Source organism: Dromaius novaehollandiae, chromosome 1 (genome assembly GCF_036370855.1).
Source record: "Dromaius novaehollandiae isolate bDroNov1 chromosome 1, bDroNov1.hap1, whole genome shotgun sequence".
In the NCBI taxonomy this organism is placed as follows: Eukaryota; Metazoa; Chordata; class Aves; order Casuariiformes; family Dromaiidae; genus Dromaius; species Dromaius novaehollandiae.
In genome coordinates this window covers 115,159,539-115,231,627 of record NC_088098.1, presented here as the reverse complement: position 1 = coordinate 115,231,627, position 72,089 = coordinate 115,159,539, and the positions used below count along the sequence as shown (strand labels likewise).

General features: G+C 39.0%; 1 long non-coding RNA gene across 4 annotated transcripts; it reads left to right on the top strand.

Moving 5' to 3' along the window:
* Positions 1 to 31,136: 31,136 nt before the first annotated feature.
* Positions 31,137 to 63,136, top strand: LOC112995010 (uncharacterized). 4 transcript variants are annotated; one of them, XR_003262077.2, is made up of 5 exons: positions 31,137 to 31,257; positions 47,719 to 47,841; positions 55,477 to 55,576; positions 55,821 to 55,914; positions 57,128 to 63,136. It is a non-coding gene; the product is annotated as an uncharacterized LOC112995010 (long non-coding RNA). The 4 variants fall into 4 exon arrangements; XR_010392380.1 differs by lacking the exon at positions 55,477 to 55,576; XR_003262076.2 differs by lacking the exon at positions 55,821 to 55,914.
* The last annotated feature ends 8,953 nt before the right edge of the window (positions 63,137 to 72,089 follow it).

Genomic DNA, 72,089 nt, shown 5'->3' with positions numbered 1-72,089 from the left:
CAAATCACTGTGATTCTCAAAACTGGAAAGAACAAAACAATCTGTTCCCTGTTCCCTGTCTCCCACTGTGTTGCCCCCCCACCCCCCAGATTTGAATCATTTCAGCAATCTGCATGACAGTGTGACCTCCACTGTTAGGAGGGGCAGTGAAAGTTCAAGAGGGCAGGAGTGAGCAGACGCTGGAGGGGTCTGGAGGAGAGGAGAAACTTCATAAATTGCATTTGCCAAGAGAATAATGTCCATGTAGCAGCCTCCCCGATTTCTGCCAGTAACTGCCTGTTAATAGGGGATGCACTGTTTGACAAGGCCAAGGATGACCACATTGCAAATGTCCAGAATATTAAAAGCTTTCTAATGCTGAAGCTGGATTCCCATTCAGCCACTGATAGCAACTAAAGTTCAGGTGCCAGAAATCAAAACCACAGACTTGTGCTGTTTGTCAAGCAATCTACTTCTACATTTCAAACCAGCAAAGAGATATATTGAATGGAAGGAGGACAAGCTGGCTGCACCATGGCTAGATGATGATTACACTGGCTGCATAATTGCTGGAATACAAAAGCCTTTGAGAACTACTCAGGGGTACCGAGAGCATTCTGTTTCCCAATTCCTTTCAAGTTTGTTTGTAAAGACAATATTGCCCATCCACTTCTAAACTGGGATGCTTGCTCAATCCCAAGTCCCATTAAGAGAAAGGGTCTTGAGGGAGTGACGTCTGCAAGATTTGTCTATAATTACTTGTGTTTTTGACAGCCAAATATAGTTTACATTAGTTCTTAGATTTGTCAAAGAATGTGTCTGAACTTGAATCTTTGCTATTGAGTGGCAACATAGTGTGATGATTGTATATAAAAATAACTTACTGTTATTTATTTAGATGTAGGGAGTCAGTCCTGTACCATGTATACCTGAGACAATTGAAATACTGTTCAGGACAAGCTTAGATAATCCAAAGAAGAGGGTTCAGAATCATGTGTGTTTCTCCTGTTCCCCTTTATCCTGAGTTGAACCCTACAGTTGTCTCCTATTCCACTTCAGCTATTTCCCAGTTCTTCGGATCATGAACCTCTTCTGCCTGGATTTTATTACCACATGGAAGACTTCAGAATGGTCAGGATCAATAAATCTCTCTGCAGGACATGCTGAATGTGTTGCTTTGCTGACAGGTTGTAAGGTGTTGGCACAGGGGTTGCTTAGGCCTCAGACAAAAGATCCTGTGGAGAATTGGGAGGGCACTCATATGGGCCTGGAGAGCAGGTTCCCACAAAAAAGGAATGTAAAATACTTCCTATGTTGCATGTTTCTACCTCCATTTTATTTGTAATTTATTTACTGATGTTGCATTTTAATGTAGGAATGAGAACACTAGCTTTACAAATAGAGCTAGTGGGAACTGAGCAGTTCTCTTCAGAAAGTAGTAGCATTGCAGTCCTCTCAATAATACACATATTACCATTATCATTAGATTAGTATAAGATTTCAGATGGTTTAAGAGGCTTCTCTTTCATGTACTCTTTTTTGCTGGACCTTAGTTAGCCCTTATTGAATATCTATTTGCTTTGTGAACCTGAGAACACAAAATAATGCTCTAATTGAAAATTTTAAGTACCTTTATCACTCATCAGGAATGGAAGAATAAATAATAAAAAAGCAATACCTTTTTCAAAGAAAGAATGAAGAGGGGAAAAAAACCCAATGAACCAACCACAAATTCCTGGTGGACTGCTACATTCAGCTCACATTATTAAGAGAAAGGGAATGTTTTGTACACAATCCCACCCAGTCTGTCTCACAGGCCTTTGGGGAGCATCATAAGGCAAACAACGATACAGGCATGAATGGGGGTACAACCCAAATGTTTTTTTTTCTTTAAATATATGGTTTACTTGTTGTTTGTATATATTATATTATTTAATGTTTTATTTGTATTATATTATTTCTCATTCAGCTGGCTGTTTTCTGCCAGTTATCAGGTTGTCATGAAGGCTGGTGCTTTGGACTACCAAATGTAACAGGGGCTTGTGTTGTAGAGCATGCCACCAACCTTATGCAGCCCGTTTCTTCTCCTGTGCATATTCTTCTTTTTGTAGATACTGATTATTTGGATGGTAATGCCTTTGGGGGAATTAATGTCTCTTCTTGTTCTTGCACAGCCTCTGATGTGTTCTCAGCTGGGGAGTTAAAGACTGTAAGTTCAAGTACTCTAATTGTATGTATATAAATAGTGCTAAGAATATCTAAAAGCGTGGCTCGCCTGCATCCCAAAGTTATACACTTCAGAGTCCCTGGGAAAAGCAGTGCATATCTCCATCTATATATTATTTCTGAGTGTGCTATTTATCCCAAGAGGTACATATTTATTTCTAAAGACTCCCCTTCACTCGTAAAACTGAAAAGGAATACAAAACGGATGTATTTTTTATTTGAATGTTCTTTGTAAGTTGAACAAAGTGGTGTTTTCATCAGGCAGATAAGCACTGTGCAGAGTGCTGGTTTTTAAATTGGGAATGCCCATGATGAAAGCCACTAACTCATGCTTTTGGCTAAAGTGAAAAGTCTGTAGAAAGTTCCGGCTTTTTAATCTGAGTAAGAAGTTCTTAAGATTGGATAAAACTGTAATTTGGTCTTACAAAAGTAAACAAATAAGCAGATTTCTTGCTGCAGTGCTATGGAAAAAAGAACAACCAGAAGCTAGAACTGTAGAGCCAAAGGAAAACTGCAGAGCATTTCACCTTTGTTTGTTGAGTAGCTTTTTTAATGTTTGGGGTTTGGGATTTTTTTTGATCATTAAAGGAAATCACGTGCATTGCAACAGAGCTTTTGTGAAATAATTACACTGATGGGTCTGGTTTCTAATGTACAGCACATAAATCTGCAAAAGCTATTGGGCAAGTTCTGCTGAGTCTTTCACCTCAGATCAGCAGCCCTCAGATCATTACTCATGCATTATAAGCTTTAATAGACTAAGCATTTTAAAGACATCTGCTGAGTCTCAAAGGATAGAGTGCAGACCTTGCATTTTGGAGATTGCTATATTAAAGCAGTAATAATGCTGGGAGGAAAAAGACCCAACGAAAAAGCTTTGCCTCTCCATCTGGTTCCAGAGAGACCAGTCACACTGCAACTAGATGATGATTTTGGAGACTGAGGAAGTTAAGCGCACCAGGTATTAGTGAGTGTCTTTTTAGTTACAGTGATCTCGACCGCCATACCTTGCTCAGGTAGCAAACACATAAAGAATGGTTTGTTGTGTGTGAATTGAGTGTGTGAATAAAACACTATTTAGTGCTGAACTATATGTCATGCATGCCTGAAAATCACTGTAAGTAACTGCTCTCTTGCTTTTTTAGTAAGTCACATTCAGTCACTCAAACACATGGCTTGGCAATAGCTGTTGTTGCATCTATAGCACAGATGATGACACAAAATTAGTTAGATTTTCTCACATTAACATTTTCAGGAGCTATGATGCCAACCTTTGAAGCTAATCCTGAGTTATATTAGCGGGGTATATATACTGGTCTCTAAAAACACTTACACTTGTTACCTGTTCACTTGTAGTCAGTTTTTCCACAGGATGCTTTACTACGGGGTTGCAGCTTGTCGGATCCTACAAGGAAATACTTTCACTGTGGAACAGGCTGGATTTAGTTATGGTAACAACTTTGTTTCCGAACAGGCAGCAACAGAGAATAGAAAGCTATGGAGTCACGTGATGTTTTCGCCTATGTTGTATTAAGGATGAGTCCTCCCTAACAGCGATGGTTCTTGAACTAAATGCTTGTCCTCTTCATCCTGTATGAGTAATCTTTAGCACAGAAAATGAAGTCAAAGGCTTCAGTACCTTGTGTGTCCTTTTCCATTTTTCTTCTGCCGTATGTGTACTTTCAGGTGTAAATTTGCTGTCACTGATTGGTGCTTCTCTGTACAGGAGGGAACTGCTTTGACTTATAATCTAGTAGGGAACCATTCTCACACCCTCAGACAACACAAGCATTTACCCATGTCATGACAGCCTGTTATCTATCTATTTATTTACTTATTTATATAAATAAAATAAGGTCACAGCATCTCCATAAAAATGAGCTGTTCATAGAGAGCTTGAAATAATATTTTTTAACTACAAATTAGAAAAGAAATCTTTTCTCATACGTCTTCTACTTATGAATCTGTGTTGAATTTACTGAATAACTTTGGCTGGAAAAATATTTGGGGTGACAAATTTATGAGGAAGGAGGACAAGGTGCCACTATATCTTAGCTGTTTGACAGAACTCCACCTAAAATTTGGGAAACTAGGATGAATTCTGCCTTTTCTCATACTTTTCTAGCAAGCACCTTAAATTTCAAGCTATCTAGTAGGACCATGACTGCAGAGTGAGTTGTCTTTCCATTTTCTAAAAATAGTTAAGCAGCAGCTGAAAGCTGTGTGTTCTTGCCATTATACTGAGAGTCATTTTCCACCTATCTGAGTGATTTTTGAACAGTTCATCAAAGGAGGAGGTAGCAGGAGGGCCACCTTAAGCCTCCAGCCCAGGGCAACTCCAAGACACTTGCCTGGGAGTGGGAAACCCAACTCTGTCTCTAATCTCTTCTGCTTCAGGGCAGTGATTGCTGGTCTAAAGTCTTCCAACCCTGAGTAGAAACCAGTGGAGCTCAGTAGTGAGGCCCCTGAAGTCTTTCTTACTGGAACAGCTCCAAGTCTATATACGTTTCTTATATTGTCAGAAAGCAAAGGAATATGAACAGTTCTGCAGTGTGGCTCACGGGTGTGAGATGTCACAGATGCTTTCAGGCAGCAGAGAGGCTTGGACCTGGTACTCCCACAGTCTCACATATTCAGGTTTGGGATAAAATGTCAACTATAGGATTGTGGCCAAGTTTTCCTAATTATGGTGCTCATTTCCTATGCTTTTCTTACAATACTTGAATAAAATGTCTTATGCTGAGTCAAGCTTTTCATATGAAATGATTTTTTTCTTCGTGGCTTTTTTATTGGTTAGGAAAAAAAGTAATAAAACAAAAAAGTAAATTGCATGTAATCCAGACTGATTTCCCCTTTCCTCCTCTCCCCAGATTTCTCAGTTTGGTATTGAATACATTGATTACTCTCCCAGTCCTTTGGGCTTGGACTAAAGCCAAGAAAATGAGAAAAGGTAAACAAAGGCAAAGAAAACTAGAGATATATGATCAGGGACACAAAGCAGGTTCCTGGCAGAATATGGAGTTGAGTCCTCTTGCTTTCTGCAGAATCCAAGCTTTCCTTAAAAGGGAAACCAAAGGAAATAGGTCAACTCAAATAACATTAAATCATGCTGCATGAGAGTGGACCCTCCCTCCCTCCATGTCTGAACTGTCAGATGACATACAGTCTTTAAACCTAAGTTTGCAGTTGAATATCTGTCATGTTTGAGGAGGGTTTCTGGGTTCTGAACAGTATTCCCTGCATGGTGTGACAGTTTTTCTAACAGCTTTCTCACCATATCTGCCCTCAGCTGTTGTATTTTTTTTAGAAAGGAAACTTGAGTCATTGCCACTTTTTATCCTCTGCTCACTGCTTTAATTGGATCTTCCTTCCCTTCCTGCTCTTTTGCCTCTTTCCATTTTATGAGATTTTTATTCTCCTCTTCGTATAGTTCCAACACTTTCTCACCTTCTCTCTCAGAAGCGAAGAAAATGAAAGCCTTATGCTATAGCATTCTGAAATGAAACTCTAGTGTAACACTCCTGTTTCAAATTGCTCCTGGAGAAAGAGGAAAGCAGCTTTATTATTATTATTATTTTTTCCCACAGATGGCTTACTGTCCTGCTTTTGAATTCAGAGTTCTGACACCGTGCAGGGTACCCTAGAACAATATTCCTTCCAAATTCTTTGCTAAATATTTAATAAGCAGCAAAAGCACTTTCCAATGGACTTCATGAAACAACATCTTTTCTTTACAGGAGAAAGGCTGGGAAAGCTAAACAGGTGGTAGAAGTCAGGCTGAATGAAGAAAAAGGTGGGAATGAACTGTATTCATGCTTAGAGAAATGATCAAGGGAGGGTCAAGGAAGGGAGCAGTAAGATGGAAAGAAATACTACTATTTTCTCTCTGCTGAAACTAGTCTGGATTACAGACTTGCAAAATGAAAAAATAAAAACTGATTTCACTGCAAAATGCAAAATTTCTCCAATGAAAAGTCAATGTTTCTATTTCTTCTGGGCTACTTTGTCCTTTTATATTAATGGTTTGAAGTAGTTCATAGACTACTATTAACAAAACAATAAAAAATGGAAAACAGCACTCCGTACTACATTCTTAGAAATGTATCTGACATTGAAATGCATGTTTACAGGTGAATTGTAGACCTACTACAATATAATACTACTTCTTACTCATTATTGTGCTATTTAGCTCTCAGCAGTGGTTTTGTTTGCATTAAACCAATATTGCCACACCTGCTAAGGGCAAATAACTTTCCTCTAAAGATTAACAAAAGCTAGTAAATCCAGGTTTGATTTGAACTTCCCTGAATGCCATGATTTGGAGAGGGCCTTGAACAAAAGATCACATTTATTTATTATTATTAATTGCCCCAAGGTTTATCACAAGGAAGCTGAGTCTGTATTTCCTGTCTGTCATGCTTCCCGGGAGCAGCTTGTGTGTTTGGCTATTTCTTGCATTTTCCCATAGTCCTCAGCTGTAAAATGTTTGGGACAAGGACTTTGCTTCATTCAGCTCTGCTATATCTACAGAAATAAGGTGCTGCAAAGGCAGATGCAGCTTTGGTGCACATGCCGACCAGAGCCCTAGCCCCTCAGTGACGGCCGTGGAGAGCGAGACACCAGAGCCCCAACACCGGCGCCCATGGCACTGACGCAGCCCAGAGGGCAGCTGTGTTGTCCTGCCCTGTTATAGCCACAGGGGGACACTTTGGCCCCACTCTCATCCCCATCTCCTGCCGCCTTCCCTGCTGTTGCAGGGCTCCCAGGTCCATACTCCACTTTTACATGCTTTGCTGGAGCTAGAGCAAAGGGGCAGGAGAAGGGACCCAAGGGGAACAGAGTAGCAGGGACGAATGGTCCTTCATCACCTTGGTGAAATGGGCCCCTGCTTGGGGGACACAGGTGTAGCTGAAAGTGGAATAATTAATGATAAACATCCTATGGTGCTCTCTGTCACACACCAAAGTCCACAGTGGGAAAAGTGCTCTCAATGGGTGGGCAAACACACTAGATACCCAGAATTCACAACTGCAAAACTAAGTGAAGTCTATCTGTTAACCTTTGATGCGGCCCATTAAGTTCAATGGTAATCTACATTCACAAAAGGTCGTAAAGTGAAGTGGTAGCAATAATCAAATAATTTGATATGCCTCTCAGAAATGATACTGGCATAAATGATACGGATGTTTCCATGTAAAACCCTTTTATAGAAAAATACGATATGGATGTCAGGAGTGAGGGAGCCTACAACTCTTTCAGACCCGTGTGAGATTTTATTGTCCTCTCCTAAGGTCAATCTTAAGATTTTATGCTAAATTCTTCATTACATGAAGACCGCTTTGGCTTCTGCTTTACCAAAACTGTCATCCCATTTGTGTTTCTGTGACAGTACGTAGAGCAGTAAACTGTCCATAAGGAGTAAAGTTTCCTTAAAAGTGAAGTATATATCATTTTTCTTATTAAAAGACTTTAGCTGTCAATTCTAATATGTTGAACTCTGGATTAAATTTACTTCCCTGGCATTGATTAACAGAGTAGCTTCCAGTTAATATTATGCGTTGGTTAAATTTATTGAAATTCCAGTTCTGAAAAGTTTTCAAAGAGGGCGCTGGTAATAAGTTATTTGAAACTGGTTCAGGCAGTAGAAAATGGTCACCAGGTGGCACTCAGGGATCACACAAAATCCTCCTCTCTTTTTGTGTAGCAGAAAGGTGAGGTTTAAACCTCGGTGTGATTTGAGTTAACCACTAAAGCACATTTACCTTTCCTGTGTAGCACACTTAGTGTCTGGAATAATACAAACAACATTTATCCCAGATATCAGCATTTCCCCCATAAAATATGCCCCCAAATCCATTCTCCTCTTTTAACTGCTATGTTAAATGCTTTATCTCTCAATATGGCACAGAGATTAACAATGTAGAAGACTTTATGCCTGCTTTTTTGTGTTTTCCCTGCAAGGAAACAATGGGGTGGAAAAACAATTGTAGTAGAAGTGTGTTTCAGAGGCATTGAGCTCAGCCAGCTGCCCTCCTCCCACCCTTGAAAACACAAACAAAAATTCTCCCAAAGTGGGGAGGAATGCTGCACCTTTGGCTTTTTTGATAAATAAATTCTGGAAATGAAAAGTTAAGGGAGCCAGTTTTTTCCCCAAATTGCCACGTAACCCTTTATTGCTCACTCACTCTCTGTCTCCCTCCAACTCACATCACTTCTTCAGCCTGGATTTTTGTCCTGCCATGGAAATAAACAGTTGGATGTACACAGACAATTTTATGTGTTGTTTTGCTAATGTTAGCAAAGTTTTTAAAAAGAATATAGTCCCTAAGTACCTTATGTTATATCAGAGTTTGACAAGCTTTCTCACAGTGTCTTGGTGGCTTAAAGAATAGTTTTATGAAAATAATAGGCTTGACTGGTGGGATTAAATATGCAAGCACTAAGGCTCAGTGCTCTGTAAAAAGACCCTGTACTAACTCCAGCAGCTATGCCTGGGAGCAGTTAATACGCTCGGGTTATTTTACTATTAGGTGTGGGAGGAGGTTTTGCTAGCAGGTAAAGCAAATATTGCAACCTGTTATTAATAGATTCCCAGGTAGGTTTTTTGAATGAGTGGAGCTGGATAGTGGAAGTGGTTAGCATGCTCACCAGGCCTTGACTCTGTCCTCCTCGTCTTCCTGCTGTAATGGCACAGGCAGTCAAGCTACATAGTGTGTCAGGGAAAGCACTCAGCTTTCTTCCCTCATTAAATTGTCACTTCTTCCCTGCTTACCTTACTTTAAAAGACATGCACCCCTGCAGTAAGCTTGCTCAATCCCTTCTGCCTCCCTCCCTTCACCCATCCCAGTTTGGAGGGATGCAAGCTTCCCAACAGCCTCTGTCCTCACCCAGGTGTCACACGGGAAGAGGAGCACTGGGGATTGGGGCACTGCTAAGCTCCCTGTGTTTGGAGCAGCAAGTGCAGGAGAAGCACCAGTTACCACTCCACTGACTCGGGGCAGTCATGGCCAGTGCAATGTGGTGCTCGCCCTCACCAGTCCCTGCGGTGGACTCAGGTGCAGCTCGGCTACCTCACCATGCCAGGTGTCATGCGGCTGTGTCCCACCTCCACCACTGAGGGTATTTACAGCCAGACATCAGCACCTCAGATCAGCCTGCGGTGATATTGCAGTGTATATACCTTTCCAGCAGTTTCAGGTGTTGTCAGGGGAACAGGATTCATCACACCCAGTCCTTGTTTGCATTGCCCTGTTTGCCACAGCCCACCACGCTCAGCCCCCACTCGCATTGTGCTAAGCTCATGGCCAAGGCAAGACTGAGATGCTCCCATGTCACCAGCCCTTCAAAACAGGATTAAAAAAAAAAAAACAAAAAACCTACTCTTTCTGTGTTGCTGTGTCAACTGTGATTTCTGATGTATGTTGAGAGGAGAGATCAATTTGTTTAGGGGGTTGCTTGCGTAGGTGTACACTTACCAGGGGAACCGAGAAGACCTTTATGGCAAAGGCAAGAAATAGAGGTTAGCCTTCCCATTCATACTGGGTGTCATGTAGCCTGCAGGGAAGGAGTACTCAGCAGGGCAGAAATGGAAAAAATCAGTCTTAATATAAGTGCAAAACTGGAATCATTGCTAATGTTATTCTTTCTTTCTTCTCCATTACCCTTTTTTCTTTGAGTTTTTGAGAAGGAAACATTTAAGTGGTTTTGCCCAGCGTATCACTTAGCTTTTCAGCTCTGCTCCTCAGTTCTTTTCTCACAACATATTTGCATTTTTGGCTCTTGCTCATGATATTAATCCTCAACAGTCATAAAGATCTCATTCAACAGACGTAGTATGAATTTGGGACTTTATTTGCTAGTTTGTTAATTTTGATACATGGAAAATGCATGAAAGAGGTTGTACTCCTAGCTGTTTCTTCACAGAGTTCAGATATAGGATATGACATTTTTTCAGCATGGCCATATGCCTGTAGCAGTACTGAATCCTCAGATTGCTGCCTTTACTCCAACAGGTTTTGAGGTAAATGTGGATACTATTTGTTTATTTTATTTAAAACTGGATTATCTGTTAGGTCTTGTGCTTTCAAATGATCAACATCCTGTATTTTGTATATATAAAGGAATGGCAGTCAAACATTTTGTATTTCTTGGAAACCTATTTGACTGTTGCTGGGAAATACCCGGTAAAAGGGGTCAAATATTTGATCAGGCTTAATGGTTTCTTGGAATCATTATCATAACAACCTCTGTAAGTATTTGAGATGGTCAATCAGCTTAAATTTGGATCAGAGATTGAAACACCCTAGGCAGTTTCATCATGTTACCCTAGGAAGACAACATGTCCTGTCACATTACATCCTCATGTACTGGTGAGAGGATGTGGCTTGCTCTGAGTAACTTGGGAGAAAATAAAGTTTCATTTTGAAGAAAACTGAGAAGAAAAGTTACTCATTCATAGAAGGAAGACTACTTTGGTTTCTATCATCTCAGGGGGTTTCCAGCAGAATATCCTCCATTCTGCCAAAACCTGACACAGTTTATGAAATGAACAAGCACCATGGATGAAGTAGTATAAGAGCTGAGGTTAGTTCCATGTATGACTCAACAAGAGTATGGCTCAACCTGGAATAGTAAAAAGTTCAGCATATGAAGCTGTAAGACTTACCTACTCTTGTAGAAACACAGTACAAAAGTATGAGGCTCACTCTGCCTTCTGCCTAGTGGATGGTTTTAGAGCAGTGGCTGAAAGTACACAGTAGCCCCACTGCATCTTCTTCCTTCGTGTAGGCTGGACTTATCTTTAGTGTTGCAGATTCCTTTGGGTTCCACCTGACATGGGAAGTGGATCAGTGGGTAGATAGAGGTAGTGTTACCCGGTTCTGATTTCCTTTTTTTTTTTTTTTTTAATTTTGAAAATGATAGATGATAAAACAAAAAACATTCCTGTGGAATTTAAATTCCCCATCTGTAAACACTTCCATCAGAAGGTCATTGTTAAATTTGGGTTCCTTGTGAACCTCTTCTCTCAACGTATAAAGCAATTCTTACTCCATTTCCTTGTGCCTTTTTCCCATCCCTCCTGAGATCCCTCACTCCTTTCTCTAATCATTATCCTGAATAGGGTGAGAAATCCTTCTCACCCTAACTAAACCATCATTGTTTCAACTTTGTTTCATTCTGATTTCTCCTGTGACCCAAGTCCCGAGTACTTCTTCTTCACTTTGCTTTTTGGTACTCGAATTCCAGTCCTCCCTGTCTTTCCTTCTGAGGAAAGAAGATGAGAGATGTCATAGGTTCAGACCATCTTGAGGGTACTGTTCTGTTTTCTACATTCAGCTCTGGAGTGATGGTTACTAATGACTATAGACATCTATGCAGATTGAGCATTAATAGGACATATTGGTGAAAAAATTAAGAAAACTTCTACTTAAGCTAGTAAAAAGCTTTTATCTCTTGCTGTATTGAGGCTTAAGTGATACTTCACAGAAAATGGCATTGTTTTAATTAAGCAATCTTTCACAAAAAAAAATCACTTCTGATTTCTGGCAGACTTCCATGTAGGCAGACTAATTAGATCATTCTATGCTATTTTTTTTCATAAGCTATATATAATAGAAAATAAATAGAAACTTTCATATTAGGTGAGCATAATTCTGTGTGACTTCTAGAGACCTAGAGCTCAGTCCAATGCTGTGTAAAGATTTACAAAGATTAGGTTGCAGTAGCCTGATCTAGTACATTGAAACACTCAAATCAGCCTTTTACAGGTACCTTGAGACTGCCTTCGTTGTAAGAGATGCAAAGCCTGTTTGCCTGTGGTGAAATACTGTGGTGAATGACTGGGACTTGGGGAGAAAGGAAGAAAAAACTGTGACACAGGCATAATTAAATGATTTCACCGTCAGATAGGACTTGACAATACTTGGCCAGATAACTCATTCTTTGCAGTGATTCTTGGAATTCAGTGCTTCTAAGTGCAGTCTTCTTCCACAATACATTTGTGCAATTATGCAATGCTAAAGAAGGGGTTAGGAGTCTTGGATAGGAATTCTAAGAGTCGATGGTTACCAAGAGTGTGTGAGTATTTATTTCTGCTGCCAGACAGGGAAATGTACTCCTTCCAATGGGCAAGTCAGAAGAATGTGGGCCTACATATGCCACACTGATGTTGACACACCTAATTTGTGAGGTAGCATGAAGAGCCACTCTTGCATTCCCATCCAATTTTCTTCTCATTGTATGTCTTATGCCATGGAAATAGCTTTAAAAATGAAAATAAAACACACATATAATTTACAGGAAGACCAGCACATTTGCAGAAGAAATGGAGGTGGGTGCAAGCAGATTCTGTATAGTTTGTGTAATTTGGGCTAGGCATTCAAGAGAGCTGTGGTTATGACTGTTCTCCATCCTAAAGAATGCAGCGTGCCTGCACAACTGTCTTCTATGCTGCCTAAGCACTGAGAGTATTTAATTCCTGGTGCCCATCTTGCAGGATAGACTCTGCACAGGGATTTGTGGGGTAATGAAATTTATAGTTAGCTCTGTTTGTGAGATTATCTTGTTTATGTGCTTGGTAACTATATAACTTCAATAGTTAAAATGAAATCTTAATGGAATTGTTGAATGTGAACACACTTAAAGCTGATTGAAGGTTATGAGGTCTCTATTTAGCAGAGTTTGTTTTAAATGAATTGTCCATGGTAGTGGCAGGGGCAGAAGGTTGAATAAAGATGCCAAGTAATTAATTTTAATTCAGAACAAGCGGGAAGTATAAGGCTGCCAAGATGTAAAAGGGCCAAGAATTAAAACTTACACCTGTATATATATTTTTTGGGGGTGGATTATTTTGAGGGGTGGTGGGGAAAGAAGTTGGTTTTCTTTTTCTTTTCCTTTTTTTTTTTTTTTAAGTGAGATAAAAACCTATGAAGGTGATAATTCGGTCATTTAAATAATAAGGGTTTACCATATGAACCTCTAGTTTACAATGGATTTAGGGGAAGACAGATACTTTATGTTTTTTCAGCAATAAATAAAAAAGATAAAATAAAATAAAATAAAATAAAATAAAATAAAATAAAATAAAATAAAATAAAATAAAATAGGAGGAAATACTGCTTGCTTGTGAAATGGTTCTAGAGGCTTTTTTTTCTGTGGAGATGACAAATTTGTCATCTCCACAGTATTTTGTTTGTGGAAACAAACAATAGTTTCCAGGAAAGTTACTAATGTAGAGAAACATAAAAAAGCTTGTTAAGAATTCCTGGATGTATCCATATAGCCTTATTTAGGCAAATTCTGATTAGTCAGTAGTGACTTGACTGAATAAAGTATGAACAAAAGTGTGAGTTCTATACCTGACGTAAGGAAAAAAGCATATACACCAAACAAACCCTATGTATGGCTTATTCAGTTCTGTCTTCCACCTCTAATTAGCACATAACTCTTTTTTTCCACAGTGGGATGTACATACTTTTTTCATGACTCATTGGAGGACTCATCTTTTGGATAACAATGTACCTGTACCAAAGCTTTATAACAGTTTCAGAAGACTGAATTCTAAAACTGTTTAAAACTATTTAAGCTAATAAAGATGTATAATAAAAATTTAGGGTCTTCACAGTGCTATTTAAAGTAGTATCATCGGCAATCTTCAACTTCTATTTAGAATTCATCCTATCTACTGAAGTTTTGGTCCTGATGGAATGACGAGTTTGCTACAGAATATAAATGAGGAATGATGAATATTCTGTAAAGCCAAAATTTGAAAGACCTATTTGATACGGTAACAACTTAGTGTTTTGATTTTTTATTCTTTTAGGTACAATACCATACCGCATCATCTAAAAAAGGAAGCCCAAACTTCTACAGGGCAAATTAATGACAACTTTGTATCACTTGACACTGGTCACAGACATTGATTGGCTCATTGAAGTCATGCAAGAAGATTTTTTTATTCCTTTTCAGGTCGGGAAAAATCCAAGTGTGAGATACAGTATTTGTATGAGTTTAAGGAGTTGATCCTTGAAGCCAGTGAGAATTGTACTTCAGGTGGAGCATAAAAAATGCAGATAGCAGTGATTGGAAACTAAGTAAAAATCAGAGCTCCGTCCCAAAGAAGAGGACAAAGCACTTTCATAGAAGCAAAAATACGCATTTTGAGGCATCCAGGATCATCACCTCCATGCTGCAAATTCCTTGTCTTGGTTCCCAGGTGTTTAGACCTACATTTGAGTAACAAATCCCAGATGTTGCAGTGGCTGACATGAGAACATAGGCCGAACTTATGTTGTCTGCCCTTTCAGCTGGTTGGTAGCTCTTGCTGATTTAAGTGGAGTGGTTCTCAGGCTTAAGAAGGAGTTGCACAGAGCCAGATCAAGGACTAAGGCCACCATGGGTAGGGCCAGACAGTCTGTGCTGTAATGCAGGTAAACAGTGTTGTGGTAGTCTTACATCTCTTCCCAGCCCTGTCTTCTACTTACTGCCAGGTTCTGCAGACCCTTGATTGCACAGGTTGCTGGCAACTCTGGGGAGGGCAAAAATTGTTTACCTCTTTTGCAGTTTTCTTGGTGGACAGAAAATTTACAAATTTGAAGTTAAATATTTTACCTGAACCAAAGTCAGATCTGAGAATAGATCTAAAAATAGATGAGCATACTTTCCTCTCATGCTGTAGGGATTTTCTTAAAATGTAACAGGCTGTAGCCTGGACTCTGACAGCTTCTCCTGAAAGCAAGTATGATGTGTTTAAGGTCAAAATTACCTTTTATTTTGTGCCAAAAAAACTGCATAGATAGACTAAATACAATTTGTATATATATTTAAAAAAGCACGTGCACTAACTGAGGCCATGGAAAAATATCAGGAAATAAAGGAACTCTGGAAACTTTTCCCATTTCCCATTTAAACAAAAAAAATACAGTTAATCACCACAATTCTTAAATACAGATTGTTAATTCCCATCTATAGGAAACCACCTATTAATGTAACAGAAAAAAATACAATGTTCATTTTCATTCTCCATGAAAACTCAAAGGGAATTCCCCACTAGCTGTTTAAGAGAAGGCCAATCCCTTTTCAAATAGGATCACAAGAAATGTTCTCAAGACAAGTTTGTTTTCAGATGTGTTCTTTCCCAGGGAATTATATTGGTTTAAATAGAGGAAAGATTCCTTGCAAGTTTCCAAGTCTCTGCTAGCTCTGTGAGTCAGACGTCTGCAGGCAAACTATCGGCTATGTTGTGCCAGATTTGACGTCAAACGATAATCCAATGGGGTTTTCCATTAGCATTCATAATGGAGATTCAATGGGATCTAACTGTGTAAGGATAACCAGATATAGTCTTAGTCACCAAGGTTATCAATAAAAATCTCATTCATTAACTGGTTAGTTAAAACATATGTTAAAAGGCTCAAAATGTAGCAAAAAGAAAGATATTAAGCGTGAGTCTAAAGCAATATTAATTCTGAAATGTTTCACAACTTAATAAAATGCAAGTGCAGCACAAAGTCACTGCTACAGTAAGGCTGGAACTAGCCTGTGTGGTGACAGCAAGCACCAATTACTCCTGTTTCCGTTAGAATGAGCGTGTCTGCTCTCCAAGGCTGGGGCGTGCTGTCGCAAATACTGCTGTTATTGCTGGTTGGAAATTTTCTGAGGAAGCAAGAAAGTGTTGCCTCATGGCTGCGTTTGGCAGGTCCTCCCTGCATCTGGGAGCTGGGGGGGCTCTATGGCCCTGGCCATGGGTGGCCTGTTAACAAGTCTTCTCTAGAACCAGGAGCCTTGGGTGACCCCTACAGCTGTTCCATGAAACTTGTATTTTTGTCAGTTTTGCTGAGTCGTGAAAAGATCCAGACAGCTTCCAGTTCTTGAGGATTTTGGGGTCAGTAGCATTTATTTTTTCTTTTGTTTTCTGTCCTATTTGAGCTGGAATCAATTTCAGGAACACCAATTTTCCCACAAACTGGGAAACCAGTTTCTTTGGCTAGCTGTAGTTGTTCTCTAACCTGTCTCCCATACTAGTGTACATTTGGAAGCAGAGCTGTTATGTTCAGCTGAATGTGAAGAAATGAAGGCAAAGAAGCATGAATTTGGCTTTGAGACATACTCCTCACCCACTCTTCAGTAAAGAGACATTTAAAGTGCACAGAATTGTGCCCATATGGACAGAGTTATTTAGTGCCATCCTGGAAGTCTGTGTTAATATGTTCCAGACCCTTCTGCTCTGGGTCCTGTGAGGGACTAGACTGCCAGCAATCCTCCAGGTAACTACAGGTTACTAAGTTATGCCAGCAGTGTGCTTCTGAGGAAAGTGGAAAGCACCCAACTTCTGTGCCTGGAGAAGACTTCCCCAAAGAGACTCCCTGGGGTATGCAGACAGACATGGCCTGCCTCCAGCAAGCAGGTCAAATAGTCTCTAGCTGTCAGATAGCCACAGGAAATCTGACAGGTCTTCATCTACCTGTCCGTACTAGGCTAAGATAGGCCAACTCCTTTTTGTTATCGTGATGGTGGAGCTCACAAGTTGCTACTCCTAAACAAGACTGGCTTGAAGACGAGACCAGTGAAAGAAAGGATTACAAAGGCAGCTGGAAGATAATGGTAGAAGAGAAGCTTAAGGAACGGTCAAGAGTACTAAAAGACCATACAGTTAGGTGAAACAGTGGAAACTGGAAGTCCATTTTTCAAAGATCTTTCTGGAGTGGGCTTAGAAATCTATCCAAAGAGGAAGGAACGCAAGAGTTGAGATCAAAATTGCAGCTGTATAATTGACAGCCGCTACATTTAGCCCAGTCCTGGGGGAAACAGAATAATGGGGGCATGGATTTTTAAGTCATGGTTAATATAGTGTTACCCATATTGTGTGGAGTCTGATTTTACATGAGAGGAATGGATTTCTTCTCAGCTGGGAGCCAGGGAAATGTCGTAGTTGCTACCTTTGCCATGATGTACTAAAAAATTATCTCAGACAGCTTCTATTAAATGCTAGTGTCTGCATTATAGGCACAAATCCCTGGTAGAGCTCAGTGACTGGCCTCTTAGTTCTGTCTATCCATGACACTCTGCCATGCCAAGAAAGAAAAAGGAGAATTTCATATGTTGCTAACAACTCCTTTTTTTCCAGTTCAGAAAAAGTCACCCCTTTTTTCTGCATTCCTGGCAGCTGTCAGTTGACAATTTTTCATGAAAAGAAAGTGAAAATGGCCTTTGGAGATTTCTAGGTGGAGAAATTTCCAATGTCTATCTTAGTGACTCACCAGCTCCCTCCTTTTCTTGATAAGCCGCACAATTACAAACAATAAAAATAGATCTTTTGTCTCGTAGCACCCACAGTGGCAACATAAGCACACAGGAGCACAGAAGTGAGGTGAAATCAGTGAGATTCTTCGTGGCATGAATAATGCTGAATTTGGCTTGCTCTCAGATTCACATTAGCAGATAATTCTGTCATCCAATCAAGGTTAAAGCATGCTAGAATATGGTAGCAACAGAAACAGTATTTAAGCAGCACACTGTATGTAAAGTGCGTTTGCACGTGGTCATGCTTTGTTTTGGTGTGAGCCAAATTGTCAATGGTCTTCCTATGTAATCTGCTGGGGAACAGTGATAGAGGGAACTGTTGTTTCCAGCCATGCTCCGCCTTGAGCAATCACTGAGTGAAAGATAGGTGTGGTGAAAATTAACAGAGCTGCTTATAGAGTTATGTTCCTAGAAAAGACCAGTGTGGGCACTAAAAGGCAGGATGGGCACAAATCCAGTTTACGCATGCATCTATTGCCTGAAAGCAACACTAGATACAGACACCAATAACATTTAGATTTAGGAAAATGAGGACCATTTCATTCATCCATGAATAGTCTGGTAAAGACTTGGGTATTCACCTGGTTCTCACATCTGTGCTTTCCATGTGCCTGTGCATCTACCTTGCTTATTGTTTCACTATCCTTTTCAGAAAATCCAAGTGCATGGATAGTTATATGCTTTTGCATGAAAAAGACACTGCAGCAGGTGATAATAGGTCCCGGAACAGAAATTGTGCCTGGGAGTTGGGTCTGCTATAATAAAAGACTCCTTGTCACTTAGAAATCTGTACTAAAGAATACGGCAGGAGCTAAAATGATGAACTGCCACTTCAAATACAGGATTGGGATTTTGGTACCGTTGCAGGCTTCCAAGCTTCACTGCATTACCTGCTATAATTCAGCCTCAGTTCCCCCTGTAAAATAGAGGTTGATAAAACCTCTCTACTTCAGAAGGGATCCACAAAAATAAATGCATTCAGGTTACTGGACACACAGGTGACATGATATGGAAAGTCATGCAGTTGAAATTGTTATATTCAAAGCAAAAATTCTTAAAGATAATGGCCTTTTATACACACACAAACATTCACACACACACACACAAACACACACACACATATATGTAGATATAAATAAATATATGTCAACTCAGCTCAAGGAAGACCAAAAAGAAGAAAAGTAGTAATTTACTAGTAGCAAGCATGAAAATACCATAGTTTCTGATGGCTCTGTACACTGAATGATTTCAGAAGATCTGAACAGAAAAAAATGTATGTCAGAAAGCACTAAACAAAATTACATAGAATATCACCTAGGATCCTAAATGTGTATATCAGGAAATTTAGCTTGCAGAGATATACACTCTATTCCACTTTTATGGTAAGTGATAACACTTAAGTGGAAAGACAGTGTCTGTGGAAAAGTCTAAATTTGCTGCTTCCTCTGTAATGTTTTGGACCCATGTTTTAGTCATGTATTGGTATGCTTCTCTAGCTGGTACAATAAAAGTTTTAGGAAATAGGAAAACTATCCATTGTGGTTCTTCTATTTTCTTTACACATCTTAAATACTTCTTTAAGAGAAGAAGAGGAAAGAAAACTAAAGTTCTATTACATTCCTGGTATTTTATAAATTATTCTCATATACTTGCCTTATTTATTGGGAGAGAGAAAACAAACACACAAGATATGGCTATATGGGTCAGACCCATCTGTCTTTGAGCATGTCCTATTTGATTAATAGAAGTGTGCAGTCACTTAGGATTTTCTTTCTAGTAATGTTCTGAAATAGCATAAGTAATTTTGCACTTCAGAGTTTGCCTTGGGATGGCAAATTTTCCTCACTTTTGCTAAATTTGAAAGTGTTTCTCTCTCAGATATGAAATGTGGAATGTATTTTTTTTCTTTGTAGCTCACTAAGACAATTAAAGTCTGCCTCTTGCTGATGGTAAATGTAGTCTTAAAAAATCTATGAGAATAATAGAAATAGAAGCAAGAGATTCTCTCTGTCTTTAGCTTGAAACTTTTTTCACATGGTTTAGTCATAAACACTACAAAAGCAGTTGCAGCCCTTCTCTATTTGGATGACAGAAAATCAGTACCAGAAGCTTTTAATTCTTCCAATTTTAGGGTAGTAAAACTTTTCAAGGAATAACTTCACTTGGTTAAAACATAATGATTGTTCCTGATGTACCAGACTCAAAATGTCAAACTTAAGGACATAATTTCCTTGCACAGTCTGTCCTTAAAGCTGTTAGTGCACAGAGGCTGTGGACAAGAGTCGGATTGGCACAGTGTTACCGGGTAAGCGAAGGGTGGTGATGGCTTTATTCAAGACTTCTGTGTTGTCATCAGCCTGAAATGAATAAGGATACTTTTGGCTCTTGTCATAGTTTGAATTAGCTTAAGAAAGTACTATTATTATCATTTTTTGTCTCTGTAAATCATATTCATCTAGCATAACACAGGCAAGGATCTGTTTACCCCTTGAGACCTTTTCAGTGTTTTATTGCCTGGACTTCCCTCCCTTTGCTCCTTGTGGTCTATGCCCAGCACACACTGATTGCACTTAGTGCCCTATCTGGCTGCAAACTCTTTTTCATAAAATCAAACCTCTATCTATCTGTAAATCTGTGTTTCTGGTGCAATGCAAAGGTAAAATTAAAATGGGGGCCAAAAGTGGGGTCTTGCTAGTAGGCAAGAGGTGCTGTATATTCCTTGCTTCTTTGGGTAAGTCCCAGAGAGCAGAAAGGACAGTAGGAAAGTGAAGAGCAGATCTCTATCACGGAGCAGTTCCTACGCATCCTTCTTTTTTTGAGGGAGACAGTGGTATTGAAGCTAGGAAGCTGAATTGTGTCCCTGAAATGGAAAGAGGTCTTGTGTGGCATCTTGTAGAGTAATGATTAGTCTGAAAGAAACCTGTCCTGCAGTCTGTAGCTGGGATCCTGTGAATTGTATTTCCTGTATTAAGATGGAAAAAGCTTCTTACAGCCTATCCCCAAATCTAGGAGTTTTGAATTTCTCCACCAAGAATACATATTAAATGGCAAAGAACTGGCTATACAGAATGTTTCCAGAATGGGTAACTTAAAACCACCAAATATCCTGCACTCTCCTTTACTTGGAAGTAGGACAAATAAAACACAAAGGCAGGTTTGTTTGCTCAGAGAAGCCTGTTAACAACTGTCACCATTAGTCCCTTAATGTAGAGGGAGTTGATATGGGAAAAGAATGGAAGTATCATGAGGATTGAGATGGTTCCAGCCATTTACACAGGTGGCCTAAGTCATGAGTACTTGTAAATGCATGTTTCATTGCACTGCTCATATTTAGTCTCAGATTTCACTGTTTGTTTCACATACTTTAGCACAACATGGCAAGGAAGCATTTATTTTAATCCACCTCTGTTTCAGTTACACTAGATCCTGCCTAGCGTAAATTGTATAGCCCTGGTTTCTATTGAGCTGTAGTGATTGGTACCATATGCAGCTCTGTCTGTCTGACTTTTATTTAGCTTAGTTTCATGAGAAATCTCTTGCTGAGTTTTTGAAGATTTCTTTTTTAATTGTAAGGAGGGCTTAAACAGGGTAGATGAGGAAAGGAAGACACTGGCAGTCTCTGTGATGTTGATGACGGCATGGACAGGTCTCTGTCAACCCCCAGAAACCAGGGTGAGACCCATCAGTTGAGGCTCACATGGAAGGATAATGAGATGAACCCCAATGCTGACCTACTGTACCTCAAGAGGCTTCCATTCTGCAAGAATGCTCACATGCACGTACACACACACACATACACACAGAGAAAATAAACACAAAATCAAAGCAGCAATTATTTCTAGTTGCACTCTCAGAACCAATGGAAAATCAAATTTTATTAACGGGCCTCTCAAAAAATGTTTGGGGACCATTTCGAAATACTATTTTTTTTCCAAACTGGAAATTGCTTTTTCAGCAGTATTCTGTCAATTACCTGGCAAAGGCCTAATCCATCAAATCTTCTGAGTGACCATCTGTAATTTTTTGAAAAGTAAACATTTTGACACTTCTGTGAGGATAAAGATTTGGCCATTGAGCCAAGAGTGTGATTGTTACACATAATCAAGTAGTGGAACAGTCATGTGCTCCCAGCAAGAAAGTATAACATGGACCAGAGGCTTTTTCCCTTGAGTCAACATGTGCACCCATCAAAACTAGAAAATAAGCATTTTTACATTAGAAATTTTAATTGTATTTGCTCCAAATCATCAACAGGAAGTTCACTGGCCTTTTGAAGACCTATAATAGATATCCAGTCTATTTGCCAGTTATGATATCCAAAGGGGGAATTGTACCAAAGTGGCTTGCCAGGAATCAGTTTCCATATATCACTTGAAGGTGTAGGACATTTTTCCCTTTCCCCATTATGAAAATGTTAGCATTTGTTTACCTTACTTTCAGCTTCTCCTGCTTTGCTTGATCTATTATGAAATTTAGTAAAGAATGGGTCATACGCAACTGAATTGTCACAAGTAGAAAGATAGGCTGATCAAAATAATGAAAGGTAAAATAATATTTTTGAAATCAAAAATGTTTAAGGAACAATACACCCCAAGATGGACAGTTGTGTTAAAACTATGTCTTAATTCATCTATATTTTCAAAAAAGCTTATTGGGGAATGGGAAACTTAAAATATATTTATATCCGCCTTTAATGCTCAAATCTGTAATTGGAAATCTCACATCAAGTCAAAGTACCGTCTTCATTCTGGAGTGCACTACCCATGGTGTTTTATAAGACCTGTTAAGAGGTACTGGGTTTGCTGAAAATCAGACATTTCAACTCCATGTGGGTATCCAAAAAGCATAACCTCAGATCCCACCAGCCCCTTCTGCAAATATTGAAGATCAGTGAGTGAATTTAGAGAACTATTACTTAAGATATAAAAAATTCAAAGCCTTTCAGCCCACAAAATTAGTCCCCTTTTTCCTGTCTCTGCCTGCAAGACATGTCTAACAGACACGTGCCCTCCCTGTCTCTTCCAAGAAAAAAAAAAAAAACGACTACTTCACTGTTTAGGTACCTTAAAGGGCACAGCAAAGCTATTGAGCTGCAGATCCCCTTACCCACATGTCCCTTCTTGGATGAATGGGGTGTCCTTACATCTCTCTTGCACATAAAGGTATTTGGAATACGTATCTCTGTGAGGGATTGTCCCGATGCAATATTGGGAAGGTTTTGTTACGATCCCAAGGACGAGATTAAGACACTAAAACCGGTCAAATGTCGTACAGCCTTTTACCTTTATTTTCAACGGAGTGGGGAGAAAAGGTGGGGAAAGGCGAAGGGAAGAGGGGAGCAAGGGTGAGGGGAAAAGATAGAGAAAGTTGGAAAAGGAGAGAGGAAGCTAGCTACCACCACTCCGAGGGCAATGATGTTCCGCTGACTCTGTTCGAATCACAGCTCAAGCTGGGGGCCTCCGACGAGGGACGAGGGGAGAGAGAGAGAGATGGGGGGGGGGGGAGAGAGAGAGGGAGAACAAAGAAATCCCTCGGCAATTATAGCTTTTTCAAATTAAGTTTCCCACCCCTCACATGGTAGTTCAGACCAATAGTAATATTTGGGTCTGGGGTCTCCTGCTCCTTATTGGGTCTCCTCACTGTCCCTAGGCAGGCCGTTTACTGTTGCCGTTTCTGCTGACAGGTGTGTCTCCATTCTTGGGTCCAGCCATTAGCTCTCAAGGTCTGACAAAGAAGGTGGTAACTCCAGCAATTAGCACTGTTTCAGCAGTGCACAGGAATGCAAATTGCTGGTAACTCCCTTATCATTCCCGCCTGCACCAGCTCTGGGGCCCTTTCTCACTGTACTAGGGAGTGCGGCCTAAGGCTTCAGCAAATTTAGCCACTCATGCCAAGCAGGTTTTATAGGAGCTGTGGTAAAAACGGACAATAATTTACAGTCCAGGTCCCAAAGTCTCTGCCCGATTGTGGTCTCGTTCAGTGCAGGCTCGGTGTGTTCCGGGTGGTCGCAGGGAGACCATCTCGGGGGTCGCAGCAGCCCAGTCCTGTTTCCGCCAGGGACAGATGGCTTGTTTGGGGTTATGGCCTGCCTGCACCCCATGCATCAAGAAATGTTTAAGGCCAAAAAAATTCATTCATCTGTCCGCCACAGGGATTTTTCAGATTTTGTGCCATTGGCACGCCTGACCTTAACTGACCTTTTCATTTAGTTTGTTATTAGACCAATACTAGTAAGTTTTACAGACAGAAACCTGCTAAAAAATGTTGCAGCCATATAGACCTTTCAGAAAAGGTTGAAATTCAGTCCAGGAGATCAAAGAAAGAAGAATTTATTCACAGTATTTGTATATATACTTTGCCCAGTATATCCTGAGATCCCTCCGTTATTCTTTCCCTGATGTAGAAGATTAAAGAAAAGGACATTCATCAAAGTGAGAATATTGAGAGGGTTGATGGTTCTCTATTTTCTTGATTCTGACTCTTTTGGTCCATTTTGCTTGCTTTAGGTATCAGTCACACTGTCTGTCACGGTATATTTTGTCTGGTCTGGCAACCCCACTGGAATGATGGGGATCTAGGTGGGCTGGCAGGAGGCTGCTTTTGCTGCAGATTTGAGGTTGGGGTAAGGGCAGAGATCAACCACACTGTGAGCCTGAGAAGGATTTCAGTGACTGCTAATTTACTGCAAGAGCTAGAAGTAATTGCAGATGATATATCAGGAGTTGCCCTGCTAATCATGTCATGAAATTGCCTGTCATTTATTTGTAGCTGGCCTTTTGGCTTGTCTACCAAATAAAGTAGGAACCTGTAAAAGGACACACTGGCTGTGCTAAAAACTGCATCCAGTATGGGAGTGGGGCGGAGTCTAAAAAAGATCTGGTGAGAAATCAGTTCAATGGAGAAAACAAAAATGATTTCTTGAACTCAGAATTTCCTTAAGATCTCCCAGTGTCTCCCAGCCTAAGATTCGGCATATCTGAATACATGCTTAATCGTTGAAATTATGTACAGACAACTTTGGAAAAAAATTGTCATTTGAAATTCCATATGAACACAGATCTATATTTTAATAACTTGGTTATGGGACTGAATGGGAGGCTCTGAATTACATAAGTACTTTTATTTCTGTGGCCTGTGTGGATCTCTCATTAAATTTACACGTGCATGTTTGTGCACTTCCAATTAAAAATGCATATTTTTCTGGGATGTTAGAGGAAAGCAGGTGGTAGCTGAGCATTAAATATCATACAGGAAAAAAATGGCACATCCAATAGACTACAATATCTTGGTCATAAGTTTTCCTCTGGAGTGGTTAGAAGAGTAAGTGGGTAGAATAAATAGGACAGCATGAAAGGAATCTAGTTTTTCCCTTCTCTGGCCAATGTTCTTGAAGGAGTTTCCATTTCAGAGATGCAATCTCACGTGTAAAACTCTCACTTCAGAGGTACATTACTTGATGGTCTAGACAGACTATATCCTGTATCTGTAACTAGAATCAAAGCCACATTTTTTTGCTATTGTGTGTTTGGACACCACAGACATGTAAGTTAATTACATTGAGTACACCATTTACTTAAAAAATTGAATGAATTTCATATGTGAATGCAATGGCTAATCTATGACTATGAAAATGAAGACAAAATTCTTTAGTGACATTACCTCTTGCCTGTGTGGTAACGTTTAAGCTTAACTATAGTCTGGTAAACCCTTACGTTATTGCTAGCACCCTAATTCCTTACTGGTGGAAATATTGGCTCTAACATTGGCTTGCATGGTATATATATGTGCATCAACTCTTATCCTCTCTGTATGTCTAGAAAAGTTGTCAGCTCACTTTGGGGTGCAATGTAGAAATCTCTATACTATCTCAAGAACCAAAAGTGTATAGCAGTTAACACTAGACATACTATCCTCAAATACATTAGCTTATATGGAGTATTCATACCAACAAAAGTCTATGTTTTGGCTTTTTTGAACCTTCCTGCAGGAAATGCCCAGGCTGTTGTAATTTTATGCACTAAAGAAATATACAAAGTGAAATTCTAGACTTGTGGAAGTAGGAAACTAATTAATGATTTTTTGTTATTATTATTTACAAACAATGTCTCTATGCTGCAACACGGATTACCATGCAACTTGCAGTGTGTAGCATATTGCCATTCTGGCTGTGCTGGCATCAATGTGAACATTATTATTCCTCTATTACTTTTTGGCTTTCCTTGATGGCTTTCATTTTCAAAAAGAGCATTTTGTGCTTTGCTCATTCTTAAACACTATGCCAGTTCCACACTCCCCTCCTGCTGAGAAATGAAATGAAATGAAATGGAATGAAATGAAATATTGTGCTTCCTGGCTTCGAATATCATTTTCTTAATTACCCAATCTGGGGAGAAATTTTTGATGGGTAAAGGTAGCAATGCACCCATCGCTTCAGAATGTTACAGGTGGGATTTTATTTATCTTCTTAAAGGCTGTGCCAACTAGTCCTCGTCTGGCTTCTGTCCTGGTAGAAAGCCTGGCCCTCCTCCAGAGACCATTTTTGCTCGAGAGACTGGAAAGACATAAAAAATTTCTTCTGAATTTGGAAAGTTAATAGAAAAGGAGTGCTCATTAATATCAATTGCCTGCACTGTGAAGTTAAGAATATGGCTTCAAAAGGGAAATAGAGATTAAGAGAAATTTGGCTTAACAAGTGTTGATGCTTGATGCTTAAATAAGGCAGTAGAGGACAACAATGATCTTATTAAAGCTACTAAATAACAGAGATATGTCCTACCATATATATAACTCACTGAGAGATTAGCAATTAGCCAAGATGAACAAGCTACCAAAGGGAGACTTCTTATCCAGGAAAAAGTCACAATTCCCTATCAGAAAGTAACTGATGTAATGTAGGGCATGTGTGTGTGAATGAACTAACACATGTGATGGCAAGATGCTATTTTAAAAAATCTATATCTAATGGAATGGCTTATCCCTATTAAAATGCATGTAAATGTATTGATTTTCTAATCTTTTTAATATTAATTTTAAACAAAAAATAGTGAAAATCAATGCTTCAGTTTGTAAATGTCACTGTAGGGCAATGCTGGTGTCACTTACTGTCTGGACAACCAGTGGGGAATAACTGGCATTTCTGAATAGAAATATTTCAATTTGAGACAGAAGTATGTCCATTTTTTGACTAAATTCCTTGGGCTCAGATTTTCAGATTGTATATAACCAATAATTCTTCAGAAAATCACTCTGCAGTTATTAAATACTGATATTCACAGAAATGGGTACCATGAATGACTTATCCTGGGATCTGTGCAGGGGCAGCCAGGCCGCTCCTGGACTCTCCTCTGCCCTTCTGCGGCTGTGGCTTAAGAAAAACTCTGAGCCTCCATGTGTGCTAAAAGTCATTTTCACAATATTGTGGCTAAAACTACTGGACATTTCTCGTGCAGACATCAGTAACTTCTTGCGAAATGACAACCTCTGCTTTACTGAAAACATGACGTGGCATGTGTCTCAGTGGAAGTATTAATGATCAGGAGCAATGATCAAAGTGCCAGATGGGTGGCACTTGGCCTCTTTGAAACACTAAGCAAGCTGTGCAGGAGATTTAAGTTACTTGGAATTAATTTTATTAGTTGCTATTTTTGCTTGCTCACACTACCTATTCTCAAAAATAGTTCCTGCTTTCCTTATTTTTGATGTGACTTTTCCCTGACTGTATTTTCTGTTACAGTTCATAACTTATGAAAAAAGCTGCACCGCTCTCATTCTGCCTGCAGCTCTGGGAAACCTCTGAGGATATGCCTAATAGGCGAGAGATGGCATTTTTCCTAGTTACAAGTAGCTTTAGAAGTGATTTTCTGTGGCACTGGAGTTTCTTCATCTTATCTGCTGTCTGAAAGGGACCATTTACAATTTTGAAATAATTTCTGGAAGAAACATTCACTGCAAATTTCTTCACTGAGCGCAGGGGAGCAACTCAGGCTAAATCCAATCTCAGTCTCCAGCCGCAAGACTGGGGACGGAATGTGCCAGAGCAATAGGAACAAGGCACATTTTTTGCGGGCTGTTTTCCAGCCACTCTCAGCTTCCTGGGGATACAATGGATAAAGGGAGTGCATGTATACATTAGCGCCATTTTGGTAGCACTTCAATTCACACTTGATATCAGGGTGGCCTCTGGCTGGAAAGGCACAGGTCATTAACAAAGCAGAACTGAGAAGTCGGTTCCCTCCTTCTGTTAGGATTTCACAGCTGCAATGCGAACTGAGCATTTTCTTTGAAAAGGGGATTGTCCAAACCCACAGACTGAGAACTGGGAGGAGTTCTCATTTGTTCTGGAAGGAAAAAAGCAGTTGACAAGAAAACATAGGCCAATGTAGACTATAATGGTTCCAGATAGTCTTAACTTTATGATGTCTTGACCACTTCCACATTTTTACTTTTCTCCAAGATAAAAGACTCACAGAATTTCCGGTTCTCATTTTTATTTCTTTTTTTTCTGACGTGCATGTCCATTAATGATTTCCCAGAAAATCAGTTGTTGATTTCTGCTTCACCACAGTATTTTCAATTATCTTTTAATTCAGACCAATTGACTGTTGGCAATAAGAATAATCGTTCTGCTGCTCCAGAAATCATAAGCTCCACAAAAATAGAGTCTTAGGTCTTTTCAGAAAAATAAGATCCAATTTTCAAACACAGCATCTGGCCCACAGAGTGAGACTGGACACTGAGCATCTTACTTGAGATTTGTGGCAGCAGTTGTCTCGCAGAATAGCTGTGAAATTGGTGGCTGCAGTAGCTTACTTCAGGCACTTCAAGCTACTCCATCAAACTGCAATAAGGAAGCAGAGGACCAGGAGATGGACAGAGAGGCAAATCACTCAGCAGCTATCCTCAGCACACCCACATTCTGCACCCTATTTGTCACACACAGGTACCTGATGTGAAAAACAACTTCAAAAGGGGCACACATCTGTTCTAGCAGACTCTTACCTCACACCTTTCCTTGATCCTCCACCTCCAAGTGTCTAAGTATTCAGGTTTGGGACATGAGAATGTTTCTGTTCCTACAGAGCAGGAGTAGATATCCATAAAAATTGTTAATGAGACCAAACTAACCAAAAATTTTCCGTCACAAATATTTTTAGGTATGTTGTATCTTTTCATTTGTTTTTTCCTTTTTTCTGTTTAATTTATTTTGTTGTTAACTCCATTAAAAATGACCGTGTCAATAGCGCAAGCTACTTTCCTGCATAGATATTAAAAGAGAGGGAGGTTAAGTAAGGTTTCCCTACAAAAAGAGAACTCTCCCAGATTTTGAAGGTCAAATCAATGACCATCTTTCCTCATAACTTGCTACCCTTTTCTCTCTCAGGTTTTGTTGGTCTCCTCTGGGATGAGAGTCCAAGAGAAGCACCAGTATTTCTGTTCCTTGGTCCCTATCCAGGCCCTAAACTCAAACTGGCAATGCTGGGGCTCCTCTCCTCTTTGCAAATATTTTTGAAATTCTGGGAAATTTGCAACCATATGTAGACTACTAAAACACTTTGTTAAGCAGAATTAACATTACCATCCAGTTCCTATAAATAATTTATATCAATGCTTTTTCATGTCTGTTCAGTGGCCAGTCTTCCATTAGAGAATTGTTTAATATGGGAAATAACAGTTTCCATTTTCCTTGTCTCCAGTTAACTGTGTTTCTGTAGCTGGTATTTATTTTTGTAGCCATAGTAATGAAATATATTTATTGGCTGCAGTCATAATGGATCTAAATAGATATTTATGTTTATTTAATATCCACAAACCGGAACAGTGTATTAACACAACTATTACATAAGTTTGTAGAGTATATCTTTGAAATATGCTTCTGTTTCCCTATAATGCATCAAATATTTTTAAGTGTGGGAGATTTTGAGAAGTTATGGTGGGCTCTGTAGCATTTCTGCAGTAAATTTTGGGCAATACTGAAAAGCAATCTAAGGTTTCCCTCTTTTTTTTTTTTTTTTTTTTTTTTTGATATTTTGACTTCAGATGGCTTATAGGAACTAGCAGTGTCTGCTAGGTGTGGCTGGTATAATTACTAAAATCTCTAAAGACCCATCTTGAGCATGCCTTGCTTCCTGCTTTTGCTTCCTTTTTTTTTTGTGGCAGTCAAAAAGCACCAGTCAGGCCCTTTCCAGCTCAGACACGGAAGTCCCTGATCCCCCAAGGGCAGAGAGCACAATGCCTGACAGCTCTTTGCCCTTGTGATGACCCAAAGATTGGTTGACATTCAAAGGACCAGAGATGCCTGCTTGAAACTTAATACAGTAGAAAGCACGTACATCAAAAGGCTTGCCAGTACCTGTCTAGCAGTTTTAGTACTGATGTCTACTAACCTTTCATTAGCTTTTCAACAAGGTATTGCACAAGTAGTTATTATTGCTCAAGTGTCTACAAGACCTAATCCCTAATTATTAGTGTCTGATAATGCTGTACAAATACAGGAAATAAAAGACAGCTTCCCCTGAAAGCTTTCAAATCAATTATCATACAAATGGTGATAAACAAATACAGCAAGACAAGGATGCAGAAGGGGTCTAATGCTCAGCAGTGCCCTTGGTGCATCAAATTTTTGTAGGCAGTGGATTTTTGTGATTGTTCTGAAAAACAACAGGGCAACATTATTGAAGTCTGGAGAAACTGTTTCCCAATCACAAGAGGCAATGCAGAAAAAAGCATGAAAATGTTAGTTCAACATGGAGCACACTGAGAATGAAGGCTAGGAACAAGCTGGACAGAGTTATCCTGTAGTAGATATGGGGTATTGAAAAGGAGTTTGACAATAAACAGTATCTTTTGTACTGGCAAATATTTCCTCTGTATTTCTTTTCCTCATCTTGAATCTGAATTTCATTCCTCCTATCACAGCCACAGCGGGTGCAAAATCAAAAACTACAGCTGCCTTAAAATTCTTAATTTCATTCAACTTTATTTGCTTACATATACAAATGCCCCTTCCATTTGTATCCAGCTGGCTAATTAGCAGCTTGCCTCAAAAAGGGATAAAACTGTCCTTTCCACACCTCATTTTGATGTTTGTAAATGTAATTAATGCCTAAAATTAAAGCAGAGACATGATGAAGTTTACCGCACGTGATCAATACAGATTTAACTTTAAAATACTCTTTCTATAAAGCCATACTAACACTAGGATACTGGCTTCATCATGAAGAGAAGTGTGCCTTGAAAGCTTATTTTGGTTAATTATCACAGGACCTCAGAGGTATCCTGCTTAAATATTTGTAATAAGTATATTTATTAATATGCAGATCAATAGAGAATATAATGCCCAGTGGAAAAAGCACTTCATAATGAAATGTGATAACCCCCATTTTTGGGTTACCAGAGTGGAGTGAGGAAAGAATGGTTTTATCCCTTCTTAAGGCAAATTGTTAATTAGCCAGCTGATTACAGGAGATGACAATCAGTACAACAGCGAGATATCTTGCATAGATGAGGAAATGAAACAAAGCTTATTAAGAAAGCAGCTCAGCTTGCAAAAGAAGGAAACTGTAATATTAAGGGGAAAAGTTCAAATCTGTCTGAATCCCCTAGAGAAAAATTACTTAAAAGCAGAAAATATGCTCCACCCAGATGAGGGGTTCTTTGATAGAGTTCCTTTTTCATGAGTGCAAGCTGAGGAAGAAGATATATATGAAAACTGAATGTTTGAATTCTACCTTGTCAAGATGGCAAATGACCTGGGTAAGAGACATTTTCAAAATAATTCTGTATAAGTTGATTAAGCCTCTTTTTCTCCTATTTTTTCACTTGTCTATTATAAACTTATGTATATCTGTAAACACATAAATGTAAACATATAAATGTATGTTTCCTTATTCTCTATAAGGATATAAGTTTTATTTACATTTTATCTTGACATAAGTTGAATTAAGTATGATTCAAGGTGATTGGATCAACAGTTACATTAAGATTGGGCATTCCTCATCTACAGGTGTGATGAATGTAGAGGTTTAGAGGACCTTGGGGGCCCCTTAAGAGGTATTTTACCTCCCCCAGCACACAGAGCATCCAAAGGGAAGCGTCACATTACCTACATGGAGAGCTTGTATAACACTTACAGAGATAAATGTCTTCCAGTGACATGTAGTAACCAAGAAGGATCTTTGCCGTGCAGCTAGTTATTAAAGACTCTGCTCGAACCTTAAGAGTCTCAGGGAAATAAGTCACAGCCGTACGAAGAAATAATATGTAGTCCCTTCTTGAGGGCTTCTAGTATGAGGTTTAGACAAGCTGAACTGCCCACAAACAAGTTTCTGATAATCAGGTGCATTTCTAATTGTAGCATCAGCATTAGCAAAGTTTATAGTGTGCCAGCTAAACTGTGAAAAAGCTAAACAAGCTTCCAGTGTTTAAAGAATGTAAAGAGAGGCTGCATAAATTGTTACAAATTGGGAAAAGCTATATCCATGCAAGCACTAGAAAGGGAAGCAAATGGTGGTTCATTTTCTTCTCTAATTCTCTGTAACTTGAATTATTTTGGAACACTAGAGAATAAATTTCAAGCAATAAAGTAATCAGAATTTCTCTTGAGTTATTGCACAGTCTGTTAGTCCATCAATTAAGATATGTTTTAAATGGTAAGCATACGGTTTTTTGCTTTATTTGCTGTGTATGCTGTGACATATAGCACTACTGTATTCCTCCTTTTTCATACTGAACTGTGACTCTCTTCCCAGGAACTTTTGTTCTGCCTTCTTTCCCAAGCAAATACAACAACAAAGTGCAGTGACAGGACACTGCAGAAAGCTAAGTGCTTTAGGATTCCTCATTTTGTCCTGTAGGGATACTGATCTTTCAGAGCTGGTATCCAAACATCCATTTCCCTGTCTGTCCCGATCCAATATCGGGAGGGTTTCGTTACGATCCCAAGGACGAGATTAAGACACTAAAACCGGGCAAATATCGTACAACCTTTTACCTTTATTTTCCACGAAGTGGGGAGAAAAGGTGGGGGAAAGACGAAGGGGAGGCGAAGGGAAGAGGGGAACAGAACAAGGGTAAGGGGAAAAGATAGAGAAAGTTGGAAAAGGAGAAAAGCTAGCTACCACCACTCCGAGGCCGATGATGTTCCGCTGACTCCGCTCGAATCACAGCTCAAGCTGGGGGCCTCCGACGAGGGACGAGAGAGAGGCACAAAACAAAGAAATCCCTCGGCAATTATAGCTTTTTCAAATTAAGTTTTCCCACCCCTCACGTGGTAGTTCAGACCAATAGTAATATTTGGGTCTGGGGTCTCCTGCTCCTTATTGGGTCTCCTCACTGTCCCTAGGCAGGCCGTTTACTGTTGCCGTTTCTGCTGACAGGTGTGTCTCCATTCTTGGGTCCAGCCGTTAGCTCTCAAGGTCTGACAAAGAAGGTGGTAACTCCAGCAATTAGCACTGTTTCAGCAGTGCACAGGAATGCAAATTGCTGGTAACTCCCTTATCATTCCCGCCTGCACCAGCTCTGGGCCCTTTCTCACTGAACTAGGGAGTGCGGCCTAAGGCTTCAGCAAATTTAGCCACTCATGCCAAGCAGGTTTTATAGAAGTTGTGCTAAAAACGGACAATAATTTACAGTCCAGATCCCAAAGTCTCTGCCTGATTGTGGTCTCGTTCAGTGCAGGCTCGGTGTGTCCCGGGTGGTCGCAGGGAGACCATCTCAGGGGGTCGCAGCAGCCCAGTCCTGTTTCCGCCAGGGACAGATGGCTTGTTTGGGGTTATGGCCTGCCTGCACCCCATGCACCAAGAAATGTTTAAGGCCAAAAAAATTCATTCATCTGTCTGCCACACTGTCCCTGCCTTGTTCTTGCATCTTCTCCAACTATATGGATCACTTCAGCCACTGCACAGTCAGCTTTCACATTAACTTCAATTTTTTGATATGCATGTGTCAGGGAAGTCGCTATTTGGAGATCTCACACAATTTAATCATTCTGAGCTGGTCTGATCTTCAGGGATGGTCTTTTGTATGCTAGGGTTATTTAGCACAGGTTACCTGAAAGAGTCTGAGCCTTTGATTAGATATGAATGTAAAGCCAATCTGTCTGTCTTACCCCATTTTTAGTAGCATGTGGTACACATCAGGGTCTGATTTAGCAAGGTCAGCGTCACGGGGTTTACAAACCCCACACGGGAAGAAGCAGCTAATGATGATGGCATGGCAGGGAAAGAAAAAGCAGGAAGAAACAAAGGCAGGTCCTCTTAAACAAACACCATCAGAGCCAGGAGACTTGAAGTGCTAGTGGAGAGGAATGGGAGCCTGCACTGGCTGGGACCTGGATGCAGGCCTGATAAGCTGGGAAGGATTGGTGCCTGTCTACTCAAGGAGGAAAACAGAGGCAGAGACTGTGCTCCCTCAGCACGTAACCAAACGAGGAAGAGACTCGCTGGGCGGTGGTGCTCCCACGTGGGGTGAGCAATTCACGAGCACTAAGCCTATCCCTTAGCTCCAGAGTACAGGTGTAGTCTTTCTGTCAGAGTGTAGATGTATTTTATGGCTGTGTTAGGCAAACACGTATGGTCTTCACTGCATGAGAAGCTTAGTCTCATGGCCCTGTTTCTTCTTCTTTGAGAGCACCAGCAGCCTGAAGGAGCAGCCATTACTCTCAGGCTGCTGGTGTGAGGCAATGGCCACATGTGGTTTTTAAAAGCTGAATTTGGAAGCAGCAAGAATATGATCAGCCTTGTCCAGTAGCATTCATGCAGCTTCCCAAAGATGTTGTGAGGATGGTTTCTAAGAGAGAAATGGAGTGAAGAAAGACTACAGCATGTAAAACTCAGGGTTAGGCTGCATGGCTGCAAAGTATGTTTCAAAGTGGGATTCCTTCCTAATCAGGTTTGTGTTAAAAGAACTTTCCTTCTGGATGTTCCAATTTGTCTGATGTATTTTGCTAACAGTTCCTGATCACAACATAATGCATTCCTAATGCACCTGAGTGTATTACCAAAAATATTAAACTGAAAATTATCAAATGGAGTACAATTCTGCTGTCCAGGCAGGGACTGAATTAAAAATCCTTTCACTGCTGCATATGAAAGTGGTAGGAAAGACTTTAGCAGGAAGCTGTCAGCCTGAATTCAGTTTTTGACTTTGTGTTCTGAATACCACATTTTTTTAAGAGAGGTTGTATTTTAGTGATGCTTCCAAATTCTTACAGTGCTTCATATAACTGATCTTAGAGGTTTTATCATGCCTTAATAATGAGAACCTGGAAAGACAAAAGCTAGCAAGCTGAGACTCTATTCTATGCTTTCTCAGTGTGCATTTTTGCCTGCCACTTTTCCACCTCATGCTATCAGCTGGTAGAATCTTTTTATAATATAAAGGTAAGAGCACAATGAAGTGCATGAGTTTTGGGACTTTCAGAAAATAATAATTGTCACAAAAATATGTTTAATTGTGCACACAATAGTTGTGAATTAGTAATGTGAGAAGTTACTTTTAAAAAGATTAGAGAATTCACAAGCTGAAATTTAATCCCCACCCCCACCCCGCTTTTACTGGAAAGGGTTAAGTCTTCTTAACCAGATTTCTGATGACCAGAAGCTCAATATAAATCTATTATCCCCAAGAGAACTTATGTTACTTCTGGGAAAATTTCAGCTTACTGCTTCTGCAGCCATAAGTCTTTGATGCTCAGGAAAGATGGGCAGTCTCTTTAGTTACATATTTTATTAATAAAAACAATTTTGTAGTAAAGGTTGATGGAAATGAAGATTTAGGATTTTTACCTCTTTCTTCTGCACCTGAATGATTTTTGTGCACAGAAACAAAAAGAAAACAACAACAACAAAATCCAGGTTCGCAAGTAAAACTATTCCCTTGAAGGCTGGCATAATAGATGACAGACAACAAATGTATGATAGAAGAATTTGGTTGTATTTAATAGGAGGGAATTTTTGTTTTTAGCTAAATTGTCTGTAATTCAAAAGAAGGTATTAGACAAGGTGTGTGAGGAAATATATTTTTTTAAATGATTCTTTTCGTTCAAGTACACCTTTTTAAGTTGGTGAGATTAGAATTAACTTCAGTGCTAGGGATAAAGTCCCATGTCTCTGACACTGATATAGGGAGTAGACAGGAAAACATCCAGCAGCCTTGCTAAATGCTAATCAGTCTTTTCTCTCTGAGATTTTTTTCTTCTATTTTTGAAGCTCTGTCTTATCTAGTGGATACTTCAGCTCACTCATCTTCCTTTACTGGACCTTGAAACTTGGAAGAATCCAAAAGGTGAAACAAAAGGGGAATATTTCCCTTTGCTCCACGTGTTCTCTAACATTTTTATTTCAAAGATTGAATCTCATGTGCCAATAAAGGACCAAGTCAAAGCCAGTTCTACACTTCTAAGTTCTACATTTCTCAGGTTCTAGGTTTAAAAGGTAATTTTATCTTTATGGGGCAAATTTGCCAAATTTGCATATATAAATATCTGTATAAGGTTTGACAACACTTGAGACCAATTTTTTTTTCCATCTTGAGTGATTCCATGAGATACATGAATAGCCTTTCCAATATGTTAGTCTTTTCATCCTTGTTACATGGCAGCTGATCCAGAAAATCAATTTCTGCTACAGCACCTATAAAAGGAAAATGTCCACCTCCACTCCTTACGTAGAAAACTCTGCCTACATTCTTCCTGACTTCTTATTTTTTCTTATGTCCTGTTGACTTGGCTGGCTATAATTATTTCATGTCCTATTAAAATATATAGTATATACTTGAACGTGTTCTCAGAAGGTTTGAGACTTTCGTGCAGTAGAAATAAGTATTTTTTTAGTTATATTTTTTGAGAGGGCCAAAGAACACGGTAACAATTGATAGATATTCAATAATTGCCTAATTTAGCCTGGTAAAGGCCTGCAAGAGTCTGTGGCACACTCACTATAGAACAAATCTAGCTTAACCACCTAAATTCCTTCTCTCCCTTAAAACACCTATGCTGAAAGCATATTGTGAACTGAATGAAATATATGGAGGGTAGAGGGATCCTGCCTCAAATACTAGCATAGCAGCTGCTGCATATCTTAATTATGACTTCATATGCTTCCACTCAAATTCTGCCTTTAAAAATAGTCAACCAGTGTTAAAATCTTCTTATGAGAAGGCCTAAAACAATAAGCTAAAAGACAGATTGAAAGATCCTAAAGCAAAAGTAGTTCAGGACTTCCAGATGCATATATCTATTTACTGCTAACTCCCACCCCAACCACCCTTTCACAGCTATCCTAAGGCAAGAACCGGGGATGTAACTTGTTCTCCACAGCTGAAATAAAGATCAGGGCAATTTGTTTCAGGCATTTGCATGTGGTCTATAGACTATCTTCAAATTGTTCAGATTGGTTGAAATCTCTGTACACAGTCACTGTGCAATTAAATGCAAATTTAAATCAAGCTACTTGCACTTGGGATGGATAGGGAGTGTGTGAGCCATCTCACCCCTGCTTTTTTTTTTCTCATTTTTTTAAAAATTATTTTAATATATTTATTTATTTATTTTTTGCTTGCTTGTTTGGTCTCCGTTATCTGAATGGGAGACTTAGACTTTTCAGGGTGAGATTTGGGCACAATTTGAAATATGGTTTTCAGAAGATAATAAAGCTGTATGTGTCCATATAAAAATATGTTGTTTTCTTACATGGTTTTTTTTGCATATTTTTCTAAAACAAGTTGTGGGTGGATCATGTGGGAATCAAAATAATGAAGACATATACTTTCCATTTAGACATTTTTGTGTAGAACTGCCATAGATTTTTTTTTTTTTTATTGAAGCACTGCAGAATCTGGGTCATTTATTAACTATAATTTAAAAGGTCTTATGAGAGAATTAAAACATATTTTTAGAATGATGCATGCTGTTACTTTTTTTTTTTTTTTTTTTTTAATGCCTTTAACCAATAAATAATGCTCTTTGGATAACATCTGCTTCTTTTGCTCCCTTAAAGTCAATAGTGTCTCTTTTGCAGGGACCTAGCCATATAAACCTCATAGCAAGAATGTGACAGATCAGTAGGTGGTGATGTAAGAAGGAAGATGGAACTCTTGAGCAAAATCTCATTTTAGCTTGCAATTCTTTTGTGCAAAGTGTTGAAATTGTGTTCTGATAAATACTCTGATTGAGGATATCACAAATAAACTTTATTTTTTGCTAAGCATTTTTTATTGGTGGCAGTTAATGCACACCATGGACTGCATCTTCCTAAAAGAGAATGATATATAAATCATAATGATTAATGAAACTATTGGCAAAATAAATGAGATGTTGGGAATTAAGCTGGTCTCAGGAGAAATTGTGCAATTAATAATCATGAAAGATTTAGTAAGGAATTGTGGCTATATTTCATTGGTATGATTTTCCTGGATTTTGCTTTTGCTGGACATTGTCATCTAAAGGGATTTTTTTCCTCTATTTTATCTTTGCATCTTGTTTTCAATGCTATTCTTTTAAAAAAAAAGTGATGTATCTTTATAGATATTGAAAGATAAAAATCATGGCTAGTTAAGGGGATAAAAAATTGGAGCATAAAATCATAACAGGTTATTAAATATATTAATCATTACATACATTCAACGCTTGAAGACTGACATATGCTGTTGTTTGGAATTGTAACATTAAAATCATTCTGATTTAAATGATTACCAAGTTTTTGCTCAGAGCAATTCTTGTAGATGAACAGCTGAAGAGTAGTAGTATTGGTTCTTTTTGTGCTAGACCACCTTTGATCAGAGCAATAATTAAAGTTAATTGTATGTTTACAATTATAATTTTGGACCATCTTTTTAAACTTCATTCACATAACCAAACACCTGCCTTACCAGGGCCTGACTGTGGCCACTGTGACTTTTTAAACTTTGCTGGAAGTAAGTCATTGATCTATCTGCAGAATCACTGAACAGAGTTTTGTGGATGCATATGGATTTCTGCTATACATGGGTTACTGGGAGCCAGAATTTTCTCAGTGGTGCCCAGTGACAAGACAAGAAGCAATGGGCACAAACTGAAGCACAGGAGGTTCTGTCTGAATATAGTAAAAAGCTTTTTTACCGTGAGTGTAACTGAGCATGGGAACAGGTTATGGAGTCTCCATCCTTGGAGATATTCAAAACCCAACTGGACATTGCCCTGGGCAGCCCGCTGTAGGTGACACTGCTGAATAGGAGGGTTGGATCAGATGATCTCCAGGGGTCCCTTCCAAACCCAACTATTCCGTGATTCTGAGTCAAGAGTAGGGAAAGCAGATCTGAAAATATTGTACTCGGACAGTTTATAGTTTAAAGAAAGATCACAAATGAAATGTTGGCTTCACAGAAGTCACTAGAACCAAAATTTCCATGACTGCCAAGAAAGAGGTAAAAAATTATATGGAAATTTAATTCTTCATACTGTTCCATTCCTTCCCAGAAATTGTTAAAAAGCTTTAAATAGTAAGAAATCTAATGAATAAAGAATTGTAGAGCTATCCAGTGTCAGCCTAATGGCATCTGATCAGAGCTGGCAGATGCTCAGTGCTCCCTGGTGGAGCTTGGAACAACTAGCCTGTGAAGACTGAAAATAACAATCATCCCTTTATCAAAATCTAGCTCTTTCATCATCTTCTCTTCACTTCGTACTTGGAGCTCTGGCTATGCAGCTAGCAGCTATGCCTAATATAGCTTTGGATTCACAGTGGCATGAGAGAATGCATATTTGGGGGAAGAAGTCAATCAGCCTAATGGAAGTTTTGACTGTAGCTATGCTGGGGTAACAAAGTAGGAGATGAGGAATGTCCAGGAAAAATCCCTTGGGAGAAGAGTCTGATGGAAAAAACAAAGAAGCTCTGTCCTCAGGTGTTTAGCTATGGAACTTGAGTTGGTCTTAGGGTGCCAAAAAAAGAAAAGTGTTCTATTCATTCCATGCGCTCTACTGAAAAGTTAAACCAAATACATTATTCTAGCTTACAGATGACTAGCTTTATTTTGGCATATGCTTAATCATTCAGGAAAGTGTCCTATTTGAGAAAGTCTGTAAGTACCTACTTAAAACAAAGTACATGTTAATGACCTCCTTGAATAAAGGCCAGAATACTTAAAATTAGGAGGTGCACATCTTTTTAGTGGATTGTTTTGTTTGTTTGTTTGTTTTAAATAAAGGGGAAAAAAAAGAAGCAGAACTTCCTTCACTAATACTTGGGGGTAAGGAGCTCAGCCATGCAGACTCCACAAGACTAACTATCTCCCATGAGGTATTCAAAGATGTTTTCTGATGTTTATAAAGGTTTAATTTTAAAAAGACAATAAAACAGTATGCCCTAATCATGTTTGCAATAAATATAGAAGCATGCAAGTCTTAACTGTTGTTCTGACTGGTTTTCTGGAACCTCTTCAAAACATGACTTCTGGAGCAACTGAAGTACTGAAATACATCCCTACCCAATGTCCTTTATTTGTCAGTAGTTAAAAGGATAAAATTGTCAAAATACCCCATGACCCAGAAATCTTTCTCATTTTCCTCTAAATACTTGGACTTAAATTCTGGAAAGATGGCTGACTCTGCTGAATTTGTTACCCACAGAGAGTAGAAAATGATAAATCAGGCTAGTTGGGAAACTGGAGGGTTAGGTCTGAATTTAGAATACAGAGTCTATAAAGGAATTATATCTAGGTGAGGATTTCTAAATGGTGTGAGAGAGACAGTGCTTAATGGAAAACCTCCAATTAGCTAGCCTTCATAGCCATATAGGATGGTTTTTCTCTCTGTAGAAAATAAGCTACATTAAAAGAAAGTGAAAATAAATTGAAAAGTAAAAGTGCCCAAGTGTAACAATGAATTTGGGAGAGACATGGCTTGAACTTTAGCATCTATATAATTAAAATACCTCCTTTATAGACTGATTATACCAGAAACTGGACAGGCTGATGAGAAGAACTCTGATTCACTGGTATTTATCTTAGTCATGTGAAAATTCCCAGTGACAACAGGGGAATTTTGTTGGAGGTGTATGAACACAGTACCTATAATCTCAGACAAGAGTAAAACTCAGTGAAGCAATAGAAAAATACTTTAAACTGTTGTTGTCCATCATTAATGAGAGAAGAGAAAATGGTCCAGTTCTTCTTAGATATAAATCATCAAAAGCTAGAAGCAGATTCTTTGAACACAGTTGTTGAGGGAAAATGATAAATATTCATCACTGTAGCCAAGACTGATCATCAGTGAATTATTCAGCTTCTCCAGCCAACACCCTATTTTTCTATAGATAAAAGCATATTTTTCCTACACTTGCAAGTTGAGAACTGAACATCTTGGAGGTTCAGGATCCTGATGAAGAAAGGAATAAGAATGCATATGTACTAAATTAATACTCTTTAAATAATTCTCCTTTTAAGCGTCAGTGATCCAGTCAAGACCATTAGTTTAACAGTTTTCACAAAGAATAGGAATATTATTTTCAGAATGGAGAAATACTGTCAACAGCATTTCTTTTATGGGGCAAAGAAGTATATTGTTCCCCATGTAGAGCCTTTGGTAAACAATGAGAAAATGTCATGTATGGGAAGGAATAAAACAAATTCTAAAGCATGCTAAAGAGGCTAATATGTTTAATAGTACCAAATAAAAAGAAAATGGATTGTAAGCATAAAACTAAAATGAATTCTGTACATGAAATCTTGGTCAAGATTTTTAATGGTGCCCTGATGTTTCAGAAGGTCTGGGTCCTTTAGATATCAATGAGAGTTGCTCTGCATCCAAGGACTTGTGCATATGAATACTTACAAATATGAATGGTTATACTGGTTTGCCCATTGAGGCAGATAAATGGGGAGATCAATCTAACCATAAAAAGAGCAGACTAGATATAAGAAACATTTACAACTGAGACTTTGAACCTAGAAAGAAGATAGAAAGAGAAGGGAATAAAGCAGAACTCATATTTCATCAGAATGCCTGTATACTAAAAGCAATAGACTGACAATGTATTATGTCAATAAACTTAGATATACAAAGGACATCATTTGTATGGATGAACAATAGGGAAAATCTTTAAGCCAGCAATATCAACACAGCGTTGGCTTTAAAAGAGCAATGGCTGCTATCGGCTCCCCAGTCAGTGTCTGGCCCACAGAAGTCTATTCAACAATGCAAGCAATATCAAAAGGTGCCACCTCTGCATTTTCCATAATTTTGTGGCTTGAGGCCAGCAGTAATAAGTCACAGCTACAGCAGTAACCAAAACAGCAGTCCAGACAGTTGGATATAGCAGCAGTGATGGAGGCATAAGGGCATCTAAAATCAAACGTAAGTGGGAGGGTACCAAAATAGAGCATTTCAATTCTTTCGCCCAGCAATCTAGCTCTCAGCTGTAAATCGGGGAGACACAAGTTTTAAGTATAGCAATAAAAAGCTTATTGGAATATGAATGTGGTTCCTGCCTCCATCTGGTTTGGGATAGAATTTTTGGCTGTAAGAAGTGCATTGTACTTTCCAATTTTCACCTTATAAATCTGTTTGTCTATAGCACTCTTGGAGGAGGTTCCTGGATTCATGTACCATTATATAAGTGGCCATTTTATGTGAGCCCTTATTTCTTAAATTCAAGTGAGATGAATAACAAATATTCTGTCTATGTTTACAACCTAGCTAACAACAACAGTTTAAGCAAACATTGTTCAGCATAAATTGATATTATACTAAGAAGACAGGAATAATGAAAAATGCAATTAAGAAAGATCCAATATAATTAGCTAGTTCAACAATTCAGAATTGGCTGGCTTATCATTAAAACTAGCCATTGCTGTTTTAAATATTAATGTGGAGGAGGCTTACATCCCAGCAAAAATACCCCCAGAAATAGCAGAATCAATAATCTACTAGGAGACTTGCAGACCGTAGTACTTATGAAACGAGGGTCCAGAGCACTAGAAACGTTAAGTGGACTCAACTTTGGATTATGTGAAGTAAAGTTCCACAGCTGACTTGTACTGATATGACTACGTTTTCAGTAATATAGAAACTTAGATAATAAATGCTTAGAGATGAAATACAATATATTTTGATAGGAAATAAAATAGATAACTGATAAGAATGCTAGAGAATTAATCATGTAGTAAACCATAAATCTAAATCATTACTGTGAGAGTCTCTCTTCACTTTTTAAAGCAGATATCATTCTTGAGATATGATCACCATGATGTTATTCACTAACTGTGATAGAGTCAGCATCCTCTGAAATCCATGGGGATCTTCTCCTTAACTTAAATACATATTTTATTATTGTTTTGGGGAGGAGGGAAAGAGGCACTCTCAGAATGCATATCTTCTCAGGTTAGAAAGGATAGCATTAGTAAAACCTGGGAAAGAACCTGTGTGTGTGTCTGTGTGTGGGGGGGGTTAAGACAAGTATTTCCCTCTCCCTTCTCTAGCCTATGGCTCTAGAGAAACCATTTCCTACCATTCATGAAACTATATACTGTGTTACACGTATGGGCAGGATTTTTCTTTTTGCGTAGTTTTAAACAACAAATGTTGCTTGTGTGTTTGAGTTTACGCATCATATGTCCTTGTCATTAGTGGCAATCTTGTCACGAAGGGAGTTATTTGGATGTGTATCTGTGTCTGTTGAAATGTCTGGCACCAATTCCTTTCTATCAAATGAAGTGTAAGCAGCCACCTTGGACCTTCACATTGAACTTACATTTTTCAGTCTTTTGGAAAGGTTTTGCTGTTGAGAAGTAAACCCTACTGTGGCGGACAGATGAATGAATTTTTGCCTTAAACATTTCTTGGTGCATGGGGTGCAGGCAGGCCACAACCCCGAACAAGCCATCTGTCCCTGGCGGAAACAGGACTGGTCTGCTGCGACCCCCCGAAATGGTCTCCCTGCGACCACCCAGGACACACTGAGCCTGCACTGAATGAGACCACAATCGGGCAGAGACTTTGGGACCTGGACTGTAAATTATTGTCCGTTTTTAGCACAACTTCCATAAAACCTGCTTGGCATGAGTGGCTAAATTTGCTGAAGCCTTAGGCCGCACTCCCTAGTTCAGTGAGAAAGGGCCCCAGAGCTGGTGCAGGCGGGAATGATAAGGGAGTTACCAGCAATTTGCATTCCTGTGCACTGCTGAAACAGTGCTAATTGCTGGAGTTACCACCTTCTTTGTCAGACCTTGAGAGCTAATGGCTGGACCCAAGAATGGAGACACACCTGTCAGCAGAAACGGCAACAGTAAACGGCCTGCCTAGGGACAGTGAGGAGACCCAATAAGGAGCAGGAGACCCCAGACCCAAATATTACTATTGGTCTGAACTACCACGTGAGGGGTGGGAAAACTTAATTTGGAAAAGCTATAATTGCCGAGGGATTTCTTTGTTTGGCCCCCTCTCTTGCTCCCTCTCTCGTCCCTCGCTCCTCGTCCCTCGTCGGAGGCCCCCAGCTTGAGCTGTGATTCGAACGGAGTCAGTGGAACATCATCGGCCTCGGAGTGGTGGTAGCTAGCTTCCTCTCTCCTTTTCCGACTTTCTCTATCTTTTCCCCTTACCCTTGTTCTGTTCCCCTCTTCCCTTCGCCTCCCCTTCGTCTTTCCCCCACCTTTTCTCCCCACTTCGTGGAAAATAAAGTTAAAAGGTTGTACGATATTTGACCAGATTTAGCATCTTAATCTCATCCTTGGGATCGTAACGAAACCCTCCCGATATTGGATCGGGACACCTACGTGCTTGATAAATTTGTAAAATCTATCGATTAGACAATTAAACTCCATAACTTAATCCAGGATTAGAATGACAAAAAGAAAATGTGTGCCAGCTGTGTATCTGTTGTTACACACAATTGCTGGCAATCTCCTCTGTCACCTCTGCTGAGATACTGAATTATAATCTGAAATGACTAGGATTTGAAGTTAAAATTCAGGAAGGGTGAATGGCCATTGGATTAAGCCATTTCATTAGGATGAAGCAATTTTGATGGCTAGAAATGGTCTTGGCGCTGCTCCTCAGCCGTTTCAATAGAAAGTTACTGTAAAATTGCAGCATATATTGGGACTTGCTTAGGCATTTCCCCTTACTTATATATGCAAAGATTTAGGAGGTTATAAACATTGAATCCTAAGGTGCACCGAGTATATAGATGCTTATACAAATTATATCTTTCCTAACTTTGTATAACTTCCTAAAGAAGCAACCAAACTTTAAAAATAGAGTATCTTATGTGGTACTGTTACAAGACAACCCTGAGAAGCTCAGAAAGAATGTTTGAAGTAGGTAGATTTGGATAACTTCTATCTTAGATAGAATTTGCTTAGCATGAGTAGCCGCACACTTGCTTAGCATAAGTAGCTAAATTTGCTGAAGCCTTAGGCCACGCTCCTAGTTCATTAAGAAAAGGCCTCAGAGCTGGTGCAGGCTGGAAAGATAAGGGAGTTACAAGCAGTCTGCATTCCTGTGCCCCACTCTCCAGAAGGGAGGATGCCAAGGCTGAGAAATAAGGCCTGTTTGGGCGCCAGGACCTTGGGAAGTAAAAAGCTTCCTCTCACTGTTAAAACAGTGATGATTAAGGGGTCTGGATTATGTCTTCTTCCTCAGGGCCTTGGAAGATAACACCTACTGACCCAGCTGGGGCAGTGTTAATTAATTGATCAGGATCTTGAGAAGCAGGGGTGGGACCCAGGGAAATGTGAAGAAATCATTAACCAATCAGTGTGAAAGAGGAAGGAAGTCACAAATATGGCAAATTTGATTGTATAAATGCTACCTGAAAAGTTGGGGGGGGGGGGGGTGCTTGATTTGTGGGAAACCACCGTGCACCCAGGCTTGCGCAACTCTGAAATAAATAAACAAATGTCTCTCCTGAGTGTGTAATTATTGGCTTATTGCACACCGGGCAACGAATCCGCTTTTTGGACAACAGTACCAAAGCTGAGTGAAGCCCAGCTTTGTGTTTTGCAAGTCTACTCCTAGGAGCAGCTATTGCAAAGTAGTGTGCTTTTGCACAGCTCCACTATATAAAGGCAGTTGATAGCAAATCTGCCTGACTCCACTGTTCTTCCTCTTGATGTCAGTATGGATTTCCTTAGAGAGAGATCCTGATTTCCAAAGCCAGGAGATTATAGTGTTCAGTTAAGGGGAAAAAATCTCTGATGTTCTACATGGTCTCTCATACTCATTATGTATTGTCAGTGCCTGAAAGTTTGGGAATGCTGAGTAGTCTGTTGCATGTTTTCATAAGCATTCATCATTAACCTTTGTCTTTTGTAGAGCTGAGGTAATCTGATAAATATTATACTTTGCTTAAACCTGCAGTTTTCCATTATATGAAAGTAGGACATCTGGCATGTGCTGGGACAATATTTCAAATATCATCTCCTGCTGAGCTGTGCATACTCATTAATTGTATGTCAACAGATTAACAAAGTGCTCTTCAATTACTATTATTATTTACCTTAGCTGTACTAAAACAAATATCTTTACCGCTGTTCCTAAGAGAGCAGTCTAAATATCCTGTGTTCTGATTCTGATGAATTACATTAGTATAATCAAACAGGAAAAAAAAGTATCTTTCAAAAGCACATCTCTTAATAGTTTCAACAAAAGCTTCTAACTCCATTTGTTTATAGTAACCTGACAATCTGTGCATATTATAAACTTCTATACAGTATATATGGTGTTCTAATAAAGGGAAGGAAGGATGGCCCATTGACGATAGTGCCAGTAAAGGACTCAGGAGATCTGTGTTCAATAACCTTCACCACCAGTTTCCTTCCTGTGTAGTCTCGACAAGTGTGTTTTACAAGACTGTTTCAGTGCTGAAATGCTTTCTGATAATCTGTCTTTTAGATTATCAATTTCCCATCTGTTACATGAAGATGATAATACTGGAGGTATGATTGTGAAAATATTTGAACTAAACATGAAATTGCAGAGTGAGATAAAGTTCTTTAGGTGGCTCCTCAGACCTCAGCTCCATGTAGTTAATTCCGTACCATCTTTTCTGAAATGGAAAAAAGTAATTTCTTTGAGCCTTCAGAACAGAGTGGCTGCATGTGCACTGCCTGAGCCATGTCCGGGAATTCTCTGGGAGACTGCTAGCTGGCACAGGCCAGGGACTGCTCTTATAGTTTAACTGCATGATTAATTACCAGTGCCTGGGAATATGTCTTGCCATGGTTTGATTTCCTAGTGTAGGTGTGGCTTCTCCCCGCTGTGGGACTGTGTATGACCAGAGGAAGTCGGGTGTAGGTACAGCACAAAGAGGACCGTCAGAGTTGAAAGGATGTTCCCTTTCCTGAGAAGGAACAAAAGATCCTTGAGAAATCTACATAATCTTCACCAGTTTTTAGAAGCACAACTTCTGTTAGGAGATACTGTCAATTCCAGCGTGTCCCAATGAGCCGTGCCACCGCACATCCCAAATGCAAACACAGGGGTTGAGAGCTAGTCAACCATTTTCATAGGAGCTGATCCAAACCTATAGGACTTTCACAGGCTTCCCTTTTCCATAGTTAGTCTGAATCCCAGCCCTTCCCTTCTGCTACAGGAGCATGCATAAGATGTCATGCTGATGCTCATGACCAGATGACTCTTTGATGTCACTGTTTACTCATTTTTGCCTTGAGGCGTGTGAATGAAGCTCATTAATAAGCAAGTCAGCAGAATTCCGTGTGAACCGGATTCAGATGGACTTGCACAGCTGCAACCGCTATTGTGGGTATTTCCATGCTTAGCTCCACAGAGTAATTGCCTACAAAGCCTTTTAGGAAAGAGATGCTCAGCCAAAAGCTTTTAGGAAGTGCCAGTTCTATTTTTACAATTTGTGTCAAGATCCTGTGTTTGAAAACCATGCTTTTATTTTACGTGACTTTTTATGTGACAACCTGAAGTCAACTATTAAGTGCAATGTTTCAGCTAGGAGTACTAATGGAAGTAGAACAGGAGGAGAAGGAAGGTAGAACATAGCAGCACGTGTTTGTGAGCTCAGCCTCTATGAAAACTGGCCTGTGTCAGAGTGGGGAATGACCTGTCTCCTTTTTAGGGAGGACATTTTTTTTTCAATTGTAGAGCTATCCAACTTGGATCCTGTCATTGCAGAAGCCATTCAGGAGTGAGGTCTCTGACTTTCCCTGCTGAAGTACTGACTCTCTTATAACTCACTTGCAGATCTAACACAATTATTTCCTCCTCTCTCGCAGCTACAGGAATCGCTGGAGGCATAAAGGTGAAAGAATCACAAAGCTGGCAACAATTTAGAAATGTTTTAAGAAGAGAATTATTCATCAACACAATGATTCATGCTCACCAGTTTTCCAGAGGAGGTGATCACAGCATTTTTTTCCATTGGGAGGAGGGAGACGAGGGGCAGGCAGGCATAGCTGATTCCCAAGGTTTGGCTCCATGTTCAAGAGAAATGGATGGGAATTTTCTCATCTTTCCTTCAATATTTTCTCAGCTTCTGGGTGTGTGGGAGGAAAAGGAAGTTATTCAGAGTCAATTATGACTTTCCACTAAGTTGCTGCATTTTGAATTACTGTTTGTCTTAAGTCTACAGCTCATTGTCTCTTGTAGGAACTGATTCCTACCTCCCTGTTCTGTTATCTCTCAATCACTGAGGTGTGAAGCCAGTTTCAAGGCAAAAGAAATTACCCATAAAGAGACTGCTCAGGTATTCTTTAAAGGCCTGATTCAAATCCTATTAAATGCATAGAAAGATTTCCAAAGATTGAAGTGGGCTTTGGTTTGGACCTATGATAGCCAAACCATATTTGGAAAATCTCTGGGTATTAAGCTGTGGTATCCATTCAGGAGCTACAAAATATGACTAATAACAGCCAGCCTTGCTCAAAAAATTGAGGAAAGAACAAATGAGAATTGGGACTCTTCTTAGAAACAGGAAAAAAAGACTTCATTTAAAAAATTCTGGTTTGAATTCAATGCAGTTTCTTGAGGATCCTCCAGAGACAATGCCTTGATCATTCCTCATAGTTCTTTAAATCTTTTAATCTTCTCAAGTTATTGATACAGTGGGAATTCCCCCTGCCCCAAACTCGGTACATAACAAGAAAGATGTGTCCTATTAATAAAGTAAGACTGTTAAAGTATTTCCCCTACTATTTAACTGGTTTTAAGCGCTTTACTTACAGAATAAGGACATTTATAAAGAATGGAAAACTAAATGGTTATTAATCTTTTCCAGGCATCTAAGACCAAATAAAAAGGCCACACGTTAACCTATGTTTAACATTTAAAAAGGAATCTTACTGCAGATAAATGTATGTTCTGATGCTGACCATTAAATGATCCATTTTCAAGGTGTGTGGCCTTATTAAGTTTGGAAATTCATATACAGTTCACACATATATGCCTCTGTTTCTAGTAGTGAGGGTATTTTGATATGTACCAAACACCATAGCCTGGAACTGACATCATTCTTTGGCAGACATGAGAATATTTTGTATTGTAATTGCTGGCTTGCATGTCAGTACACTCCCGCTGTCTATTAAACAGAACTATATATTGTACTCAGGGTGTTTTGCCAATCCTTTCTATTGGCTAAGCAAATAAAGGTTTCTGCACCAACTAAAGGGCTTAATTTATGTATATAGTTTGCTTATGTGCAAGACAGAGGTGGCTTGGTCTCTGTGTTTAAGCTGGAAAAACATCTCCAAAAGTTATATGAACATTCACTTCAACATTATATTTTTACTTCCTCACTTAAGTGCTGTCAGTGAACATTCCTAGTGAACAGTTTCTCAAGCTAGGGTCTACTGGGGTTCATAAACAGGGTCAAAAATACCCTCTACAGCTATAACTCTTCCTCTATAGCTAAATATGAGTGGGGGTTCCCAGACACATTCAGTTGTAAAATAAGGCCATAAACATTATGGAAAAATGTTGACAATCATTGCTGAAGTGAAAAAAGTTTTTGGCAGTATTACTAAAGCCCTTTTAGTTTTAATACTTAGAAAACTTTCCAATAAAGTAAATTTTTATTCCTACACATGAACAGAAATTTCAGCCTTGCCATGGGGTTTATCTTTTTCATAGAAAGTGCTGCAAAAGTCGCAGAAAATTAGCAAGTATTATGTCAAAGATGTGAACAGCTCTTGAATTTTGTGCTGTTTGCAATACACATTATCAAGCCATATTAATAGATAAATGTCTCACAAGCAGTGTAACTGAAACAAAACTCAATCTCTTCAGTGGTCAGAAACTAATTTTGGTGGAGAAATCATTTTCTTTGATTCACTCAGATTCAGTGGGAATTTATGTAAACATGGAAATCACTATGTGAGAACACTGTTGGTGGATGCTTTAATTCCTGTTTGTCTAGAATTCCCCCAAACCATCCTGTAATTTGATATTGATATTTCTTCTCAGTCATATTGGTTTCTGGAAACTGCTGTTTGCTGGTAAAAGTATGTCAGCTTGAAGTGTGCACTGGAATTTTCCTAGTTGTGTAAACTGAGATGGAACTAGTAAGCAATATCACATGTAAAAAGTATTATTTCACCCCTTCCCTCCCCCAAAATTGGGAAAGGAAAAGTTATTGATAAAAGTGCTAAGAAGACTAAATTGTTTAACACTTTATTTCATGTTTTCATTAACAAAATAAAATGCAGTAAGGAGGCTCATGCAATTAATACCACTGGTAAAGAATAAGATTTCAGTATCAAATATGGAAGGAACAGGTAAGATAACACTTGGATAAATTGAGTGATTGAAAATTGATTGAGCTTTATGATCTTCCTCTTGAGAACTTACAGGCTTGGTAGCTGGCATCTCCTGGAGAATTGTTCATGTACTGAAAAATAGGAAGAGGAGAAGTGTAACAGCTCATGGACAGTGTTCTTATTTAAAACTGCAAGTAAGACCAAATTGGGAGAGGCTGCTAGTAGATTGTATGACGTAAACAGAGGTCAAAATGACCTTGAAAATATTCAAGCAATGGCCTGGGGAAGAAAAGGCCGCCATTCATTAGAGATAAATACAACATTCTAGGCTAAGTATTAATCAGCAAGTTGCCCTGTGCCTTCTGTGACCAAGTAGTATTTCTGAAAGAATCGAGAAGTTGTAGTGAATCATAAGCTTACCCTGGAAAAGGATGTCATGCTGCTGCAAAGAAGTAAGCCATGTCGGGGTGTAAACAAGAATGCAGGCAGCAAGAGGCATACGCGGTGCACAAGAGAGCAGGATCCTGGGGCAAGGGAGGCAAAGGTTGTAGAGCAAACCGGTCCCTTCCACTGGGCAGAAGCAGCTGTATCTAAGCAATTCCTGATACTGTTGGAAGTCTTTAAATTCAAGTTAGACAAATTATGGCTGCTCCAGAACTGCTGCTTCAGGCAATTTAAACCTGTTACTTTTGTCCCATCCCCTCATGACATGGAGAACAGATTGTCCTCTTGTTCCTCACAGCAGTCTTTGATGTCATGTTTCTTCTAAGTCTCTGTCTCTTCTGGCAAAATAACCCCAATTTCTTCCATTTTCTCTTGTGAGCCATATTCTGTGACTCCTGTAAATCTTTTAACTACTGTTGGTCCCTGAGGTTCTTGCACTCTAGCACCTCGAACTGACTACTGTTTTCCAATTTGAGCCTTTCAACGCTAAGCTGAGAGAAAGGCTTAGAGAGGGACCAATCGTATCTCTGTATCTGTGCAGAAACTTGAGTACAAAGGGGTCAGGAGCTCCTAGGTTATTGCTATTAATTTTGGGAGATGACTCATATAACTCAATGTTATATAAGAAAAATCACTTCAAAATGCTAAAGGTGCTGAAATTTACTTTTTTTCCCCAAAAAACAACTCGCTAATTAATAACATAAGTCCAGCAGACAAGTTCCACGTCGCCTCAGAACTGTGACAACTGCACTTTGGTGGTTCCCGCATTCACTGACTTTGTTCTGTTTTGTTTAAAGTTGGCTTTAAAATTCAGGCTGGGAAAATTCCCCCAGCTGTTATCTAGAGGGAGCTCTTGCCTTTGAATGAAAGTTGTCTATTTCATCATAGAAAGGTACATAAGGTCTTTTTTGAACTGCATTATTGCTTGCTTTAGATGTTTTAATGGAATTGTCTTTTGGGGGAATGCTTTAAATTGTCAGGTATAATCAGACGTGATACATCATATACATATCATTGTATATATGCGTATATATAGATGTATGTGCGTATGCACGTGTATATGTATGTGAGTGTGTGTATATGTGTGTGTGTACATATATATATATATGTGTGTGTGTATATATATATATATCAGGCTGAAAGGTTCTAATCTTTATAAAGTGTGAAAGTATTGGATACCCAATCCCTCAACAAGCATCGCCTGAATGGGTACCTCTCTTTACCTCTTTTTCTTTTTTTAACCAGCAGCTAGATATGAATAAAAAGTCACTTAAATGTCCCTGAAAGATGTTATATCATAAGAGACTACTAACATTAGCATACCTAATCTAATTTAAATACATATTATCTATGTAGCTATTACTTCAGATTTATTGGCATCTATGAGCAATCTATATGCACATACTCGTTTTTTCCCTTAATTCACATTCTGTTCCTTGCATGTAGTGCTGGGCCTTATGGTGAAAGTTTGTATAAGAAACGATGCACACAAATCTAATAAGCATGCAGAGCAGTACTGAAGTTGTGTAAGAAATGAGAGGCCTCTGAGAATCAGGGAAAAAGTAGATATTATTTCTGTTCTGGAAACTAGAGAAAATCTCTCAAGAAAGGGGGAATAAAAGCCAGTAACATTAAAATAATTTGAATTTACTCACCGTGTATTCACAATTTTCAGCATGGACCTAGAATAATCAGGTGAAATTTCCTTGATTGCACTGTGATCTAGTTGCATCAGTGATGACAAGTTGTATAAAGCAGAAGTCTGGTGCTCGATTGTAGCTGTGTCCCCAGACAGCTTGCCATCAAATTTATAATTCAGTCAGCTCTCATCTCTGCAAGCTGATTGTGTACAGAAGCTTAAACCATGTCTTATATTGCTGCTATTAAAATATATGAACAAAAGCAATATTATGTCTAAGGACTCTATGTGTATATTACATAGAGATCCCCCAGTTAGATGCAGTCAAAGATTTTTTCTGCTAAAGCACTTTCTGAGATGCAATTTTAGCTTAGTTTTCATGATAAGTTCAAAATCAGTATCCTATCTATGAGAATGTTTTCCATCAAAAAAGAAACCATGTAATTTAACAGATTCTTTTTTTTTTTGGTTGAACTGGAGCAGCTAATGGTTTCCAAGTTGCAATGTTTCTTTTGACCTAGACCAAATAAAAATATGTTGTTTCAATTCTAACAACAGAAGTGATCAATTATCAGCTGGAGGAGTTCAGGTTTGAAGTTGATTTGAAAACATTCTTTATTTTTCTTAGCGGGGGCAAACTGTGCTTTCTGCTCAGCTTTGACCATACTCCTGCCCCCACATCTGGACACACTGGGGTAGAACAGGTTTGAAAATGCAGGCAGGCAGAGCAGTTAGCCATCCAGGGACTTCTCATTGTGCATAGTTTGCAGGCTCAGAGAGGCACCACAACAGTCCTATTTCTAAACATTTTCTTCATAGTCCTGAAGGCAAAACATTTCATACAATGCTGAATAACAGCTAAGATTCTGGGCTCTTCACGTGACCTCAGCTCCAGGACTCTGCACTATCCATGACTTTGGGCTTGATGAGGACAGCAAGGCCAGGGCTGCACAATTTCTCAGATTAGAGTCACAGTCACCTGGGAACTTTCCAGGATGAAGGACAAATTAAACAAAAACACCCCACATATACATGATACATGCACGATCCTTCTTAGAACAAATTCCTGACCATACAGGGTGCCGCCCAGCCTGGACTCACATGCTGACCTGGCCTGAGCTGCAGGGCTGCACAGAGCTGCAGGTGCCCTCCTGGAGGCACCCTTGGAGTCCCTCTTGGAGGAGAGGCCTTGACCTGTACCCTCCAAAGGAACCCCATCCCAACGTCGAGGCTACGCGGTCCCTCCTGTCACATTGCCTTTCGTAGGCTGGAAGCTCCAGTGCCATGTTTCTACAGAGAAAGTGCTTTTCCAGGCTTTTCAGCTCCTCCCATAACCCCGGCCTGGCTCAACAAGAAGGCAAAGACAAGGTCTGAGCAGTAAAGTTAAGTCTGGAGCTCACCAAAAGCAAAACAAGTGTGATGAATTCCTATACGAATTTAAATACCTGGGTAAGTTTCTGTTTGCCTGAATTCATCTGGGCTCTTTAAAATGTTCCCCAAGCATTACAGTTTAGGGTAAATAGCAAACCCTGTCTTTTAAGTGCCTTCAGACTTCCCCAGGGTCTCAGTGGGAGAGTGGAACACATATATATGCCATTAATAAATCTTCCCCGTGTTGGTTGTGGAATACATGATGGTAACTTTCTCCCTTTACCTCCCCCTTCATGTTTAATGCTCTATAGTGTAGTTTTATCTAAATACTATACAGATCCTCCTAGATTTGTGTGCTTGATGCTGTGCTTGATGTTAGTCTGCCTGCCAGTTGTCTGCGGCTTTGTACTGTCTCAGCTGTTCACGTGTGCTATTGATACTCTCTTTATATATATTATGGAAGAAACTGGTTATACATATATACCGTTTAACTTAGGGATTTCTGTCATGTTACCATATTTCTGTATGTTTTGTAGCTAACTAAGTAACAGTATATATGATAGAATTGATAACTAGGTACTGGGCCCAAACCACTTCTTCCTATGTTTTCTATTAGCTATACTGGTTTTGGTGTCTCTGTACTAATGATTCTGTGAAAAAAAACAAAAAATATTGGGACTCCCTCATTCATTAAAGGCCTGAATTAAATATATATTACAGCTGAGCAACATAACATATCATTTTTAAAAGATTTTTAATTGAATAATAATGTTTCAGTGAGATTCTGCAAAATGTGTCTAATTTTAATCACTCAAATTACTTTCTTGTTTTCCTGAGAAGACTACTGTGCCAAAAGTTAGATGTGCTGGTATGTATCCAGATGAGTCATGGCTCGGTATGGTGGAAAATCCTTAATTTAAAGATGTTTTATTATTTATTTACCAGCAGAACTACATCTCTTTCTATGTCTCTGGAAGTCTATGTTTTTAGAAAATAATATTTTTGAAACATGAATGATCAAATTCATTTTTCTATTCTAAATATTGACATAAAATCAGGCTTCAGATTTTAAAGTCAACTGACAGATTTCAGCCCAGTCATTCTTCATATAAAGTCTTAACAGCATTGACACAGGAAGACTATAGAAACAGTATGAATCAACTGTGCCACCAATATGTATGTGTCCTAGCTCTTCAAACAGGGGAAAATGTTAGAATGGAATTTGCTCCAAAGCTTTAAAATTTGGATGTAGATTTGACCATTTTGTGTAGAGTTCTCATGATTTTTCTTCAACTTATCATAACTCTGCCCAAGATAATCCAGAACAGTTCCTATTATCAAGGTGATATTGAGGATTTTCTCTCTGATTCCTTTCTTTTTAAAACAGAAAAGCATCTACTTTTATAATTTCAGCATTATTGGATTCTCAGTGACACTCCTATTCACCCTCACATTTGTAAAATCCAGTTCTCCCCATATTCCAGCTGAATCTTCCTAACAGTACATGAGTGACAAAATTCAGAGTGTACTGACAGCTGCTTGTGAAGGACATGAAAGTATGTGGCAATGTGATACCTGTCAAATAAACCAAGGCTATCTTAGAGCAGTTGTGACTTTGGGTCTGCTTTAATAGAAAATATTTATGGTATTTTAAGACAAGCATACCATGAAGGACAACAGCTTCTGGTTTTGTTGCAAGATGAACTATTGGAAAGCATGATCCACTGCAGAAAGTCAAAAAGGAGAGGAATTAGGCTCAGGAAGGGAGGATGTCATTAATATGAGTCTTTTCACTCCATAACTTTGTATGCTATGAATATATACAGGGCCAGGTGCAATGGCATTTTGCATGGAAGGACCTGAGCAACCATTCATTTGCTATCACATGTGACTGGGAGTGTGCACTGTTCTGGATAGGTTAATGAGGTAAGGGCTGAAATCCATCTGCCTACGCATATCCATTTCAATCTGTATTCGTGCACCACTCCTTTTCCCTACAGTAAGAGGACTTTTACCTTTGCCCTGCTCTAAGGTGCCTGATATGCACTTTATTAAAATTGCTCTGAACCTGATGCTCTTTGTTAGGATACATGGTAAAGTTACTTTAGCTGACAGTTCCCTTCCTCTCTTTCCTCAGTTTAGAAATATCTTTTCTTTCTGTTTTGTCAAGCTAAGGACCAGTCTATGGCTGTCCTCTTGGCTTAACCAGTTCCAGCCGCTCAGCATTGTCTTCCTTCTTCTTCAGGGAAACAAGATTGCAAATGGTACGCCAAAACGCACTAGTTTCTTTGTATTGTTGCCTGCCTAGCATGCAGGTTACTAGTAAGTTCTGAGTTAATATAGGGTCTTTATTTATTTTAAAGAATGTTTTCTTAGAAAAGCAGGGTTCTGCTCCACAACTGTTGGACTGCAGGAATCCTGGCTTTTTTATGCAATTCTTATTATATCATGATATTAAGTGGGAAGCAAGTTCCAGATGCTGGGTCTGTTTTTGTTTCTCATTGCCTGTTCTTGGAGAATGAGTGTGGTCAAAACACAAGTTAACAGAATTATTGTTTATTATGTATAGCAGTCAGCCACTTGCAGAGGACCTGAGTCCTATTTAGTCCTGTTTAGTGGGGAAAAAGAAAGGCCTAGACCAAAATATTTTTTAAATGCTTAAAAAGGAGTGTGCGTGAACTTCAGTATTGTGGAAGGCTTGGCTGGTCCTTTGCAAAACAATGAATGTTGCTCAGAAGACACTTAAGAGTGTCTAAGGGTTGTTTTCTCAGGGTCCTGACGGGCTTCCTCTTTAACATCAACACATCTCAGCCGAGGAGCTGCATCACTCATGCACCTTATTGTTCACTGATGAAGGGATTTCAGAGATTTTAAAACAGGAGAGGCTAAAAAAGAAATGAAAATCTTTTTAACAGTGGATTACTGCTATTTTTATATTCTACTAGATACACAAATCAAATCCTGACATGTCTCTTATCCTCATAAATGAGTGATGTATTAGAAGTATTTGGGGCTATGGAAAAGAAATATGATTGCATTATGCTAGTCAGCTGATAAGCCTGGCTGATAAAGTAAATGGAAGATATGGTATATATTCTGATCTCAGTTTTCAGAACTCATCTCTACAAGCATCTACCATGCAAACTATGCAAACTGATGACTCTTCTTTTGCTAGAAAACAAGATGTCTTGCTAAAGAAGGTTACCAATGAAGAGTTTTGAATAATGTATTTCTCCTCTAACCATTGAGGGTAGAACATTTACTTGTTATATGTGCTAGGCAAAGAGCAGGAAAGTCTGGAACACAAAACGGCTGATTAGTTTTATTCTTGGAAGTTGATATTCAGTAGTAAAGTGCCCTTTCTAAGATTCTTAAAGAATAATGTCTTAAACTATCCATAGCACGACAGCATCTTTGTGCCTTCCAGAAATGCATTATGCAAAGCAAATTAACAGCTTCTTTCTTTTTCTCCTCCAGGGGAAAACTACATGTGGAAGCACAGAGTTTGTTTGCACAGAATGGATATGCATATCCTCCTGCACACACTGCTCTATATTATGCTGCAATGAAGGCTGGCAGGCTTTGCACTGTAGAGGAGGACAGCGAGGTTTCTGGACGCATTTACAAAATTTATTTCTCCAGTTTCAAATCAGCCATTCAGGAAGCTCCATCTCCTGCAAAGATCAGCTCCATTGTGGTTGTGTTCCTAGGAAACCTAGCTGTGGATGAACAAGCATTTACTCTTAAAGAAGAAAGTACTACTCTGCCTAAGGATTATTATTAGCTATGTGTTTAACTAAGCCCAAGTCATTTTTTTTAATGTGCAATAGAACATGCTGTTCTACTGGAAAAGATAGAAAATAGTATGTGTGACAGTAGAAGTACAGCATCAACAAAGTATTCAAAAGTACTTATGGATTTGAGTTTTACGAAAGGTGGGTATATATCTTCAGTTATAGGCTGCACCATGAGTACCAGCTTTCCAGAGCTGCCTTCCTCTGCCCACCAGCTTTTCGTGTTTATCTTCCGTCTGCCATGTTAGTTCTTCATCAGGGCTGTATTCCAGGCCTGGGAGAGCCCAGGGCATGGGCTGTTTCATCTGCATATTTCTTCCTCTTTCTTTCTAGAGCATTTGCAAACTACGTGCAAGAAGATTTCTGAATAGAACCTGAAGAAGAATCATTTCTTTTCTAACAGCCTAACAAAAATATTTTAGTATATTTCTGTAGACTCTTAGAAGGTTTATGGAACTGATCTTACTTACTGCTAACCATTTCACTTAGGCTTTCTTAAGACTGTTTTTAGTATGTTCTTGCAGTGTGGTTTAATCTTTCTAAAAATTTATTATAGATTGATCTCATTAAATGGATTGAAAATTGAGCCAAATAGAGAATCCAGACATTTTTTCTGTGAGTTTTGCTCTCTCTACTAGCTATGGCTCTAATTAAATACTCATAAGGCAAAACAAAGGGAACTACTTTCTAGAAATGTAATTCTCTACAACACAGCTGGAGAATTGTAGGGGCCAGGATCAAATTTTGAAACTCAACAGATAATTGTTACTATGTCTCAGCTTTTTTTTACCCTCATTGAAGTCTGTGATGTACAGTGTTCTGTGAAAAGTATTCACACCAGATGCTTTGGTGATAATGTGTAATTAGGCTGTGAAAGACAGAAGCAGGGATATCATACTCTGTATAACAAACTAGTGTTTTAATATTAACATTAATTTCTGACAGTTTGATTTCTGACTTGCATCCTAAAACATTGTTTATATCAACAAAATCAGCTCTGTCTAAATATCAAAGCCTAAATCTGTTTGGGTGTTTAAATCCTGAATTTTGTTTCTCTATCAAATAATACACAGTTATTCTGAGAATTTGTCATATGATTCAATTTCATATTGTGGATCAAATGTGATAAAATAATAGTGATAAAACGTTGTTAAGTATGTAACACTGACAAACTGGAGTACTTTTACTAACTACATTTTTCCAGATCCCCACTGTTATATTTTTCAAGGTGGATAAAATATGTGCCAAGTTTATTAGACCCGTATGTCCCAGATGCATTCATTAGCCAAGATCCTTCCTGTCTGGAAGGGTGTTTCCAGTATATGTAGTTTGGCTTGAAGTTGCTGTGACCTGATTTAGAACAGGAAACTTCAGATTATTATCCCCTGCTCTGATGGTGTTTGAACTGTTCTGGAAGAGAGATGATCATGAAGTAATTATTAATGACCTCTAATTCTTTATTCATATGTAATGCAGTTTTAGAGTATGGAGTTATTTCTGTGGTTTCCGTAACTCCAATTTTTACTAAAAAAATCAATAATCAATGCAAGGGTTCATCTTTTTATTTTTATTTTAGAGGAAAGCATGGCTAGCCATGAGTTCATACCTATAGACATCTCTCAAATTGTTCATCATATCAAGACATTAGACAAGGATAACACAAACTCTCAAACACTGTGCTTTCATTTAGAATTTTGGAGTATGTGTCTACAGAAAAAAGTTTTAAGAGGTCCAAACCTGCACTAGCAAACATTATGAAGAAAGAGCTTTTGATAGGGAACTTCTGGGACAGGACTCACAGAACTAACTGTGATTAGATGGGACAGGGAAAAAAATCTATTTGTATTGATACTGATAAGGCAACTGGCTAAAAACTAAGACCACTGTTAAGTCTCAGCAGTAGTGTGATTACAGTCACTTAAATGGGTACAGTCGCATTTTCAAATCCCAAAACCTGCAGCACAAAGACTGAGAAACATGTTCATTCCTAGGCATGGTGAATTTAACATCCTAGTAAAAATCTTGAAGAGGAATAAAGAGTTAATTAGGACAGTGGTTATTTCTTGGTTATTAATTAGGAAATTGTTAATTAGAAGTAATTCAGCATGAATTTATGAAGATTAAATCATACCTGATCTACCTGATGGCCTTTGACAATGAGATGACTAGCTTGGTAGATGAAGGAAGAGCAGTGAATGGTGTTTATCTTGACCTCAGCAAGGCTTTCAACACTGTCTCCCACAACATCCTCATTGACAAATTGATGAAGTATGAGCTAGATAAGTGGACAGGGAGGTGGACTAAAAACTGGCTGAAATGCTGGGTTCAGAGGCTTGTGATCATCAGCACAAAGTCCAACTGGAGGCCAGTCACTAGTGATGTCCCCTGGGGGTTGATACTGGGTCCTTAATGACCAAAAGGGACCACATGAACCCTCAGCAAGCTGCAGATGACACAAAACTGGAAGGAGGGGCTGATAGACCAGGTGTTTGCACTGCCATTCAGAGGGACCTCAACAGCTTGGAGAAATGGGCAGAGAAGAACCTCATGAAGTTTAGTAAAGGAAAGTGCGGAGTCCTGCACCTGGGCAGGCATAACCCTATGCCCCAATACAGGCTGAGGGCTGACCTGCTGGAAAGCAGCTTGGTAGAAAAGGCTGTAGGGGTCCTGGTGGACATCAGGTTGACTATGAGCCAGCAATATGCCCTTGTGGCACAACAAGCCAACAGTGTCCTGTACTGCATTGGCAGACCCTTGCTAGCAGGTCAAGGGAAGTGATCCTTCAGCTTTCCTCAGCACTGGTAAAACACATCTGGAGTGCTGGGTCCAGTCCTGGGCTCCCCAGTACAAGAAGGGCAGGCATGTACTGAGCAAGTCCAGTGAAAGGCCACTGAAATAATTAAGGGACTGGAGCATTTGCCAGATGAGGAGAGGCTGAGTGAGCTGAGACTGTTAGCTTGGAGATGAGAGGTTCAGGAGGAATATTATCAATGTGTCTAAATACCTGCTGGGGGGAGTAAAGAAGCTGGAAGCCAATAAAGAAGACTAGGGGAAGCAGACATGATGAGAGGCAACTGGCACAAAATGAAATATAGGAGATTCCATTTGAACACAGGAAAAAACTTTTTTTACTGTGAGGGTTGTCAGACACAGGAACAGGTTGCCCAGAGAGGTTGTAGAGTCTCCATCCTTGGAGCTATTCAAAACCTGACTTAACACAGTCTGGGCTATGGCTGACCATGCTTTGAGCAGGGAGGTTGGAACAGATGGTCCCCAGAAATGCCTTCCAGCCCCAGCTATTCTGTGATTCTCTGAAACACAGAATCAAAAAACACGAGGAAAAATTGACAGTAAATGCATGTGGGTTCACTATAAAAGTGTCATCACAGATCACAGCAGGGACATCTCAGTTTGTTCTGCAACAGGCTTTCACTAAAGCTATTAAAGAATGTCATAATGACAGCTCTTACACTTAAGAGAGATACTAACAAGAAGAAATCCGGAAGGGTTTAAATGAGGCCATTTTAACATACTGAATCAAATTATAGATGCTTTAAAGCAGCTAGAGTTTACTGAAAGAGACGGATAGATGTATCAGCTTTACATAAATTGGAGTGAGTATAAGAGATGTGAACAGTGTTTTCCTTCTTACCTTCCTAGAGTAAGAATAGGGATATTATATATTCCTCTCAGAGAAGAGCACTGAATAGAGATATTTGCCCAGTGTCAAAGATGCTTTAGATCCTATTTTCTTCTGCTTCCTCTTGTTCCAGAATGTCTGTCTTAGGCTAAACAGTCTCAGAGAATCAGCTGTTTGATATGGTATTTTTTACTACCCTAGTGCCATATACAGCATATCCTGAGAAGGGAATAGGGAAGAATTGCTTTGTAACACTTTCTTGAAAACTCTGGAACCTGAGAAGAAAGAACAGAAAAACTAGGCCAAATGAAAAGCCTTCTAATGCTCTTCATAGTCTTACTGGTAGGTCCTGCAATACACAGGGAAATGGCCTGTGACTGACAATTCTTAGGAACAGAGTTCTCATTCTATCAAGCTGGGTGCTACCAATGCAGGGAATTGGGACTGCTTTTCACTTGAGCTATTTTAGCTGCTGATCTGAGCTCAACACCAGCTGTGAGGAATCCTACATTCTTGTTAAGAAAATGTTATTAAAGCACATTTGTCAAGTGAGTAGAGGTCGGCACGTGGACATACGTAACAGTGCTACTCATAATGCAGTGCCATTTTGATAGCAAGTTGTACAGTGCAGAGTTGTTTGTCCTGGTAAGTCCTCATCATCGATCAAAATGTTGCAGAAGCGTGACACAACCAAACCATCAATGTGCCCAAATAGACAAAGATGCTTTAACTAGAAGTACACACACACTTCTTCAGACATCATAGATCCTGTCCAATCAACTTAATTGAGACTGTTTCAGTGTTTCAAGGTCAGAGAGTCATAAGTTTCAGAAGTTCTGAAGATCACTTAGTTTGATCTCTAGTCTAGCACAGGGCAAGAAATATGGCCTACTTAAGCATAAGATTAATTGCTTTGCTGCCTTAAGGTCTAACTGCAAAATTTACATTATACCAAGAGTCCGAATATGTTCTCTCTCAGTCAAAAGATACATGATTTTCTTGTTATGCAGCAACATTTGGAGATAATTAACCAGACATTTGTTTTGTTAATTGCCCTGAGGCAAAATAAACTCATCTCATTTCCTAATACAACCCACTCTACTTTGCTGTTTTACTCACCAGAAAGGAATATAATAGAAAAATCTTAACAATAGTAGTCTTTCACAGTTTTTGAGCTCTCGAATGATGTACCTTTATTTTGTTGGCAAAGTCAAAAGATCTCAAGGGAGCAGTGGTGGGCACATAAGTAGCTCACCTTTGTATGTTTGCACAGAGTTGGAAACAACTATGATGTAGAACTCAACCACCTTGGTCATTACCATGTTTGTCATGTTGAAAATAGAGCAAACACATAATTAAGCAAAGGGCTGATCTTCAGCTCTACTATTCTATCATCAAAATCATCATGTGTGATATTAAAAAGCATATATAAAGTATTGATATATAAAGTAATATAAACCTCTGCTGGATTTTATGCACACACACATACACACTATATATATATGTATATAGTCATATACATACATATATGTATAGTGTGTGTGTGTTTCTGTAGACAGTGTAATCAATACAGAACTTAGAGACACAACACATCCTTATTTCATTTTACCTTGACCCTGTGTCTGTTTATTCTCTAGTTGCTTGGTGACTGCCAGGTTTGAATTAAATCTATTTTCTTTCCCTACAACCCTCACTTATTTGAGAAGGTGGCCAACAGGAATACTGGCTTTGTTATTTATGTTTCCAGCTCAGAAGCTGTACCAGTAAAAACAGAGTGTCTTGGCATGGTACAAGAAAACACTGCAGTCACAGAAATGGTCAGTGCCACCCTTTCCCTCATTCCCACCAGGGGTGAATGAAATTTAAATAAATATCTTGACTCATTCCTTGCTCAAAATTTCTTGTTTTAGTAAATCATAGATTGATTTACTGAGTGACGTAGTAAAGAAGGCTCGGAACATAGTGAAATGCATATGCAGGTGTACAATAGAAGCTAAATTTAACCAAAGCTGATTTACTAACATTTTACAATTTAATGGCTTCATCTTTTTTTTTTTTTTTTTGCACAGAATTGTGTGTTCTTATGTCAGTATGTGTTTTTGACACTAGAAGTACTGTAGCCACTAAATTTTTATACATCCTCTGTGTACCCTTTTCACTTTAAAATCGGGATTTATGAGCTGAAAATGAATTGCATACTTCATCCATACCTTTTTTTAAATTTTAATTCAATCCCTACAACCTCATCACAACTTCATTAGCTTCATCTAGGCTTCATGAGCTTCATTCTCAGGGACACAAGCAAATTCATAGGGATAGATGGAAAATATGATTTTTGCTTCCATGACTACATTGCATTTCATTGGACAGGGAAAGTTGAAAAGATGAAGAGGTGCACATACTTCCTGTTACCACCATTTTTAGAGCAATTTGATGTGTTTTCATTGGCATCAGGACTATTTTGTGCAATGGTTATGGTGTCTGCTCCCCTTTCTTTCATACATTAGATCATTAATGAGGAACATGACATTCCTATGTATTGTGCCAGCGCAGAGAGACAAAAAATAAACATCGCTGAGTTCAAAATATTATTTGTGTCTGTATGCTCAGTACTGTACCACAAACATCAAGGATGCATCTACATCAGTGTCTCAGTTCAGATCAGGAGTGTGCATATATAGGGTCTCTTTCTCTGGCTCATCTTCACTTATCATGTTTTGGTTTCTATCACCAAGCAGTCTTGGAGTGCAAGAGAAGGATGCCTTTTAGATAAAATTAAACTGAAAGGGCAGCTGGTACATTCCAGCCATAAATGAGCTTTCAGTCCATGTGGCCTAATCCAAAGTAGGAGGACCCAAAGAGTGAACAGCATGGGCATCCTCAGGACCAGGAGTTTCACTCTACAAATCCAACTGTATTGTGTACGCTGCTTGTGAAGGTAGACATAGCCCAGTAGTCCAAAATGTAGCTATGTGGTAGACTGGGTGTACTTTGAACCTGAAGGGAGGAGGAGGATTTTGTCATGCAGAAACTTCTGACTTTTAGAAACTTTTCAATGGCCCTGGCACCTGAGTGAGTTACACACAAGAAACCTGAGCTGCTGACATGACACACATCTGCAGGTACACCTCTGGTCTATCTTCGGGTCCTTCCTCTGCTGGTTCACTTTGAATCAGGAGAAATTAACTTTATCAACTTAAACATATTTTGACAAAATGCTGCTGAAACCAATACATTTCAGAGGAAACTTCATTTTGAGGAAAATGTTACAGCTGGTTCTTCCAGGATTCTGAAGGAAGGCAATAGCTAGGGCTCAGGCCTTTGGGAATTTGAAAACAGAAATTTACTCTATTCATGCATGTGACTTTGGTAACTGAGAAAAGTGATAAAAGTTTCCTTTCCTTATGGAGTTTTAGTCTTGAGCTTTTTCATCACATTGAGAAGAGGGTCTAAGAATGATAGGGATGTGGATAGGATGATTGCTTTTCATTTTAGAAGAATTTCATAAATCTAAATGAAAATGAAGATGAAGTCAATCAACAGTGTGGCTGCGAAGGCTGAAAATTATAAAGAAAAGAGTAAACAAAGATTAGCTCAATAATGTTTATAGTGATGTCATCTGTAGAAACTCTCTACTGACACTACCTCAAAGGGCTGGAAGAAGTAGAGGAACAGATGTGGAAATACTGAAAATTTCTATGGCTAGCCATCAGGGCCCTGAGGGCATTAATAGGTTTTAATTGCCCTGATGGCCCCACGGAGAACCTCCACCCAGGCTCCCTCTGCTTGAGTCCCAGGAACTGCATTTCAGCTCCAGGCTGGGCCCCAGTCAGGCCCCGGGGCTGCCTTCCAGATCATCCGTGCCCAGCCCTGGTGCCTTGGTGCACCCATGTTGTAGGTAGCATTGGCTCCAGTCCTATCTCCTGCTGTCCTGGACAGGTCCTGCACCCGAGAGTCCCTTGGACGTGTCTGGGCTTATTATCCCCCGGTGGCTGCAACCACCTTGGTAATGGTGCTTGGGGCTGCACCTGGTGTGTGAGGGCATGGTGCTGCTGGCATGGGGCTGCCTGCAGCTCCCAGCTTGTCTTCCTCATGGAGCAGCAGCCTCTCGCTGCTCCCTGGCAGCTGACTATATTAAAAGCCATTTCTAGTGCCCACCTCTTTGGGAAGCAGCTCCTGCACCTGCTGTGCTCTCTGTTGTCACAGCACCAGCCGAAATGTGAGGTCAGGGCTGAGCCCAATGTGGCCATCTGTGACTTGGAGCAGAGTTGGTCACAATTTTGGTGAAGAAAATAAAGAATATATGCATCCATTAGTCATTGAAAATCATGACTGCATGATAATACACCAGAGTTTTGCGGCCTTTGGTGAAATCTGCATTACTAAAGCTGTAGGGAACTTTTAACATAGCCACAAGCTTATCCCTTGGGGGAAGGGACGTGGATGTTTGGCAATATGTCCTATTTCCCTGTGCTCTGTATTTCTTCTTTATGAAGAGTGAGGTCTTGGCCTTGATCATACCTCTGAACTCCTGAAGTTGGGTGAAGACCAGCTGTTCAAACAAAGCAGAAATGATGTCAACTACTGGCACACAGAGAAGAAAATACAGTGAAGAATTCTGGGTATGTAGGTAAACTTTGAGATTTGACATTTTTATAGGGAAAGCAAATGCACAGGACATCCTAAAATCCTTTCTATAAAAAGAATCTTAGTAAGAAATGAAGTACAGTGGTAGAAATGCCTGACTTGCTTTGTACTTTAAAATGAGATTACCATAGCACTTGATTAATGCTGTTTGAGTCATACTGCAATTGCACCACATATACAAACTGTGCAAAGATTTATTGTGCAGTTAAAAAGTCTCATTAGAGAGATGTGTGGATATTCAGTGCCATATTAGTCTCCTTCTAGCCTCAGGCTAGCTTTAAACTCTTGTTCTGTACTCTTTTTGGAAAACTGGAAATCCAAATACTTGCTTCTGACAGAGTTAAGGACAATTAGCATCTTTTTTTAGTTAAGGAAATAAGGTTTTAATGCTCTTAAAATTATAAAAAGCACCAAAATAATTTCTAAGTTCCTGGCTTTTAGTACCTATTCCTGTTCAATTATGTCGTTTGTGTGGTATTTTTCTTTCTTGTTTTATTTTCTGAAATGTTTCTATGTATTTCAGTGCAAATTGGCTACTGGATTTTTTTATTATTATTATTATTTTTTTTTACTGCCAAGATGATGGTCACATTTTCCCCTATCTTTCTTGGGAATTAAAATTAAATAACTCTGTGGATCTGGATTCTGCTATGAATGTTTTAATCTAAATTTTGCTAAAAGGCTAAGGTCAAATTTGGAGCTCATCTGCTAAACAAATGAATTGAAATTGACTATTTGTAGTGATAACAATTTCTCCATGATCCATCTTTTATTGGAGGAGGAAGGGTTCTACACCTTTTCAAGGAGAGCCAGTGGACAATTTATAGAGTTTACATATTATGGTAGATGTCTTGTCAGCTTCCTCTCCCCATGCTTCTTATGATGAGTTTTCTGCTTTGACAGATAACCCCTATATTCAAGACAGATGAATGAGACCAATTTAAAATGGAGTGGCTTGCGACCAGTATTCTCTGTGAAGTAATCACTCAGGTTAAAGCCTGGGAGACTGGAGCCAGGCATGACATTCTCTGTCTGAATATCAGCTGAGAGCAGGTTGTGTCAGCATGTAGAGATGTAGAGATTATTACATATAATCGCATATAATACATATATAGTTACAAAATTATTTCATGACAAAACTAACAGTTTGAGTAAAGGAGTCTTGATATTACTTTTGAAATCCTCTAATACCTGTTGAATACCTGAGGAAAAAACTGAAAATATTTAGCTAACAGGCAAAGAAGACTGCTATGTCTGACCAGACTACATGGTACAGAACATATTAGAGATGTTAAAAAAAAATGTTCCTGAAGTAAAAATGAGTTTTCAAGAGCACATTGTTGACTGGTCACATGTGAGAAAAAGGCTTATATGAGCATGTGTCTGACTGTTACTCTGCCTGAACCTACTTGCTAATTTTAACCAAAAAATGGTTGTCAGATGAATGCTGTTCACAAAGACAGTGAAATTCCTAAAGTTTCTTGAAAATGGGAAGCCAGGTGAAGGACAGGAAAAGATGAACTATGCAATAGACTGTGGATGCTGGAGTGTTCATCTCACCTTTAAATAAGGGAAAAGCTTTGAGTGGACTTTCCGTATTCTTGGCTACAAGCTGCCAAGCTTCCACTGATAGGGAAAATAGATTTTATTTGTTCATATGGATTTATTTGGTGGTGGTTTCTAGGCTTTGCTTTATCTAAAAGTAAGCTGATTTCTAAAAAGAATGTGTGAATGTTCTCTAACATTATCTTAAGTTCATGATCAAGAAAGAAAAAGGTTTGCCTGATTTTTTTTTTTTTTGATAAAAAGCATTTCCCATGAAGACTTCTCCCTCTCCTTTTCTCTCGCTCTTTCCCCCCCCCCCCCCCTTATACTGTGTCTCTTAGTGGGAGTAGAAAAAATAGGTTTGTGGAGAAGGTGCTGTCAGATATGCCACCTTCTCCAAGACTTGCTTGCCTTTGAGGTCAATATAACCCACATTCTGTGCTCTTGCCATGTGATAGGTGCTGCCTGCTATTGTCATCACAGGGGTGAGTGGTCTGTGCCAGACTGATATGAGGGCCTTTCTGTGAAATATCAACCTTCCCCAACCTGTCTGCTGCTGATAAGCAGGCATCATCTTGAAATCAGAGCAGAAGGTGGGGTGTGTGGGTGACAGAGCCAGCTGGGATATCCTGCCCACTATTATGCTGATGTTTACCATTGACCTGAACACACAACTAGAGCAGTAAATCATGTTGCTCGTGCTTGGACTCCACATTTCATTTTCTTGAAGAACAAAGTCAGAAAAGATCCATTTATTATTCTATGTGCTATCTTTGCTTAGTGTCACAGCTAGTTGTAAACAGTTTGTAAAAACAGAAAGCTCCCTAACTAGTGCACCTAAGGATGACATGGTGCTTAGCGTCTCTGCTGTGTTCAGCTGCTGCCAGAAATACTTGCCTCAAAACCTTTTATATGTACTCCCTCTGGTTTGTCTGTACAGCTAATACACATAAAGTGTTTCCTGAAAACAGCAAGAGACAATACACTGTAAATCTTTTGTAGTTACAATAATCTTTTTCCTTGAGAAAGCTGGAAGGGAATTTTCTGCTCTGAAATGCCAAATCCTGAAGTCAGTGAACTTTTCTCAAAGTGAAGAGCGAAATGAATGAAAATACAAGATTTTAGAATGGTTTTCTACCTCTTCCCCTCCCAAAGAAAGAATTACCATGAAAACTCTCATTTTGCTATCTGTAAGGGTAGGCTTTAAACTTCTTTCCGAATGTGTGCTTAGATATACAAGAGAAAATATTTACATACTAATGTCAAGGGAAATCAGCAATGTCCTAGCGAGTTATTTTTATCATGGTACCAGCAGCACTGTGGAACAAATAATCCATAATATGTGCTTGCACATAAAATTTGTTCCCTTTCACTCTTTCTCTCTCCCACCCTATTTTTCAATCAGCTCTAATATGAACTTCCAAATGCAGCTAGTTTTTAAGTAAAATAATGTTTATGGAATACTGTGTCAAATGTTTCCAGTAGCCAAAGCATTATTTTTGAGCAAGAAATGAACAGAGTTGTGTAGGCACAAGTCAATAGCACTGCAAAATCAATAGCTGTAATGAAAGCTGATGTATTCAATGGACCTAGTCTTTTTTAACAGAACAGGTTTTGTGGTAAGGATTTTAAATAAAAGATATTTCTGATTAGGTCTGAAATACTACATTTCAACTATTTCTTCCTTCTGTGACAGTGAAACCTATAAATAAAAAGTTCATTTAGCCAAGTGGAAACATTGTTTCAAAAATTTTAAGGAAAAAAAGGAAAGAGAATTATTAGTCCTGATTCAGAAAGAAATTAAATTCTGAAGCCTTTAAATTTCTTAGGGAAGTTCTGGGTTTTGACTATATATGTCTAGGAGCTATATGGGCGCCTGATCACCTTCCTTCTTAATAAAGAGGACATCTAGCAAGAGAGCAGCTGGTATATGCTTTGCCACATCTTGTCTAGGGCCTATACTGATGCAAAAGTTGAGAATGAAACCCTACTTTTAGTGGCCTTAACCGAATCAGAAAGGTTAAAAATGAGAGTGAAAACTGGCCAAATCCTGCTGTGAAATGATTGCTGCTTTGATAGAAGCAATAATGGCCACTATTACAAAAAGTTAAAAATACATATTTTTAAGTTAATTTCATGCTTTTAATTGTGTACTACTTTTAATCCATGCTAAAATACAAAACAATTCACTGTAACCCCTGCATATCTAAGCGTTGCATATGGAGCCACAGAAGGGATGCATCATTCATCTAAAAGGTACCCGAAAAGTCCAGAAATGTTAGAAAAGTTCAGAAATGCTGGATAGTACTGGGACATATATTTAGATCTGGTGTTTAGTGTGTAATAGGAAGATTTCATACACTACACACAGCGTTCTACACATTTTTTTCCATATCTTTGGAAAATTAGATTTGTACACCAATATTGGAAAATCTCAGTAGTTGAATACTCTGATATGTGTATATATGAATATTCTGATAACTGAAGTAATTTTTAAAAAGGGACAAGGAAGAGAACTTACTGTTCTGTCACTGTCTGTTTAAACCAAAAATAAACAGTGGATTACCAAATAAGATTTATGAATTTTAGAGAGCACTTTTTCTGTTTGCAGCGAAGATGATTCATCTGATACCCCTAAATATTTTGAATAGAGTTTCTTGTGTCTCACAATATTATCTGATAATAATGTGCTAGGCCAAGTGAAATAATTAAAAATGATTGTATATTCTTCAAACTTTGTGAGAAAAATCTGATGTCCCTTGTCATACCTAAGTCCCCTAATACCAAAAAAAGCACCAAGCATTTTTAGTGCATTTAAGTCTAGTTGTTTCCAAATCAGAGGGATAAGCTACATTACAAACTGGCCTACACAATAGTCATTGTAATAAACTAGGGCTCTGGGAATTTTCTCACACCTGTACAGTTCCCTCACTGGCCTTGTCTGGTAATGACCAGTGCTAGTGTATAATATGCAATTCATGTGTTAGCATTTTCACAGGAATTTCCCAGACTGCCTTGCTGGTATTTACCATAGTGCTGTGGAGTGAGGCATTAGGAGGAGAGGAGAAAAAAAGCATTCTACAATTTCCTTTCCGCACATTTACAGCTATTTTTTCAAGCTCAGCATGTGTGTTTTGGAGGCAGGAGAAGGCCAGGGCACTCAGATTGTTGTCTTAAATGAAATTCCAATCACTCTGAAGGCTGGTTCTCCAGACAGCCGTTAACTCGCAGGTGTGCAGGACTACAAAATGTGCAATTTGGTTAAACAAATGAAATCTATGAATGTGCAGCCCTGAAATGCTTCTTAATATGTGGAGGACAAACACATACATGTGTATAGAAATTTATGCAAACTCATTTTGATGTGCATATATAAAATTAAAAAGAGTTTGGGGTTTATTAAAGAGAAATAAAGAGGCTTTTGGCCAAAGCGTTTTGAAATCTGAAACACCTACTGCACTTAAATGAGTATGTGTCACCCACCCTATTTAGGCAGCAGAATCTGACACTCGGAGAAACTTTGCTTGTAAAATCCCTGTAAAGTGTCATGTTTGGTGCTACCTATCCATAACACTACTGGAACGTTAATTTAGAACTGATTTCATCAGCTGTTTGCTAGTCCTAAATTTTAATTCTTTTGATATGACGTGCATTACTGAGATCACAGTAAGAATCCTTGAGTCTGCTTAGCATTAGGAAGCAAGTGGGCATGAGTGGCTGCCTTTCAGTACAAACCTCATCTCAAAACACTAACATGTTCCGAAAGGGATGAGAGACCTGTTGAGAAGAGCACACAGGCTTTGGCTGATTAGAGGTATATTTCCTACTCTAGGGCAACATTACAGAGCCCAGAGCTGGAGCTCAGGCCTAAGATCTCCTGCAGCTATGCGCTACACACAGCTGGCCTCTTGCCGAAGGTAAGAATAATTTTGCTGAGGTAACACTCGTCGCAGGACGTCTGTTCTTTCTTTGTGCTTGTTTTTGTTTGCCAGCTGGTTACAAACGGTCGTATTTTTCTCAATGCATGTGTTATTTCAAATGTTTGTCAGAATTCTGATCCCTTGCCTATTACCATATGTTCTTTCTGTCTGGTATCTGATTAAAACCACAAACCAAGGAGCTTGGTACAGTTTCTGTACTAGACGGGCTGTCCATAATTAGTACAAAATTTATGAGAAATTGAGAAGAATTTCTTAAAAACTTTACATAAACCGTGCTGGGAATAAGCACATTCCACGTGGTGCTGAGACTGGGAATACTGCTATTTGTCTAGGTATGTGCATGTGTGGTGTTCACAGCTGTAAACGAAGCTATCCTCACAACATCACAGTAAAAAGAGTATTGCCTCCACTTTACAGAGGAAGAAGCTAAGAAAAAAATCTATGAATTGGACAATTTCACACAAGTGGTATGAAGCAGAGCTAAGAACGGAACCATAATCTGAGTTTCAGACAAATGTCTTAATCATAAGAACACCCATAAACAGAATAGTGGATTTTTTAAGACCCTTTACATTTGTTTCTGTCTTTCCCGTCATTCTGCCTCTCATCAAAAATGAGTGAAAGAATGAACTGAATGCAAAAGGAAAAGTACTGAGATGGATTTCTTTCAGTAAATTAAGATGTCTTTAGTCTACGAAAGATAAAACACTAAAATTTAGCATACTAGTGGAATGAAAAAGTTATATCGAAATGAACTGATTTTAACCTTCGGTGTAATAAGAAGATGCTTCAGTACACTCTTGCCAGTTCTCAAATATTTTGGATGGAAAATGAGGTCAATACAAGGTGTTCTTGAATATCAGTTTGTTTTT